The sequence below is a fragment of the Oryza glaberrima genome, chromosome 6, assembly GCF_000147395.1.
Source record: "Oryza glaberrima chromosome 6, OglaRS2, whole genome shotgun sequence".
Lineage (NCBI taxonomy): Eukaryota > Viridiplantae > Streptophyta > Magnoliopsida > Poales > Poaceae > Oryza > Oryza glaberrima.
The window spans coordinates 12,689,897-12,761,985 of NC_068331.1; the positions used below are offsets into that span (position 1 = coordinate 12,689,897).

The 72,089-nt window shown below is 39.7% G+C and overlaps 4 protein-coding genes across 7 annotated transcripts; 2 read left to right on the plus strand and 2 right to left on the minus strand.

Annotated features, from left to right (window-relative positions):
* Nucleotides 1–16,094: 16,094 nt before the first annotated feature.
* LOC127776833 (G-type lectin S-receptor-like serine/threonine-protein kinase SD2-5) lies at nt 16,095–20,520 on the plus strand. Its single transcript, XM_052303390.1, has 3 exons — nt 16,095–16,318; nt 17,263–17,357; nt 17,798–20,520. Exon 3 carries the CDS (start codon nt 17,801–17,803, stop codon nt 20,336–20,338), a length of 2,538 nt encoding a protein of 845 aa, XP_052159350.1. The 5' UTR covers nt 16,095–16,318; nt 17,263–17,357; nt 17,798–17,800; the 3' UTR covers nt 20,339–20,520.
* A 607-nt stretch (nt 20,521–21,127) lies between these two features.
* Nucleotides 21,128–24,828, minus strand: LOC127776836 (paired amphipathic helix protein Sin3-like 4). Its single transcript, XM_052303396.1, has 4 exons — nt 24,654–24,828; nt 23,361–23,484; nt 21,644–21,724; nt 21,128–21,530 (listed from the first exon to the last, which is right to left on the minus strand). The coding sequence occupies exons 2-4, from the start codon at nt 23,418–23,420 to the stop codon at nt 21,348–21,350; spliced, it is 324 nt and encodes a 107-aa protein (XP_052159356.1). The 5' UTR covers nt 23,421–23,484; nt 24,654–24,828; the 3' UTR covers nt 21,128–21,347.
* An 11,664-nt stretch (nt 24,829–36,492) lies between these two features.
* Nucleotides 36,493–46,604, plus strand: LOC127776189 (pentatricopeptide repeat-containing protein At4g13650-like). 4 transcript variants are annotated; one of them, XM_052302545.1, is made up of 6 exons: nt 36,493–38,873; nt 39,102–39,407; nt 39,870–40,042; nt 40,445–40,945; nt 45,507–45,615; nt 46,474–46,604. In XM_052302545.1, exon 1 carries the CDS (start codon nt 36,725–36,727, stop codon nt 38,738–38,740), a length of 2,016 nt encoding a protein of 671 aa, XP_052158505.1. In that variant the 5' UTR covers nt 36,493–36,724; the 3' UTR covers nt 38,741–38,873; nt 39,102–39,407; nt 39,870–40,042; nt 40,445–40,945; nt 45,507–45,615; nt 46,474–46,604. The 4 variants fall into 4 exon arrangements, with proteins under 4 accessions (XP_052158505.1, XP_052158506.1, XP_052158504.1 ...); XM_052302546.1 differs by having other exon boundaries at nt 40,445–40,530; XM_052302544.1 differs by lacking the exons at nt 45,507–45,615; nt 46,474–46,604 and having other exon boundaries at nt 40,445–40,615; nt 40,713–42,200.
* On the minus strand, nt 45,622–51,171 carry LOC127776188 (phosphate transporter PHO1-3). Its single transcript, XM_052302542.1, has 14 exons — nt 50,529–51,171; nt 49,793–50,150; nt 48,753–49,206; nt 48,635–48,683; nt 48,474–48,545; nt 48,249–48,378; nt 48,048–48,168; nt 47,706–47,955; nt 47,511–47,615; nt 47,371–47,415; nt 47,064–47,216; nt 46,699–46,977; nt 46,468–46,604; nt 45,622–46,392 (listed from the first exon to the last, which is right to left on the minus strand). Exons 1-14 carry the CDS (start codon nt 50,931–50,933, stop codon nt 46,305–46,307), a joined length of 2,646 nt encoding a protein of 881 aa, XP_052158502.1. The 5' UTR covers nt 50,934–51,171; the 3' UTR covers nt 45,622–46,304.
* Between the last annotated feature and the right edge of the window lie 20,918 nt (nt 51,172–72,089).

Genomic DNA, 72,089 nt, shown 5'->3' on the forward strand with positions numbered 1-72,089 from the left:
ATATTTAGGCTCAATTTTTTTTCTCACCTCCAAACTTCAATTTTCTCGTTTTTTATTATCACGCTTTTTAAATTGTTAAATGGTATATATGTTTTCAACAAAAAGTCTATGTAGAAGTTGTCTAAAAAATCAAATAAATCAATTTTTTAATTTTATAATAATTAATATTTAATTAATTATGTACTAATGAGTTTTCTCGTTTCCCGTGCGCTGAAAATATACCTCCAACTGGATATAGCGAACGGGACCTAGTAGTTTGAAAATCATGATAACCGAAAACAAGAAAAAGCCACACCATTGGAGGTTGCAGTTCGGAAATCAAAACGTTGAGAGATTGAGAGTCTATTTTGGCTACAGAACCGTCTATATATCACGTCCAAATTAATGCTACCACACGCTAAACTAGCTAGCCTACACATAGCTACTTTTGTGTCTATACTGGCTGCTGTGGGCCTATATAGCTTCTTCATTAATGATAGTTGACCTAGCTAGCTACATCCAGCTCGGATTAATTAAAGCAAACGACGACCAATATTAAGACACATGTCGTCATTGACCCCCATGGATCCATGCATTAACTGTCTTCCATCCCAGCAGCAACATACGACCCAACTATACGAAATTAGTAGTACGATTTAAATGGAAGTTAATGATCTGAGATCTGAAATCTTAGATCATGCATCCTTAAATTATAATTTGATCAGCCCAAAACAGTCACCGATCACTGCAGTAACCTTGCTCATCACGTACGTACTTACAATTTGAAGAAGTTGCCCGTTTTCTCGACCTTGATTAAAGAAATTATAAGTACGTGATGAGCAAGGTTACTTGTGTGGCCATGCTTCTAAACTTTCAAACCTTAAAGACTCTTTAAAGCTAGCTAGATCAAATAGCCGTCTCTTCCATTTCAAAGATGCAACTAGTACTACGTACGTACTCGATGCTGATTGCCTTTCCGGGAAGAAAAAGGATGCAAATCTGATTTGCAATGACTCTTTGAAAACGAAGTAAATCGGTCAGCTCTGGCAATGCATCCGCAATAGGTCAAGCAAATTGAATATTTTTACTACTACAACCTCTGGCTAGTGTTGATATGAATGGGGTGTTACTATGAGCATGAATATATGTGTGCTCCTCCCACGGATCAGATCACTGTTAAGCGAATTTTTTTTTGGTCAGAAACATGATGTAAATTATTCTACTATGGTAGTTCCAATCTAATCACTTTTGATACTTCTAGAACCTAGCTAGCATATATCTTCTTGTGCAATCTCATTTTTCCTATACTAGGATTAATACTACCTTCCACATATACTGTTTCAGTAATCATGTTAATATTATACACTACTACACACAAAGCGTTTTCCGTGCGGTCGATCGAATTTTTTGCGTGCGGAGCTTCGGCCCGACTGGTCACGATTTTCGCGTGCAGGTGGCGCCCGTGTGTGGTTGCTTATGCCGTCCGCACGGAAAAACAAAACACCGAAAAAAATGAAATTTCAAAAAAAAAACAGTCCTAGATCGGGTCATCGCCGTCGCTCCCGCCTCGTTGTCGTCATCGTTGGCGTCGCCGCATGCCTCGTCATCATCATCAGCAGCGGCGGCGCCGCCTCCCGCCGGCCTCCCGCAACGGATCTGTGGCGGGGGGAGGGCGGCCGGCCGCCGGATCCGTGCGGGGACAGCCGCGGGCCGCCCGTCGTCGCCTCCCTGCCCGCGGGCTCCCACCGTTGCCGAGGAGGGGAGGGGAGGGGAGGAGCCACGGCCACCCGTCGTCGCTCGCCCGCTCGCTGGATCTGCCTCCCGCGTGCTCCCGTCGCCGCCGGGGAGGAATGGGAGGGGAGAGGGAGGGGAGGAGCCGTGGGCCGCCCGTCCCGCCTACGCCTGCCGCCGCCGAGCTCACCGCCGTCCCACCTGTGGAGGAGGCAGAAGAAGAAGGTGAGAGAGAGAGGAAAATGAGAGGAGGAGAAGGAGGGTGAGAAGATAAGGGGGAGAGAGAGAGGAGAGAAGGGGCCCGGGGGAGAGAGAAGGAAGTTAAATTATTTTAAATAGGATGGGAGGGAAAGGTTATTTTTCTGTGTGGGTGGATTAGGAGACCCGCACGCAAAAATAGGGTTATTTTCGCGTGCAGGCCTGTTAAGTGACCCACACTCGAAAATTGATTTTTGTGTGCGGGCGACGACCCGGCTTCGCTCCCCTATTTTTCCGTGCGGCATGGAAACAAAATGGGGTGGCATCCAGGAAAATCAATTATGTAGTAGTGATACTTCCTCCGTCCCATATTAAGTTTAGTTTTGCCTCCTCTCATTTGCACCAAAAATAGATTTATTAATTTTTGGAGTAATCATTGTATCGGAGATTGTGAAAGTAGTTAATAATAGTAGCATTGGGATTTGATAAAGTAGGGATATTCTAGTCTTTTTGAGTTTGTATTGGTATATATGGGTTGGGTGAAAAATGAACTTTTTTTTTGACCCAAAAACAGTGAGGGAGGCCCCCACGGTATGATTTTAATTAATAACCAAAATTATTTACAAAGAGAGAAGAAAAGGGAGGGACAAGAGATAAAAGAAAGCAAAAACAGAAGATTACAAATGATCAATCCATGATTGCACTATGGGTCGATCGCTTTCCCTGAACCTAATTAAATGTTGGTTCAGATCCAATTTGAGATTGGCCAGCCAATTAGTCACAGAGGGCTGAATCCCTTGAAAGATCAGACCATTTCTCTCCTTCCAGATGTTCCAAGCCGCCAGAAGAAACAATTCAATGAAACCTTGTTGGGAGAAAGAGGAGTGTTGAGTATGTATTATTTGATTAAATTCCAAAGAAGTGTTCCAGTACCATCCCAACTTGTTCTAACACCCTTTACTGAAGTCGCAGTCAAAGAACAAATGCTCCCTGGTTTCTCTAGCGTTCTCCTGACATGAGGAGCAAGAAATCGACGCGCCCAAGGGAGCACAATGTTTTCTATGCAACAAGTCTCTAGTGTTCACTCTGTCCATGAGAAGCAACCAACCAAAAACCTTAATTTTCATGTGACTTTGCTTTGCCGGATCCATTTAAAGGTCACAGGGGGAGTTAGAGACTAGAACGAGAGCTTGTAAAATCTCTTAGAGGTGTAGATTCCTGAACCCTAGATGAACTGCCAAGAGTCATTGATATCTGAAAGTGTAACCGACTGAATTTCACTTAACATCAAATTATACTCTTGGTAAGCTTGTTGAGAGAGCGGCAGGTGAAATTGATCTTGTGGTTCTCTTGCTAGATGTTGGGCCACCGAATCGTCCTTGTGCTTAACATACGAGAATAGCCTTGGTTATTTAGAGGAGAACACTCTACTCTCCCATTGGTCATCCAAAAAAGTAAATCAGATCCCGATCCTAGAACGGGCTTAGCAATTCCTCTGAACAAAACATCATATTAAAAAATGTCTCTCCACCAAAAGGAACCACAACTTCTCGTAGCTTGAGGGACAACATTTGGGTAGTATGTGGACCAAATCAAGTTCACCCAAGGGATATCTGCTCTGCAGTAGAATTTGTGGAGGTGCTTTATCAGGAGAGCCCTATTCTGAATTCTTAAATCAATGACTCCCAGTCCACTCTTTTCTTTTGGCCTACACACCTTAGGCCATGCTGCTAGCGATTTCTTGGTGGAAAAAATGAACTTATTTTGAGATAGATGTAGTAGCTTGGAGAAAAAAATAGCATGGTGAAATTTTGTAGTATGCCATGTTTATTTTTAATTCTCATAATAAATATATACGCATACAAATTTTTCGTACCTTTGATTCAAATATAATTTTTATTACAGCATGAACGAGGATATGAAATTCAAAGTACTTGATGGTTGGAGCGGAGGCAAGGGGAGGCCAGCTATGATTTGAAATTCTGCTGTGCATTTACTGTAGCTCTAGCAAAATCTAAAGAAGTTAACACTACTGACTTCTAGGTAACAGTACTAGTTGGCACCCGCGTCTTTGCCGCGGATTTTGTAGTTTTATCTTCAAACAAAATCATAGTTTTAAATGGTTAAGTGTAACTCTATGTATATACAAAATATATGATAATGTGGATTTATATATGCCTTATGTTATTACAATACAATTCATACTTTATTTTTGCAAGCATCATTGTGTATCTATTATATATTAAAAGTCCATTAAACTTCCTATAAACACTCTCAAAACGCCACGTGGCGTTCCTATAAATGCTCCTAAACCACCATGTGGCACTATTTAATCTCACCGTCGATTTTCATTTAAATTAGTGGACCCGTTATTTTAAACCATTAGATTAGATATCTATATGTGTGTACCGTTAATTTTTACTTAAATTGATGGACCCATTTAGATTACTAGATTAGATGTATATGTCTAATACTAATACCTTCCACATATACATACGAGGGAGAATATAAAAAAGGAGTAGTAAAGTACGTAAGATAGAACCCACATACTTACGGAGTTACGGTAAAAGAATAAAGCCATGTGCCAAAAAAGATAAAACCAAAAAAATATATACGTATATAGCATCATAGAAAAAATAAAAAAAAGAATCTACCATATACTCCCACAAATTAGTTATTGTTAATAAATTTGAAAAAATAAATATATTATTAAAATTAGTAAAGGTGTCTCGTGTTATTATCAACAACAAGTGTTGAATCAAGCGCTAAACTATTGATATTTGTTAAAATATAAATAATAATATGGTGCTCTGGCAATTATCATAGTGGTATGTCTGTTTATCTATAAATTTTTTAGTACCGTCAAATTATAACTTCACTCATTTTCAAATTGCAGTATTAGTAATGTTTTCTACTCTATACCACGAATCTACTCAAAACTTAAAAAAACATTATTTTCATAACCTCCATCTTATTTTTTTCCTTTCATGAAGGGCATCAAACATGAACAACATAGTTCGCTATGTTGCTATAAATATAGCACAGGCATACATATGGTTGAGTTAAGGCGGTCCTAGTGGAGACCACCGTCACAAATAGTGCTCAACTTACTACTTACTGCACTACTTCAGAAGGGTGTGATAGTAAATTAGGCATTAAAATTGAACTCCATGTTGGTCTAGAGGGGCACAACTATATCAATATGGGACCCATGTTTCAAGGCAACAGACAAAGAAAGTCTTGCCGCTATAATCGGCTTCACCGGTTAGAGAAGCATTTATGTTAAAATTTAATGATGTTATCCTATTAATTTGTACAAGTGGTATTTTTACAATGGCTGTGTTTAGTTCTTGAAAAAAGTTGAAAGTTTGGGGAAAGTTGATAGTTTGGAAAAAAAGTTGGGAGTTTATATGTGTAGGAAAGTTTTGGATGTGATGTGATGTGATGGAAAGTTGGAAGTTAGGGGTGAACTAAACATGGCCAATATTTATATATAGATTTGAAAATTGGTGAGGCACGAAACAACACTTACGTGTAGTGGATATTTCAGTGTATTAATGATGTATTAAGCTTATTTTATTAGTACATTAAGTAGTTCATTTATGAATAGATACTTGGTTTTACACAGTGATAATAGGTTGAAGCGACAACAAGGAAATTTATATGTAGAGTAAATTTTAGAAAAAATGCAACTATATTGACAAAACTATCAGTTTGCTATAACATTAGTGATCTATTTCAGTTTATTGTAACAATAGCATAGGAAATTATCACAAAACTGCAACTTATACATGATATGCTGCTACAGGAATATGTAGGTGACAACTGTAGCACAATATCACGTAAAATTTATAATTTTGTGATAATTTTCCATGTTGTTGTTACATCAAACTAAAATAGATCACTAATGTTGAAATTTACTCTTACATGTAACTTTACATGTAACTAGGGGAAAAGTGATTTTATTTAACCTAGGAGAAAACCTAATTACTTAAACATATTAAAGTCTACAATCTATTTCACAGCTTATAAATGGTGAGATATGACCTTTTTTTTTTTGCACTGCGTTCATAAAACTGCCCACGCATCTGTGCGGGTTTTCTTCCTAGTTGTTATAATATATGAATATCATTTTCATGCGCAATATGGGTATCGTTATAGTTAGGCAATTTGCATACTCTTCACTCAAGTTTTTTATGAAAATAAAATTCAGGTAACGATACCTAATAATTATATGCTATCTTATCATGCATAATAAAATAAAACACACATATTAAACAATAATTTGAATTCGGAAAACATGGTGTTATGCACAATATATGTAACAATGCTATGTGTGACTATGAGGTGGAGCAATGGAAGGTGAATGGATAACTAATAAATGATTGAATTGGATGAATAAGTAACATCTTGATCGAATGTTTATTATTTTTTACTAATATGATCTAATGGCTTAAAATTGTTGATGATGTGGCTTCTTGCATATCTTACTTTATAGGAGTATAAATGTCTCTTAGTGGGTACCAACTATGTAGGAAGATAGGATTAGTGTCTCTGGTTCCGCCGCTATTCAATAGGATTAGTGTCTCTGGTTTCCGCCACTATTTAACAATGGTTCATGTTATTTTGGCACTATCAATTCTGAAATCTTTCCTTGTAAATATTGAAAGTTCGGAACTCTCTCTTCAGTTATATAAAATTTTACTGTCTGGCATTGCCTAACAGCAGTTCTCTCCTTTTCTCAAAAACAAAAAGAGAGCTAGTCCACTAATTTTAAGCAAATAATTGAAGGTACACCAAACCTCAGATCTAACCAAAGACTAAAACTTTGTCCAACCATGTACTCATCCAGTACAATAATATGAACCAACCAACCCAGGTAGAAGAAGTTGTCTGGAGTGTCTTTGCTTTGTGATTACCAAGGAAGCATCAGCAATTGACAAAGTCACAAGTATAAGTGGACACTCATCGCCTTTTGAAACACTGGCTCCAAAAAGCCAACCAAAAGGATGCATGATGGAATTTGCAGCAACAGCAACAGATTTTATAATTTTTCACGCACGCATTCCTACCTGGCCACCACCACTCTATACCGAGTAGTAGACCTAGCCAACGTAGGAAGATCCAAAAATATGAGAGAGAGTTGCCATGTGCCTAACTAAAATAATAGATTAATCACGAGATTTGTTTGTACTGATGTGTTGAAATATTAATCCAGATCTATCTACCATTCATGTAGTGGTAATTAACAATGTTTAGTACCTAGGACGATGGTGAAGCGGTGCCCAATAGCTGGGGGTGATGAGTGTACAAATGTATAATATTGTTTTTTTTCCCTATGGATAGAGAGAGGAGGCTGTTTCTAGGGAAGGGGGGCTTTTCTGTGGGAAGAAATGGTTAATTAATTTGGCAATAATACATGTAGTATCATCTCGGAGTGTGTGAACATATGTCTTCTAGCCTGAAGAACCTTTGAAGCCATGAAAAATGACCTACTCTTTTTTTTCTCCAAAATAAAGCTATCGAAGAGAGAATAGCTAGCGTGTTTGTACTCCACGATAAGTATAGAATAATGGTTCTGTATATATCGGTTCCTTTTGCTTTTGACGAATTGTTTGTGACTCTTCTAGTTTGACTTATGTTTGATTGTTTGCCCCACATGGAGAGAAATTATATTATTTGTTAACTCGTTGGGAACATAGCTAGAGTTAGTGTGTGGTAGGAGTACAATTCTCAAAATTAATTTGAGGTAGACATATATATGCATCATCCCGTACCACAAAACCTGGTTTCTGTAGTTCATCTACACTCACTCAGTACTTAAGTAGGGGCGTGAGGAGCGGCCGGTAAGGGTGGGAAAGAAAAACGGTTTCTTAGATCAATGCCTTAAAAATTTATTGGTTTTAAAAATATACTATTACTATTTACATATTTATAACGATACCACTACTACTTCTTTGTAATCTTAGTAGTACCACTGAGATACATATTTTACATGTATTGGACGAAAATACCCTCATCTTCTACCTCTCTCTCCCATCTTCTACCCCTCTCTCTCTCTCCTCCGCTGCTACCGCTGCAGCCCGCTGCTCGCCGCCGAGCCGCCACATTGCTGCTGCTGCTGCCGCTCGCCACCGCGTCGCCGTGGCTGCTGCCGCCGCCGCGCCGCCTCTGCTACTGCCGCCACTTGCCACAGCGCCGCCACGTTGCTGTTGCTGCTGCCGCTGTCACCGCGCCGCGGCTGCTGCTGCCGCTCACCACCGCGCCGCCGCATCGTCACTATTGCCGCCGACGCGCAGCTGAGAAGCTAGAGTTGGATGGAGAAAGGGGAAGAAGGAAGAAGAGGGGAAAATGGGCAGTTTGGTCTAATTTTTCTTGAAATGCATCTTAGTGGTATCTTTAATGAATATGTGTGAACTTATAATGGCATATTTCTAAATACATGAATACTAACGGCATATTTCAAAACCGGTAAATTTTTAATGGCATATATCCAATTAACCCAAAGAAAAAATGGTTCCTACGCAATGAATAATATAAAGAAAAAGTCCAAATACCCCCCCTAAACTTTAGATGGAAGTCCGTCTAGCACCCTAAACTTTAAAACTGTACATCTTACCCCCCTGCCATATCATCCATATTACCTCCTAATGTGGTTTTGGATGATGGTTTTGCATATTTTAAAAGCTTAAACGAATAATTTTAAATAAATAATATAACATATATTTCAATATCATCGGTTATAAGTTACCAATTTATTCCTACAGTGATATCATACTATTATTATATTGATACTTGTTTGTAAGTGGGAGCTAATGAGGAGCAAAAAAAAAAAGAAAGATTTAAATCAAAATTTTAGTATATATGTCCAAAGTGTATGACATGTGATCAAACTCATCCAACTTATATACAAAATAGATAAAAACCACTATGTAAAACCATCTTAGGGGGTTATATAAACGTTATTGTGAAGTTTAGGGGTTGAATGTGCGATTTTAGAGTTCAGAGTGTTAGACGGACTTTTATCTAAAGTTTAGGGGGTTATTTGGATTTTTTTTCATAATATAATCGATGGGGGTTGTGGCCTATGGAGCCTTTGGAACAAGGGATGTGAGGATCTAATGTGGTAAATATATAAAAGAATATATTATAGTTGTAGATATGTTGCAATGATTATAAATGAGTTTATACGATTGTAAATTTAAATCTCTCCCCAAGTAACTGTAAACAGGCGGGACATTGACAGAACCTTGATCAGTGGTAGATAATAGATATATTATATGTATTTGAAAGATAAAATATAGAATAGATAAAATTGGATATAAAAGAAATTTACATATCATACTTCAAATGATGTAGAAATAACATAAAAATCAACAGTCATTTGCTCTTTCCATTGATATTCATAAGGAATGTTTTGATTTCAATACATCGAACATCATTAATTGATCAATGATTAGACAAATTGTAGGTACAATTAGTGTATAAAATTTATTCATATCAACAAACTTGTTTCAAGGTATTTGCAAACAGTAATGGTTTAATAGCTATAATTAATATATTTTAGGAGAAAATTAATAGTCAAAGTTTAATCTTGAAGATTTTTTCAAACTAAAATATGTATCTTAGAAAGTAATAAAGGTACACGCTATATATATATATATATATATATATATATATATATATATATATATATATAGACCGATATAAAATATTTGGTTTAAGAGATTTTGCCTACATTTGGAGGAGCCATACAGATACATCCAACTTGAATTGCTTGAGGACCTGTTCTTTTCTGACTATGGATTTTAGATTTTCTCTGTACGCTTCCCAAACTGTGTTTCGTGTAAAAAATATATTTTTTTTTGTTTTAATTTTATAAATAGCTATTACAAAATTCCGATAATCCATCAATCCATCTATTTTTGCTATCTTAAACAGGGTCTCGGGCATGTATAATATAAAGGTCAACGATGCGCTGTTTTCAAACATCACATTTGATTATGCTCATGTGCTCCTTGGGATGGAAGGTATTTCATTAGATTTCTGGAGGATTCAAATCCTTAGGAAAATTTTCATAGGAGGCCCTTTGGAACAAATGAATAGCATGCCCAAATTCCTATGGTCCTTTGCCCCAAATTCCATGAGAAAATAAACATGAGATCAAATTTTATGTTTTTAATTATTTCATTTGAGAAGTTCAATACGTGCTCTCTATATATATCTCACCCGTCTCTGTCTCAAGCAATTTCTTTTAAAATTTTCATGTTTACTTCCTGCGAACCATGCAAAGAAATTTCTTATAAAATTCCTTTGTCTCAGAATCCTATAAAATTCCATAGAGTGACATCCTATTCCTTCATATATTTTATTTATTTATTCACTTTTTTTCTAAATCCTGTATTTCAAACTAGCCCTAAGTCTTTTTTTCAAATAAAACAATCTTATGCCAGCAAGTAGCCTGATCAAGGATGGAGAAGAAAAGAAGAGAAAAAAAAAAAGGGTGAAATTAAGCTGCAGATAAAAACAGTTTAATCGAGAGCAATGATCCAGAGTGACGTGGGTATGGTAAAGACGCCGAGAGGGACCGATCGATCGAAGGCGACGCCAGGAGCGAAGCTTCAAACATGGGCTAAAATGAAATGAAAGCAACAACAAATGCATCCCTGTCCATGATTGGGGCTGCAGGGGCAGTCCATCTGGGAAAAACGGGTCCTCTGACGTCGCCAGCGTGCCAAGAAACCGCTCTCTCTCCAGGCAAATCCAAGAGGCCAAAACAAGCAGCATATGCAGCTGCTGGCCGGACGGCCGGCCACAGCCAGCCAGTTCTGATTTCTGAACAGCGAACGAATTTATTGCAAGATGTATTTTCTGTAATTAGACTTTTTTTTTTGTGTGTGTGTGTCTTTTTTAACTTCATCTCTCAAGGCTCTGTTGAGAGTTGTGATCCAAATTCATTTGCATTTAATAAAGGCCAGCTTCTGCCGTAGCGGAGCGGAAGCCCGTCGCCGGGAGGCTTGTGCCAGAGCGTCATTTCTTTTAGGGTTCCACCATATATATACCTCTAGTAAGCCGCCGTGCGGCGTTGTAACCTCACCCTAGATATAGTGAAGATATTTTGCTGGCTGGCGCCCATGGTTTTTTCTACTTTGAAAGGGTTTTTCACGTTAAATCTCATGTCTTATGTGATTGATCTATTGTTTTTTATCATTTGTTCGCTTATCGTTTTCTAACCGTCTCAAACCAACAGGACCCTACAATAACACGAGGGATCGATCGGTGCAGTTGCTGTGATGAGAAAGCTAGGATCCAGATCAAATGTATCAACGTAGCACCATTTTACTATGGAAAAAACATATTAGTTTATATATTTTGTAGCAATGAATGTGGAGCGTTGTATTGAAATATGAACGGCTCAGATTACTTGCAATTTTTATTGTGCAGTTGCAGTACCAAACTACCAACTATACACATGATTCCCAAACATGAGTGCCTGGAGTACTGTACTTTTCTGATACTACCTCCGTCTCATTTTAAACGTAGTCGTGGATTTTTTCTATGTCAAACATTTAAAATTTATAAAAAATTTAAAAAATAAATCACGCATAAAACATTATTCATATGTTATCATCTAATAATAATAAAAAATACTAATCTAAAAATTTCAAGTAAGACGAACGGTTAAACGTTGGACATAGAAACCTGCATTCGTATTTAAAATGGGACGGAGGGAGTATTGTTTTTTTTTCCATAACTTAATTTTATACAACAGATAATGCTAGTGTAACTACTACAAAATGCAATTGGAGCTTACTATAGCTATTTTATCCATTCATCGACAGAGTTTACAAAATGCATTTGGAGTATTGGACCCATGCATACTGTTTTGGATTTATTTATTTTTATAAACATGTAATAAATGTACAGTTTTTACAGAAGTATTTTGATGCAAACATACACAAATAATTCCAATGATCTGAATATTTGCATAGATTTTGATACTCAAAGTTTTGAAAATTTTGACTAGGTGCGTATCCGGGGCGAACATAGGGCGTGTTTTCGTATCAGTCCTTTAGTACTGTCTATTTGTGCTAAGTGCAAAATATTTTGTAACTGATTGTCAGTGAGAAGTTAATGAATCGGCACTAATTTTATAAGTTCTGGTTTCGTTATCTTAGTTGGGATTTTCGAATGCATGTAATGATAAAGTCTAAACTTCAGTCTGGCATGTTTAAAAGTATCCAAGTAGGATTTAAAATTTACATGTGCACGACTAGATTTAGTTGCTAAAATAATTTCTACTTCCGACGTATAAAAATTCATCCAAATAAATTTTAAATAATAGGTTTTATGATCAAAGAACATTGAAGGCAATAAAAGCCAATAATGTAAACAGAAAAAATAACTTTAAATGCGCTGCCATTAATCAAATCTAAGATAACATAAAGAAAATGTAAGTAAGACAATACCTTATTAAATAGATAAATTATTCTTTATCCGGCTCCCTCCTTCAAAAACAAATTCTCTTTAGAGACCTCAAAACTTTACAATTCAATCTTTTACTGGTGTTCCCTCAATTGGTCAAATAAGTAAAAACCCCTAAAACCTATGCATAAAATTTCTCTATATTCATGAAATTTTACTTAGAGATAGATATAGACATGAAATATATTTATACCAAATCTCAAATCCAAACTCGAGGAAGAGAAAAGATAAATTTTGGGTGGATAGTATCTTACTCTCAAATAAAGTTAAGTATGAATTTGAGATTTGGTGAGAATGTATTTCATGTATGCACCTCTAGTAATGTTTTATAAATTTACGAAACTTTTAGGTATGATTTTCACGAGTTTTCACCTATTCAATAGTTTTCATCGGATACCCCCCCCCCCCACACAAAAAATAATAATATTCATATCTTCTCTATCATTTTCATCCATATACGCTAGTTAACCGATAGATTTTTCTTCAAAATACTATTATGCCCTTATAGAAACTAAATACTTTTGGGATTTCCATGAATCAAGAAAAATAACTCATAAATATTTTTCTAATTAAAAGAATACACATGCACACACCATTACGGATGCATGTATGAGGACATCACTAGCTCAAATATGACCATTGATACCTTATGTATTTATTATCATGACTATCTTATGTATTTATCAACCAAAAGTGCATGTTTCATATGTGAGATTTATGTGTTATATATTTGAACAAAGTTGATTGAGGACCAAACTAGATAGAAGGCAAGATATAACATTACCATGTCACTTTTTGTCAATAGATATAAAGTTCTACATATTTTGGATTTGGATTCGAACCTCCTAACAACATCAATTTCAAACGAAGCTAGACGTTAATTTAGCTAGAAGGAATATCAGAGCTCATGAGTACTTGTTGGAAAGTTTGTGGAGTCTACTTTCAGAGTTTTGGTCCCAAGTAAAAATACCTACAAGCTACCGGGAATCTACAAAACAATCCACGTACCTAACCCAATCTGAGTCTAATCTGGATCTTGGACCTTGTAATTGTTTCGTGGATTAAACCCAATGGGGTGGTGCCTTAGGACTAACTCTAGGACTTCCCTAATCATATCTATTCAGTAGCCATTATAGTTTAGTGTCAGGTTTCACTTAAATTATTTTTGCAATTGCAGTTTCATCGCTATTCGGTTTGTGAAATCCTAAATTCGAGTGTGTAATCATTCATATGCAATTGAGTTGCAAACTACCTTATTCTTGCTTGTATTTTTTCGATTTGCATGTAGGGATTAGCTTTCTCGGCAAGGTTAACCGGGCATTACACGGTTAATAACTTGAGAAGATGTGGCGCTACGATTGTAGGACTCAAATCTTGTTAATCGGAAGCCAGATCATGTGTGTCAAATTTTCGCCAAATTGATAATTATCAATAACTATCCGAAGATCGGTACCTAGTTCATCATCACTTATACAGTGTGTATTAGAAAAAAAACAATTCAACTATTTATTGTGCAATTATGTTGTAATTTTTAAAATTTACAGTGTAATTATAATGTAAATATAGGTAATTTATAGTGTAAAAATGATTTGACGAAGTTTTTAAGAAAATGTGACATCATAATATAAATATAGCTAGTCTTCTTATTAAGTTCCTGTTAAATACGTACTCACGTATGTATGGATATTTATGTTTGCCCGAACTCAATTGCTTGTCAGTTGAGTGATAATCACACGACTGTACAGTACCACAGCACTAATGCTTGCCTGTTTTGAAGTTTTAAAAATAACGTGAAAACACTTTATTATAAGAAAAAATATAAATAAGCTGAAAGATTCGTACTAATTAATGGGCATATCCGAAGAAAAAAAAATTACATGGGTAAAATCACCGCCGTAGAAAAGGTCTTACGATTATACCACTGTACATATAGTATCATCATCATTTCTTAAAAGATATATGCGGCGTTCGCGTAGAAGTTCCAATCGATGACGATTAAAATTGAAAGGAAGTCGCGGTACATAACATGGGTTTAATTAGCTAGCATGGGATCTGGAGGAAGGCCTGCAAAAATTAATTAATGCACGAACACATCACGAACACTCCGTGCTATAAACAATTCGCAGCATCAACATAGACGTAGCGTGGCCGTATCCATTTTTTAATGCATATATAAATTTCTCCATCTTTTGCGATCTCTCTGTTGCTCACAGTGTGGCCGTACACGCTAAACAAATACTCCAGTACTACTGCTCCTTATTATACTCAGCGTCCCAAAATATAACATCTATGCTTCAAATTTTATCTCGAAATTACACTCTCTCAATCAATCACAACCTTTCAATTCCACCATTTTTATAATCCCGTATTTAACAAACATTTTATATTTCAGAATGAAGGTAGTTGTATAATATTAGTAATAAATAAACTATTCTTTTTTCAAAAAATACAGGACGCAATTTGATAATGTAAAGCGTAAATGCACACTTAACTAGCACAACTCTACTAAATTCCTTTCAAAATTCTACACCATGAGATCTCTGGTTCTATTTAGTGTCTGTATTGTATTTTTTTAGTATGATATGATCTAAACGGTAAGGTAATAATAATAACTTTTACTACCTCCATTCCAAATTAGTAGTCCCTTTCACTTTTTTCTTGTAATGTTTAACCATTCGTCTTATTTAAAAAATTAGTGCAAATATAAAAATAGAGAAGTAATACTTAAAGTGCTTTTAATAATAAAGCAAATCATAAACAAAACAAATATTAATTCGAGTAAATTGCACCCACAGTACAACAACTTGATAGGTGGGTGCGATATAGTGAAAGAACTTGAGAATTGAACGTTCGAGTGTAACAACTTGATAAGTGGGTGCGTTTTAGTACAAGAACTTGACAATTTAGTATTTTGGTGCATCAACTAAGCTAAGCATATGCTAGGTGAGTTTTTCTCACGATATCAATATGCCATTACATAGCAATCATACGGATATTACCTTGTAATATTGAATTTTATCTTTAAGAATTATACTGCATATCCAATTTACAACCAATTACCTTTAAGAATTTTTGTTTTCTTCACATTCCTAAATCTCAACCGAAATATAATAATTTCTACATCTAGTTAATTGACTTTTAGTTATTAGTTATTAGAATAAAAATATAAATATGCTTATATGCAAATCCACGCTAGTATATTGTCAAAATAACAACTTAAAAATTGAATATGCATAAAAAAGTGCTCCAAATAATTAAGTTGTCGCATAACTTCTTATCTTATTGTATCAAAATCGTACGTATCTTACAAGTTGTTACATTTATACAATCACTTATAAAATTTTTTAGCTAAACTGCACATACCTGCGAAGTTGATGCACTAGAACGCTCGTTTCTCAAGTTCTTACACCAAATTACACCCACTTGCTAAGTTGATACATCATGGGTGTAATTTACTCTATTAATTCCATAATTTTTGAATAAGACGAAAGATTAAAAGTTAAAAAAAACTCAAAGCGACAAGTATTGTAGGACGGAGGAAGTATTTATTTTTACGCGTCTTGTAGTTAAGTACAGTATATTTTTAAGGTAGAGGGATGAATAATCTCCCTGGTTGAGAGGTGGAGAGAGAAGGATGGTACCCATTGAAAAATGAAGAATTCCAATACCACTTGCAGGTAGGTTGTTGCTCGTTTTAATTCCTACTGCCCTCTTGCTGCTCACCAACTGCTACTCTCTCCTCTCCCACCATTTCGTCACCCTGCCTCCTCCTGCCTCTGCCTCTGCTCGGCTAGTCTAGTGTACTACTCTATCTTCTCCTCCTCTCTTTCTCCTACCCAAATCCATCCACCCAACATCTTTTTTCTCAGCCGTCGTCTCATCTCGCCTTCGTAGCGTTGCGTCGCGCCGCGTCTACCCTTTCCAGGTGAGCCTCCCCGATTACATCGCTCGTTCTAGCTAGCTAGCTAGCTAGCTCCTGTGTTCTTGCTGTTTCTTTGTTTCTTTTTGCGTTTTTAATTTTCCTTTCTTGGATCTTTCTTTGCTAGCTCGTTTTGATTTGTGTGCTTCTGTATTTGTGTGTTTTGTGGGCGAAAGGGGGGCTTTCTTGGTTCTTGTTCCGGGCGATTGCTATTCTTGTTCTGGAGAATCGGATTACGAGTGTGCCTTGCAGTAGAGTTTTGTAATGTTAGGCTCCAATTGTGCAAGAAAAAGATGAGGTTCTTGTTAAATTCTAGGTTATCCAGCTCTTGTTTGGTTGGCTGGTCTGGAACTCTGAATTCCCTCTGTAGCTTTTTACTAGGTAATGGAATCCCCTTTGTAATGCAAAATGTAGATGCCTCTGCCATGGCTATGTTTTATCTTTAGATGTCCGGAATTCTCTTCTAAGGGAGCCTAAACACGGCAGTTCAGTTCAGATTAATTATGGGTCTGGGTTTGAAGAAAAGAATAAAGGGAGTGAAATAAAGAAACAAACAGGTCTGAATTTGTGACCCTGTTTAGCTGAAAGTGAAACTGAAAAGGGGAACAGAAAGGAAGAATTGACCATCGATTTAATGTTAGGTGTTACTGCATATGTGCAAGCAAAGATTGTTCTTTTGGCAGTGGATAATGCTCTGATGGTCTCTGGCCATGATCAAGTGGTTGTTTTTCTCTGCAGGATGTGGTTTACCTTTTGCTGTTGGTCAAAAGGAACTTGTGCCACCACTTTCTAGTTTGTTTGTTTTGACACTTGGTGCTGGCAATTCGGTTGCTCACGGGCTGATCAATTCCTTTTGCTGATTTCTTTTTGAGAGAAATCCCTTTTTCTTTTTCTTTTTTATATATATGCCTTTTTATCTTGCAACTCATTCATTTCTCATGTTTCTGAAGGTAACCTGGATAAGACGGTGGAGGAGCTATCAAATGTTTATAGAGGAGCTCAAGAAACCAATAGAAAGCTCTATCAGGAACTGTTCCCAATTCAGGTACTGGTTTCCGTTTACCAATTGTTTCTTGCTATCGATCGATATCATTAATCATCATATCTTGTTCAAGCCTTCTTGAAGGTTCAAACATCCTTGTAAATCTGAACTGAGACATCATCTTAGTCACTGTTGTTTGTCCAGCAGCCCACCTGAATGTTCACATGTAATCTGACACCACTAATTTGAACCTACTGTTACTGTCAGGCATTGAAAAAACCAGGCATCTCTGAATATCCTCTATTTGTAGCTATCATGAACAACCTGTTTGAGACCCCTCATAAGATTCTTGCATGCTTGCCAGTGCAATTTAGAATCAAGTTACTTAGCAAAATTTTCTGAATAAATTTTGTAGTATGCTCCTCAGCTATATTTATTCTGCCTATGGTCTGATATTTCTCACCAAACAGAGCTTCTAACAATCTTCATTCTGTGCACTGCAGATTATGCAAATGTGTGGATGGTTACTGAAGGTTGTTCGTTGGGAAAACTTAAATTGTGTGCACATGGAAGCTCATGGCAATCGTCGCAGCAGTCCAACATACCTTGTTATGCTGTGGATGATTTCGGTAGCTAGCCTATTGATAACATGTCGTGGCAGTATCCAGAAGCAAGTTCTCTTTCCAGGGTTCACTGCCGCGCAAATGGATTACATTGATAACGATGGGATATTTCTGCTTTCTAATGGCTCTGTCTTTGGCTTTGGTTTTGTCACGAGCAATGTCTCAGACAACACGTTCTACATTCTTGCAGTGGTTCACATGGCCACTACTACCACAGTCTGGTCTGCCAATCCTAACTCTCCTGTCACCCATTCAGATGACTTTTTTTTCGACAAGGATGGCAATGCCTTCCTGCAGTCAGGAGGAGGCTCCAATGTATGGGCTGCCAATATCTCCGGGAAAGGGACTGCCACCTCTATGCAACTACTGGACTCTGGCAATCTTGTAGTGCTTGGGAAAGATGCCTCTTCTCCTCTCTGGCAAAGTTTCAGCCATCCGACAGACACTCTTCTGTCTGGTCAGAATTTCATCGAAGGGATGACGCTGATGAGCAAGTCCAACACAGTACAGAACATGACCTATACACTTCAGATCAAATCTGGGAACATGATGTTATACGCCGGCTTCGAGACACCTCAACCATACTGGTCTGCACAGCAGGATAGCAGGATAATTGTCAACAAGAACGGTGACAGCATCTACTCTGCAAACCTCAGTTCAGCTTCTTGGTCCTTCTATGATCAATCAGGGTCCCTTCTATCACAACTTGTCATCGCGCAAGAAAATGCCAATGCCACATTGTCTGCTGTCCTTGGTAGTGATGGATTGATAGCTTTCTATATGCTGCAGGGTGGAAATGGCAAGAGTAAATTCTCGATCACAGTTCCGGCAGACTCTTGTGACATGCCAGCCTACTGCAGTCCTTACACCATTTGCAGTAGTGGGACAGGTTGCCAATGCCCTTCGGCCCTCGGCTCGTTTGCAAACTGCAATCCTGGTGTTACATCAGCATGCAAATCGAACGAGGAGTTTCCGCTGGTTCAACTGGATAGTGGAGTTGGATATGTAGGCACTAACTTCTTCCCTCCTGCGGCTAAGACGAACCTTACGGGTTGTAAGAGTGCCTGTACAGGCAACTGCTCTTGTGTTGCTGTGTTCTTTGATCAATCTTCAGGCAATTGTTTCCTTTTCAACCAGATCGGAAGCTTGCAGCACAAAGGTGGGAATACAACTCGTTTCGCATCTTTTATCAAGGTATCAAGCAGAGGAAAAGGTGGGAGTGATAGTGGCAGTGGGAAGCACAATACCATTATTATTGTCATTATACTCGGAACTTTGGCTATCATAGGCGTCCTTATTTATATTGGTTTCTGGATCTACAAGAGGAAGAGGCATCCTCCACCATCACAAGACGACGCTGGTTCATCGGAAGATGATGGATTTCTGCAAACAATATCCGGAGCACCAGTGCGGTTCACTTACAGGGAGCTCCAGGATGCGACAAGCAACTTCTGTAACAAGCTTGGTCAGGGAGGGTTTGGATCTGTGTATCTTGGTACACTCCCAGACGGCAGTCGTATTGCTGTGAAGAAGCTGGAGGGCATAGGCCAAGGAAAGAAAGAGTTCCGCTCTGAGGTAACGATCATTGGTAGTATCCACCACATCCATCTTGTCAAACTACGAGGCTTTTGTACTGAGGGACCACACAGGCTTCTTGCCTACGAGTACATGGCGAATGGGTCGCTGGATAAGTGGATTTTCCATTCTAAAGAAGATGATCACCTGCTCGACTGGGATACAAGGTTTAACATTGCGCTTGGAACGGCAAAGGGATTGGCATACCTCCATCAGGACTGCGATTCGAAGATTGTACACTGTGACATTAAGCCTGAGAATGTTCTACTTGACGACAACTTCATCGCAAAGGTATCTGATTTTGGCCTTGCCAAGTTGATGACCAGGGAGCAGAGCCATGTTTTCACTACGCTCAGAGGCACGCGCGGGTACCTTGCACCTGAGTGGCTCACCAACTATGCCATCTCAGAGAAGAGTGATGTGTACAGCTACGGCATGGTTTTGCTTGAAATAATCGGTGGGAGGAAGAGCTACGATCCCTCGGAGATCTCCGAGAAGGCTCACTTCCCTTCCTTTGCATTCAAGAAGCTGGAGGAAGGCGATCTTCAGGACATCTTCGACGCCAAGCTGAAGTACAATGACAAGGATGGGCGGGTCGAGACCGCGATCAAGGTCGCGCTCTGGTGCATCCAGGATGATTTCTACCAGAGACCATCCATGTCAAAGGTTGTGCAGATGCTCGAAGGCGTCTGCGAGGTACTCCAGCCACCGGTGTCGTCGCAGATCGGGTACAGGCTCTACGCAAACGCCTTCAAATCGAGCAGCGAGGAGGGGACTTCATCAGGGATGTCGGACTACAACAGTGATGCTCTGCTTTCAGCTGTGAGGCTCTCTGGTCCCAGATGATGTGAAGAATCCCATGTACAGTGCCTTGTCTAGTTAGGTTGCAAAGTGTGCAAATTTTGCTGTAGTTTCCAGTGTTTTGGTGATCATTTGCTTCACACTATTGTACATATCTTCTTGGTCATTTCTGGTGGTAGTTTATACATATCTTGCTGATTATTTATGGTGGTAGTTTATCGGTGCCATTCTTTTTTTGTTGCCCTTTTGCTTATACATAAGGTCTCCAAAACCTTTGACAATTACCTTTTGTAGTTATGTCTTAGTAAAAATAATAGGAAATGCAATGATACAAAAGCCTTTTTCATTAGACCTTTCAGTATCATTTTCAAGTCACAATTCTTGTAACCTTTTGTGTATTCAAGAGGTCATTGTTTCTGAAATTTGACATTAAAAAAATGGCATAACAATGGCACAGTGATCTGTAACTAGATCGGTCAACTCATGCAAGCGTAGTAGCACGTTCTGAACTGGATAGGCAGGATAGCCTCGTCGATTTATTAATGGTCTTTCCAGATTTTTCATCTACCTGCCATTGTTACAAATCAAAATTAGGCCTTTTTTTGTCATATCTAAACTTTTTATGAGAAACTTTCGTCCTAAATCAAAATGATCCCTAATCCTGTTTTAGATAAAGCACGTCACACTAAACTTGCTTACACTTTCGTCCTGGCTTCTTCGTATAGATAAAGGGTATCCTAGGGAATTGAATGAACTAGTAAGACCATACCGATCAAGTTCATCCTTCTTGGGCCCTATCTCATTCATGCTATACATGCCCCCCCAACTTCATCATTTGCTGGGCAATTCATCTCATTTCCTGAATAGTGATTTTTCTTTTTCAGCAAGTCAAAACAATACTGTTTTTACCATGTATTGGCGCTCTTCCAAGCTAAGAGGCTACTTCCTTGCATCAGTACACGGAGATATCTCCAATATAAACAGCGAGACATCGCCACAAAGACGCTTTGGCTTTTAACAGAGATATCACATGACATTGCACGCTTGATCTTTTTCAGCTTGCAACTGGCTGTTGAAGAAGGAAGCACTTGAGGAGAATGCTTAGGACAAGGAGGGGCATTAGGAAGAAGAGCAGCCAGACTGAGCTGTGGCTATAAACTGTGCTTGGGGTAGGAAGGGGTCTGAACTTCGCTAGCTCTTCCAGCAGATCGTCGTGATCCCGGAAAAGAAGTGAAAGCTGCACTCGAAACAGAACGGATCAAAGTGATTGTGATTTATGATGGATTAAGAAGCTACAGATCTATGATGAAATTTCTCATGAGAGAAAGGGTGGGTTTTTAGTTCTGGTACCTCGCTGTAAGCTTCCAGAGGGATCTGCTCATTTCGACTGAGCACATCAAGCAGCGACAAGTACAACACATAATCACGAGCCTGCATAAACAACACAATTCAATAACAAGAATCACTGCAATATTCATTTCAGCAGAGACTGAGCAAACATTGTATCCCTTTAGTGGGTCAATAGCTTACTATAATATATAAAACAATTTTACTACAGGTTAATATGCTCAATATCATTCTAAATACTTTAGCTTTGGTTTTTTTTATTACTGTACATTGCTGCTGTATCCCATATAGGAGTTACTGAGGAGATTCAATATTTATGTCTTGAAAAAGTAAAGAAATTTCCTAAATGTTCATGACTTCAATTTTTTAATAGTTCAGATATTTCGTTTCCCAACTTAAATCACAGATGTTCCAATCTGTTGTAATAACTATATTTGCCTTGGATTTTCTGTACTCCTTCCAGGAAAAGCATGGATCAGTAGTAGTACTAGCCTGCCTAGATCATGCTGACAGCTAACAAGTGCAAAACGTTACAACCTAAAATGTGCCTCATTCTTTTCTTCGACTCCAAACTACAACTTCCTCGTTTTCCTTTAGCTTTTCCGTTAGCACGCTTTTCAAATTGTTAATGGTGCATTTTCTACAAAAAATTTTATATAAAAGTTTCTTTTAAAAATCAAATAAACCCATTTTTCAAGTTGAGATAATCCAAGAAATGCCATTGACAAGCGTCCAAGTCCTAGAAATGCCATCAACAAGTGTGAGTTTCAAGAAATGCCATCGTACAAACGACTTTGTCCCAAAAATGCCATCGCCGTTAGGGTTCCGTTCATTTTACGCCGTTAAATACACTGTTCATCTTATAGAACTTAACGGCGCGGAATGGATGGAACCCTAACGGCGATGGCATTTTTGGGACAAAGTCGTTTGTACAATGGCATTTCTTGGAACTCACACTTGTCGATGGCATTTCTGGGATTTGAACGCTTGTCAATGGCATTTCTTGGATTATCTCTTTGAAGTTTGTAATAATTAATACTCAATTATTCATGTGCTAATGGTTTATCTCGTTTTACGTGCTGCTAAAAAGCTAAACCAAGTTGGAGAGTCAAACAGGCCTCTACATGCAAAACATTACAACCTAGAAAACAGAAAATGATAGTAAAGAGCTATCAGGACTAATGATACAACAGTATAAGAAGATATATATCACAAAAATTAAATCACATGAAGGAACATATAGCACATGAACTATCATGCTAAAGGCAAGATAAAATATATAATTTGCCAATTTAATACTAGCTGGAAGGAAGGAGATGAAACAGCGAAACAAATAATGATTCTTTTGTCACAGGGGTAGGCTCAATCAGTTTCATCAAATATTTGTGCTTCAGATCCAAATCATCGAATGATTGCTGTCAACTTTTTCTTTTAAGAAATGGAAGCATCTCCGGTTTCAATTGATTGCTGACAACTAGCCAAGATAAACAGTTCACCTAATGATTGAAAATGAGTGAAAGGAAATTTCTTGCTATGCACTCCAGATGATGAACTGTCCATCACACTGAAGAGATTTTGGCAGATGTATTGACTATGAAACAGGTGTTTCTCCACCCATCTTACGGATTGCTGTAACTGTTATGACTTGTGAAAGAAGTACAACATGTAATCTACAGAAATGAGTGAAAACTGGAGAAGGAATCTTGAAAAATTTTATCACCTTAACTTTCTTGACAAAGCAAAGAGATTCCTCAAATGTGACTGGTTCCCACTTAGACATGGAGCCCAGACAGCTCAACACCAGACCCTGGATTCCCTTTAATGAGACATAATTTCCATGCTTCCTGCATGGAATAGTTTGTTAAAGTGAAGTTTACAATGTGATACTGAAAGTGGACAATTTTAAAAACCATTACAGCTCCACAAAAAGCAAGTCATTTTTTTTATCGAAGATAAGAATTATTCATTTTAGAAAATATCATCCATAAGACTTCATCTCACAGAATTAAAATGGAATTTTATGAGATCGTAGCTTCTAATGGGAAAATAAGTCAGCAAAACAAGATGCCCAATAAGGATGGACAACCAAAAAGAAAAGGAAGTTCAATAGTTTAATTTACTATAGATTTTGAAGGAATTAGCACTAGCGAAATGACTGAATCCTCCCAAAAATTATCACCTCTAACACCAGGAGGAAGAAGAGAGGGTAGTTCCTCAACAAGTACACAATGGCAGAGGACAAAGCCTATGAACTAAAGGAGTGTTCTGAATAGTCAAAACTAACAATTTTGCTTTATGGAAGGACAAGACTGTTTCCTAACAAAAGGGGGACTCAATAGCCCAAGGGTGGGAAATCTCATAAATGTTTTGAAATTAAGATGCCTACGAATACAAAACTGATCCTGAAATTTTACCAAGAAACTGAAAATTGCATCTGAATCAGCATGACGTGGATTTTCTATATGAAATTAAATGCTTTGAAATGGTTCAGACAGCTCAATTTTCCAACAGAGGTTGCATCGTTAAAGTCAAGATCATGTAGTAGGTGGAGAAGGAGCAGTTCAAACTAAGGGGTGACGAAATTGACAATAAAAAAAAACACAACTAAATTTAAGAAATGCCCAAACGGGTTCAGCCTTGAGGAGGGGGGGGGGGGGGGTAATTCCACGAAACAAAGCTAGCTAGCTACAAATTACTACTCCACTACAAACAAGCACAAGAAGAAGAAGAAGTAAAAAAAGGGTTTGGCAATCTCGGGAACATCTCCGGCCAACCCCATCATCAGTCATCACACCCCCAACAAAAAGTACCATTTTTTCTGCAGCTTCTACGGCAAGTGAAAAATAGATAGTACAAACTAAGAGCGATACCTCTAAACCGGCTTACAATACCGCATCCCTCGACAAGACAGACACATTCCTTCAGGACTAGTAGTAAGCAGTAACAAAGAACTACACCTACATGGGTTCTTGAAAAAAAAAAAGAAAAAGAAAAAAGAGGGATTTTTCCTCACCAGGCGAGCAGACGAGCTGTGCAGCGGAGGCGAGCAGCTTTCCTTCCCCCGTCAAGAACCTATCTTTGAGGCAGGATGGGAAAGGGAGGAGGAAGATTGGGCGGAGGAGGCAGGAGAATGGAAGGAAGCGGAGTGGGGGCGGAAACAAGGATGGAGACGTGCAGCCGGGCAAAACGCCGGAGGGTGGTTCACGGGGAAGAAAAGGATGTGTGACCGTCTTTTTGCATTTAAAAAACAACAACTAAAGAAGGAGGGATTGCCTGTCTGTCGTATGGTCAAACAAATTAATGATGTAGAAGTATAACTTTAAAAAATTTTCCTTTACATCCTATGTTCAGCGGAATTACCCAAAAAAAACATTCTTATGGGAGGAGATTATATAAAATCTTATTATGGTTTTTATGTGATGTAAAATTATAAGACGGGTAAAATTTGCTACTCCCTCCATTCTATATTAAGTTCATTTTTTTTTGACTACTTTCCAAAATAAGTTCAGTTTTTGTTAAATTAGAGATTGTGAAAGTAGAAAAAAGTTGTATTGGGAGTAGTTAAAATAGGGGTATTATTGTTGTATTGGTATATGTAGAATGACTGAAAAATAACTTTATTTTAGGACGGAGGAGAAGTTAACATTCCTACTCTACTTATTCATTTTAGTTGTTGGACACCACATAAGTTTATAGTATTTGGGTAGAGATATTATCAAAATATGTGGTTATTTGTTGTTGGACAATGCACTTGCTATTTTTATTATTATTTAGCTAAGAAGAAGAGAAATGGAAAGGTCTAAAATTTCCTTGGAACTTTTTGGGTTAAATTGAATTGTGTTAACCTTGGCGTATAGCCCCATAATGATATACTTCATCCTAGAATATAGCAACCTAAAATCTGATGGGACGTATTCTAGAACTATGAATCTGGGCGGGGGTATGGTTGCTATACTCTAAAACGGAGGGAGTATTATTTAGCTAAGAAGAAGAGAAATGGAAAGGTCTAAAATGTCCTTGGAACTTTCTGGGTTAAATTGAATTGTGGTTGTGTTTAGTTCCCTTCAAACTTTTAACTTTTCCATCACATCAAATGTTTGGATACATGCATGGAGCATTAGATATGGACCGAAAAAACCAATTGTATAGTTTGCATGTAAATTGCGAGACGAATCTTTTGAGCCTAATTACGCCATGATTTGATAATGTGTTGCTACAGTAAATATTTGCTAATAACGGATTAATTAGGCTTAATAGATTCGTCTCGCAATTTACAGGCGGAATCTGTAATTTGTTTTGTTATTAGTCTACATTTAATACTTTAAATGTGTGTCCGTATATGTAAAAAATTTTTTTTGCCAAAACAACTAAACACAGCATGTGTTGACCTTGGCGTGTAGCTCCATAATGATATACTCCTCTATCCCAGAATATAGCAACCTAAAACCAGATGGAACGTTGAATCTGGACATCGGGTATGGCTCCTATCTTCTAGGATGAAAGGAGTATTTATTTTTCACCAGAGAAACCATCATATGTAATTAAAAGAAATATTCCTGAAAAGTTTACAATTGGGCAGGGCGATGTACGACAATCACAAAAATTAAATTGTTGCCCGCTCACAAATGAAAAACACAAGAAAAATGACAATATGCATTTCTTTTTTCAATGGCGCATCTATTTAAAACCAGAGATGTTATCTATTAAAAACATGAGGGAGTTTTTTTATTGATTTCAAAACTATTATTGATATAGTTTTAAAACTAAAAGTGTACCTAGGCCCCCTAATGATTTTGATGATTGATTACAACGCGATTAGAGAGGACTAACTTTTCTATTCAAGTAAATGTGAAGATTGTTACATCCTCGACATGTTGTAAGGTGATGCATATCCTATTTGAATGCGATGTCACGATGCAATATGGCAATGATCAAATGGTATATTGTAGAGTAAATTGCATCGCCGGTACATGAACTTGTCAGGTGGGTGCAATCTAGTGCACGAACTTGTAAAATGCTTATTTTAGTGCATGAACTTGTCTAGGTGCGTACGGAGGAAGCCGAAAAGGACACTACATGGCTAATCTTATTAATTTAGGGGCTATTAGGATACTATGTAAACATATATGTGAAAAAGTTGCCATTAGACATACCTATTCAATAAAAATCAGAAAGATTAAAAAAACTTAGCACTGATATAAGGGTTAGAAATATATGAGATTCGTTATTTCCATTGTGAAGGATAAAGCTAAGACGAAATTTATAAATATTATATGTCTTATGCATACTCACTATACGTATGCACGTCACATCCTAATCAACATCATAAATTAACATTGCCAAGTTATTTTGGTCCTCTTTCGCACGAACTAGACAAGTTCGTGTACTGAAATGAGCATTTTACAAGTTTATGTACTAAATTGCACCCACCTAATAAGTTTGTGTACCACCAATGCATTTTACTCTATAGTGTATCTTTTACCTTACATTGAGTCATACGAAAGCCGTACTATTAAGAGGGTGATGCATAGACATATAAGGAGTGATGCGTGTGCTTAAAATCTATTTTTCTTGGAAGCATTTCTCTATTGGGTGTGTTTTGGAAATTTTCGGAAGTTTTGAAAATACACAGAACCGATTTCAACCTTCTGGAAATTTTCGGAAGTTCCGAAAATGTCTGCGAGCCAAATATGCTTCTCGAAATTTTTGGAAGTTTTTGAAAATATTTTTCGGAAGTTCCGAAAATCTACATAAGGTATTTGGGGTTCTGGATATTTTCAGAAATATCCAAAAAGAATTTTTGGAAGTTCCAAAAATAGGTGTTGACTTCGATTTTCTCAGATCTGGAATTTTTGGAAGTTCTGAAAATTACTTTTATTGCGCTCCAACAGGAATATTTGTGCTGTGGGTATAAATACCCACCTCCCCTCACTTGTGAGGGCTGCTGGTTCCATTGCAAATTTGTGTGCCCTTGGCTTGCTTCTCTCTCCAAGTCTTTTGAGCCTTTCCTTCTCAATTCATCACTCCACCCGTGTTTGATTCGGATTTGATGTGTGTGAGAGTGTGGATTCGAGTTTGTGTGGGTGCTTCTTGCGGTCTTCGTGAAGATTTGTGAGCACTTGCATCATCTCCGGAAGTTCCTTGCATCATCTTTTACTCTTGGAGGTTGAGGACTCCCAGACGGCTAGGTGTCGCTCCCGATCCACCGATCTACGTGTGGTTGGCTGGGAGAAGTTTGTGAAGGCCGGATCTTGCCTCCGCATGGAAAGAGATACCTCTTAGTGGAAGGAGGAGTACTTAGTGCAACCTCTTAAGGAAAGGGTTAGCTTAGACCCAGCTTTTAGTGAGCTCCTCAACGGAGAGTAGAATCCCCTCAAGGATTTGAACTCCGGGAACAACTTTGCGAGCTTCATCTTGGTGATATTTCTTCATCCCTCTCCACTAGCTTTGTTTGCTTGTGCCGCTATTGGTCTAGTTACTGTTTGTGCCTTGTTAATCCTGTTGTAGACTTCTAGATCTAAATTTATCCTTTTGTGTTCGATTGCTCTGAGTATTTTTGGAAGTTCCGAAAATTCCTGCTTAGTTCCGAAAATTCATGCTTCCGCTTTACTGAAGTTTTTAAATTAGCCCATTTACCCCCCCTCTAGGTCTAATTGACCCTTTCAAAAACAAATAATTTTCGAACCTTATTTTGCACTTAAACTTCTGGCCATGATGCGAGTGAACATAGGAGTTACACGCTATTATTTGGAAAATCACTATTGCTACTGTATAAAGCAAAGGGAATATAACACTACACTAGCTAGTAGTAGCTTGGCACATCATTGATGGTCAATTGGTCATAGCGTGGGCTAGAAGTTTATTTTAAGAAACAACTTGTGCGGGAGTTTATATTTTATAAAGTTAAATAACTATGGTAAAAAAAATGTTTAGCAAATGCCATGGTACTTCTGGAGTCACGTAGGCCTATAAGGAGGTGAATAGACTAATTTAATACTTAAGTAAATACGGAAGCAGTCCTTTTTAAAAAATGCTTTCCGGAAAATTCAATAGTCGTAGAGCAAACGGAATGTGCAAAGTAAACTAGATCTAGCAAACCGGCACAAGCAAGTAAAGCTAGAGAAGGAAGAGAAGGATATCGTCGAGGTTCTTGCAAGATGAAGAGAAGGATATCGTCGAGGTTCTTGCAAGATGAGATGTTCTTGAAGTTTGAATACTTGAGGAGATTCTAGTCTCCGTTGAGGAGCTCACAATGAGTCGGGTTTTTGCAAACCCTTTCTTCTTGAAGTTGCACAAATGCACCCCTCTTCCAAGTGATATATCTTTTCCTTTTGAAAATAAGACATGACCTTCACAAACTTCTCCTAGCCAACCACAAGTGCATCGGTGGCTCAAGAGAGACACCTAATCGTCTAGAAGTTCTCATCCTCTAAGAGTAAGAGATGATGCAAGGATATCTTGGGGATGAATCAAGTGCTCACAAATCTTCACGAAGTCAACACCAAGCACTCACACAAACTCAAAACCACAACTAACACACACACACACGAAATCCAAACTTGAAGATTGGTGGAGAAGGGAATCAAGCAAGCAAGCCTCCAAAGTGGGTCTCAAAGTGTTGCAAGTCAAGGGCATGAAATGTTCAATAAGAGCACCTTGACTTGGAGGGGGAGGAGGCTATTTATAGACGCAACCTCATATCTGTCCATTGGAGGCAAAGGTTCCCTTTTTCAGAAATTTCAAAAACATCAAAAACATTTTTTTGACAAGTCCGAAAAACACCCGTACCAATTTTCACATTGCGCCACTTCGGAGAAATCCGAGAATCAACAGGGGCATAAACTCACTTTCGGAATTCCTGTCCAAAAATGACCAGTGCCAATCCAATGCGCAGACATTTTAGGAAATTCTGAAAGCCATTTTCAGACCCGAAAATGACCAGTACCAAAATTCAGTGTGCAAACATTTTTGGAAATTCCGAAAGCCATTTTGGATCTATCTAAAAACGATCAGTACTGAGTTTCACCACATAGTTATTTTTGGAAATTTCAAAAATTACTTTCGGACAAGTCCGAAAATTTTTAGTACCGAATCTCAAGTACATAGTCATTTTCGGAAATTCCAAAAATCTCTTTCGGACAAGTCCGAAATTTCCAGTAGAGAAAACATAATGAATGAGAACGACTTCCAAAAAAAAATTGAGCTCCTAACTCATTCCTAGACATCAATGCACAATCCCCCTTAATAATAGTATGGCTTACCTATTGAGGCAAACAAATAAAAATTGCATTTTATGATAGGTTCTTTGCCACTTTTCATCGAAACTCCATACACTAGGATATTGCATCGAACATCATCTCATGGATGACTAATATTACTTCACACAATCTCAATTATATGCATTAGTGGCCTATATACACTTTCACCTCTGATAGATTTATTCAAAAAATAAAATAAGTTGCATGAACAACTTACAACACAACCTAAACAATTGTGCTACTAGAAGCAGCTATAGTTTTTTAGGTGGTGTCAAGTTTAAGGGAGTACGTTATAGACTCAGGCTGTGTTCTTTTTGAGGGGAAACCCTTCCCCTTCGGTACACAAAATTGAGCAATGGATTAGCGCATTAAAGTATTAACTGAAAAAATTGAAAAACATGTCAATATGATTTTTAAAGCAACTTTTCTATTGAAAATTTCCTTAAAAAAATATACCGTTTGGCAGTATGGTAAGCGTGCGTGCAGAAAGATGGAGTAGAAGTTAGAAAGAGGGTGTAAAGAACAAACCGTTAGGCTTTGTTCGTTCTGGAGGTTTGATCAACCTAGTTTTCTGCAAAAGTTTTATATATGGAAGTTTCTCAAAATAAAAATTAAATAAGTTAATTTGTCAATTTTGTAATAATTAATACCTAGGTAATCATACGCTAATAGCTTGTCTTATTTTGCATGCTACCAAAAATCCTAGCCAGATAGCTGGTTCAAACTTAGCCTTATTATCATAGATTCATACTCCCTTCGTAAAGAAAAAAACTCAATCCTGGGTATGAACTTGGGCACATTGGGTATAAACCTGGACACACATGGGGAGGAATTTCTCTCGCGTCCCTATAGTGATAAGAGCGCATTCTCTAACAGCTTTGAAGCCGAGGCAGCCATCCTCTTGCCAATTCTAAACAAAAGAAAGAAAAGCCCTACCCGCCTTCATTGGTTGAGTAAGGGGCATTTACCTATCAGTCCTAGTCCTAAGGCGCAATCGGAGCACTAAGCGTCACATGGATTGTAAATGCATGAATGTGATGGACTAAAAAAATCACAAGAGCAGTGGAAGGTGACTTAGCAACATCAGTCATTTCCTATAGAAAGGAAGGAAAGGATCTCTCTTCTGTCTAGACGAAAGATCTCATTTTTGCTACCGCTCTAGGTTCATACCTAGGATTGGATTTATTTGTTGACGGAGGAAGTAGGTATTAGCTTCGATTCTGAGTATGAGTTGTGACACAAAGGTGTGGGGCACGTTGACATGGCAATACCTAGTACTCCCTCCAGACAAATTTATGTGATGTTGGAGAACAAAGTTTAGTTCTTCCAATGTCAAATATTTTTTTTATAAGAGAGAGTACAAAGCATCCATTTAGAAAAGACATTTAGAAAAGATATGTATGTTGAGTTAGTCAGACCAACAAAGGCGAGAAAGAGATAAAAATGAAGAGAAAAGATGCTACAATATTTCAACATTGGCCCAATGAGGAGAGTAAAGGGATGAACTAGATTTATAATAATGTTGGTTTGGAAGAGAGAATGTTGGTACAAAATTGGATTTGACCCAAACTAAAATTTTGAAATAGGACTATTGCAGGCCTGGGGCCCGACGGCCCGGACCACGGCACGGGGTTTTGGCCTGGCCCAGGCACGCATGGCCCAACTGGTGTTGGGCCCATGTCAGCCTGGGCCATCGTTGGGCTGTGCTTGGGCCTCTGCCTTGTCAAAGTGGGCTGGCCCGAAAAGGCATGGTCCAATGATCAGGAGGCAAAATAGATGAGGGATTGACTTATTTAGCCATATAAGGCATGGCCCAAAGAGATGAAGGATACAAAATAGACTTATTGTAGCTATAGAAGACATGGCCCAAGGAGATGATGGAGGCAAAATAGCCTTTATTCCAAGAAGGAGCACAGTGTGCTTTAGGGCCAGCTCGGCACAACCCGAGTTTTATTGGGCCATGTCTAAGCCGTTGGTGCAGCCCATATAGGTCGTGCTGTGCTGACTTGACTGATCTCGAGCCCGGGCCTGGTCGTGCCCGAGCTAGGTCGGGTTGAGCAGCCCATTTGGCCATCTATAAGACGGGCGCGTCTGATGCGCGAGTGTTCGTATAGCGCGAACGATAAACAACAACCAAAAGCGGTAAGCTTCTAGCTTGACTTCGCGATACGCATATTGGGCCTATTTGGTTGGTGCCCTGAGCAAGGTGCCTGAGAAAAATACAAGCCTGTGTGGAAGAAAAACTTGGGGTTATACTTACCTGGCCAGGCATCCTATGAAATGTGTTGTTTGGTTGGTGACTTTGGCCTGAGAAATTGAATCACGTGAAAGCAAACAGAGAAAGAATAAAATATTTAGAACTCAAGTATTTAGTACAAGCAATCAGTACCACATTTTGACACATGGCATGACTATTCCAATTTGAACCAACTTTTCCTCTTAACCTAGTTGCCTGACTCAGGCCACCATATTCCTACGCCTGAGCCTGAGCTCACTCACCTGTGTCAGGCTACTTCTCAGGATGCCAACCAAACAAATGCATGGAGACAGTCCAGCAGGCTTCAGGCCAGGCAAGTTTGCTCCAGGGCAGCAACCAAACACGCTCTATTCCGCTGGGTCATCGTCCACGCATCATGTGTCCCCACGGGACTCATCTGTTGCAACCCTCGATACTACTCTCCATGATCGTAATTAAGCACCCTCCTTAATTAACGTTTTAATTAGGAAAAATAATGATTTACTATTAAGATTTCTTTAAAGAAGAAACATAACTTTATTTTTTACCATAAATTATTCCAATTAATATCTATCCAAACACTATTTCTTTTATTTTTTTTCATGGACTAAATGCCTACATAAATTCTTAAAAACTTTCTACTAGTAAACTTTACATGAGAATTTGTTTGGTTGATGCCTAAGCTTGCCAAAACTAAGCTTAGGCAAGTTGTGGCATGTGGCAAAAGTATGGCCAAGAAATAATTAGCCACAAGTGTGGCAATGTTAGCTTTAGTTATCTGAGTATGACATGTGGGACTTAAGGGTAGGAAAGTATGGTATGACACAACTGTGGCATTGAAACAACACACGCCTAAAAACTGTGACATGACTGAAGTGTGGCGTGGCAAAGTGAAGCAATCAACCAAACACAAACTCTTTACTCAGAAACTTTATACTCGGAAACTTTATACACATAAACTTTTTACTCGGAAACTTTATACAAATAAATTTTATACTCAGAAACTTTATAAACATAAACTTTATACTCGATTTTTTATATTGAAATAAATATATTTATTTTATAAATCATGACTTCTAAAGGACACAACTTGCACTGTACTCCCTCCGTCCTATAAAAAACCAATCTAGTACTAGATGTGACACAATCTAGTACTACGAATCTCAATATACCTCTGTCCAAATTCGTTGTACTGTAATGTGTCACATCCAATCCTAGATTTCTTTTTTCTAGGATGGAGGGAGTATCTACTATTGAAGCAAAAAATTAAAGCAATGAAAATAAGTCAACAAGTAGAAACTATATCGCACATATATAGTGTAATAAACTAGATAAACAAAATAGTAAATGCAACAAAACTAAATGAGTTTATCACGTAAAAATATCCCGTGTGGATACCACTTCAGTAGCAAGAGGCGGCAAAGCTGCATGCATGCACGCCCTCTAGCTTCTCTCTTCTCTCCTTCTCTGCCTAACCCACGTAATAAAAATGGAAAAGGAGAGAAATAAGAAAAAGGAAAGAAAGCCGGGCCGACAGCTTCGCCGGACCGGAATTTGGCGAATCGTTCGCGGAGTAGCCGTTTCGCTAGCAGGCCTGTTTAGATAGGTGCCACAGTTTGCCGCGCCTCAAGTTCGATGTACCACAGGTAGTTAGCATATGTTTGTTTGCTTACTATACATTAGCCTGCCACAAGAAATTAGGTGCTCATGAACTACTTTGCCACAAATTTCTTAGCCTAAGTTGTGGCTCTCAAATCATTCGCCAAACTTGTGGCACGAGCTAGCTTGTGGCTTGGCAAGTTGGACTAGTCATCCAAACAAGCCCATGCAGCGGTAGCCAAGCAAGGCACAAACCACTGTTCTCGAATTGCAGCTGGCCAGCTGCAGCCAGCGAAAGCAAAAGGCGGCCCCATAATCTCAAACACCTAAAAAAACTCTGAATGCTCACACCAAAATCTAGAAAAAAAAAACACAACTCAAGCAATATAAGACCGACAATGTTATTCCAGTTTGTACTTCATTCAACTAAGCTCATTTAGTTTGAAATATGATTATTACACAAGACAACAATCTCAAACAACAACCAAATAAATTAAGAAACTTCTAACGCTTGGATCAAATTGTAGACAACCTAAGCCCAAAAATGTTAATCCAGATTTTACTTTATTCAACTGAGTTTCATTTGGTTTCTTAAACTATCAAATTTGTTGTGTTTGTTGTGGGACTTAAACTTCCAGATTCCTGTCCAGAGAAAAAAAGCCATCCTAAACGTCAGAAATCAAAATAGAAAATTAATCAGAGCCTCATTGGCTTCTCTCCACCCATAATCACCGATTTTGCTAATTACGCATATGTGCTACAAGGTCAGCTCACATAAGGCTATGAGTGCACGATCAACCCATATAAGGCCCACGGTGTGCAAAGCTTGCACCCATGCATGTTTCCGCTGGCATCCTTACGACGACAAAATATTCTTAATTCTAATTGTTTGGGTGTATGCTCTCTACCTTTTCTTTTCCTTTCTCTTTTTACCATTTTATGCTAATTGATTTGGTCGATTTGGGATAGATTAGAAGTTATCAAAATTTTTATTGAAAATAATTTTTATAAAATTTGATTTTTTATATAATTCAAATTTAAAACTTTTAACTGAAAATTCAAAACATTCAAATCAAACTTAAAACTTTAGAATATTCAACTTAAAATTGAAAATTTTAACCCAAAATTTCAAAACTTTTACTCCAAAATTTTGAAACTTTAAACTCAAAATTTACAAACTCCCAACTTAAATTATGAATAATTTTTACTAATATCTAAAATTTGAACGGTAAAATTTAAACTTTAAACTTACATTTAAAACTTTCAAATCAAATTTTTTAAAAAAATTCCAACTTAAATTATGAAACTTTAACTCATATTTAAAATTTTGAACCCTGAAATTTCAGATACTTTAAAATTTGCAACTCCATTATTTATTTTATTATGAAATAATACGCTTAACATCATCATTGGTACTAGGACTAAATTCTTTTAAGATCCTTTAATTTGATAGCGAGTTTGATTTTCGTCCATGAACCGAAATACCAGATACAACAGAACTCTCAACTATTAAAACCAATATAGATAAGATATTAAGACAATTTGGATGGCGGTTTTGGCTGACGTGACGTCTACATAGCTGATTTAACTTGGTCCTCGTCCTATGTGGCGGCTATGTGGCGGCAAGGTAGCACTGGAAGCAAAAATATAAAAAAATTTAAAAAAAAATGAGACCCACATGTAAGTCGGACAAGATAAAGAAAATAGTGGGACCGACGTGTAGGTCCCACCCTCTTCCGTCAGCGTTCATGGCTCCCCTTTTCCGTCGGTCTCCGTGGTCATCGACGGTGCTGCAGCTTTTGCATCGCCACCACCAGCCAGTTGCTAATGCACCGTAGCCGGTTGCCGATGGCGAATCAGCCGCAGCGCATCCACGTGGTCCAGCCCCTTGCAGTCCACCTCCATCCCCTTCGCCACGTTGTTCTTTTCCACTCGTGTTGGTGGTGGTGGCGACGAATCGGCCTTCTGGATCTCCGGCGAGTGTCCGTTCTCCTCAGCAACGTTCATCTACGGTACGTCCCTGAGAGTGAGGGCGATGAGGGTGCCGATGAGCGGGCCAGTGAAAGAGCTGGTGGTGACGTGATATTGAGGTTTTCCGCTGTCGTGGTCGGGTTGATGAGCACGGTGAAGCTGCGGGAATTGTTCGGTCGGTGAAGGAGCTGGTGGTGTCGAGGTCTTTCGTCGTCAGGGTCGGGTCGACTAGCACGGTGAAGTTGCCGTCGTGAAGCGACCAACGGCTTGCCGAGACGATGCTGATGATGGCGATGCTGCGCTCGATGATGGTGCGGTCGAGTCCGGCGAGGCTGGCCTTCTTGACAAAGATTGCAAACGATGAAGTCTGGTCGGCAAGGAAGCTCGTGAAGGGACAGGGAAGGAGGCAGCGACACACCGTCGTCCATAGAGATAGAGAGAAGGGTGGGACCCACTGACCCGTGGGCCCTATTATTTTTTTAAATTTTGTTTGATTGACATGTGGGACTCATATTTTGTTTTAATTTTAAATTTTTATATTTTGCTTTCAATGCCACGTCATTGCCACGTATGACGAGGACTAAGTCAAGCCAGCCATGTAGACGTTACGTCAGCTAAAACAACCATCTAAACCACTTTAAAATCTGATTTGTACCGGTTTTAATAGTTGATGACCCGTTCTATATGATATTTCGGTTCAGGGACGAAAGTTCCGGCCCAACTCATGGGCTGCCCTTACTGATCCGGCCCATTTACGGCCCACAGATATCACCCCTTTCTCACGCAGGCCCTCCTTCGAAGCAGGCCTAACCTAAATGGCCGAGACGCCGCCGAGGCGCCCAGCCATGTCTCTTCTTCCCAACCTCCGGTGGTGGCTGGGCGGCATACCGGCGGCGGCCGCCTGAGCCCGCCGCATTGCCCGGGGGGAGTCGTGCTAGGAATCCTACCGAACACGGGGCCTCGACGGGCTTGAGCCGAGGGCGCGCGCGGAGTACGTGCCGCCGATGCCAGGCACCCACGATGCACGACCACCTCGCCGCCCTCCTCCTCCGCGGCAGCGGCGGGCACCACCACTCGCACCCGCGCGCCGTCCACGGCGCCGCAGTCAAGCTCGGCTGCCTCGCCTCCACCTACCTCTGCAACAACCTCCTCCTCTCGTACCAGGCCCGCGGCCACCTCGCGGACGCGCGGGGCGTGTTCGACGAAATGCCCCGCCGCAACGTCGTCTCCTGGTCCGTCCTCATCGCGGCCTCCTCCCGCCTCGGCGTCCTCGGGGATGCGCTCTCGCTGTTCGCCGGCATGCTTCGCGGCGGGGAACGCGACCGACCCAACTCGTTCACGGTCGCCGCGCTGGTGGCCGGGTTTGCCCGTGCCAAGGACGCTGTCGCGGGCGAGCAAGTGCATGCTTCCGCGGTCAAGCTTGGCGTCGACGAGGACGAGAGTGTTGCGGGGACGCTGGTCGACATGTACGCCAAGTGTGGTCGCGTGGGCTCGTCATGGCGGGCGTTTGTGCTCACGCCGCAGAGGAGCGTTCTGAGCTGGACAAGCATGATCGCTTGCCTCGTCAACCATGGGGATTCAGGGTACCGTGACACAGCTATTGTCCTATTCAAGAAGATGCTGGTTTTGAAGGTTTGGCCAACAAATGCTACGTTTTCTTGCATCCTGAAGGTGTTTGATGTGCCTGAGTTGCTCCCCAGCGGAAAGCAGGTTCACGGCTGCTTGGTGAAGATGGGGACTGAGGTAGATCCTGCGTTAGGAACTGCTCTTTTGGCAATGTATGGTAGATGTGGTGGAATGGATGAGATAACTAGGTTGGCTTGCCGGATAAGGCATGATGCGTTCTCCAGGACTTCGCTGCTTACAGCCTATGCACGTAATGGCTGCAATATGGAGGCGGTTCGAGTTTTCCGGGACATGTTGATGGGTCATATGCCTATTGACCAGTCAGCTATAACTAGCCTGCTGCAGGTTTGTTCATCACTAGGACAACTTAGAGTGGTCAAGGAGATTCATTGCTATGCTCTAAAGAATTTTTTTAGGTTGGATACATTACTTCTGAATGCTATTGTCACTGTTTATGGCAAATGTGGTGATATAGCAAGTGCAGAGATTGTATTTAATACATTGGAAAACAAGGACACAATATCCTGGACAGCTTTATTAACTTGCTATGTGCAGAATGATCTTTCTCAGGAGGCACTATTCTTCTTTAGGGAAATGGTTCGAAAGGGGCTAGAATCATCAATATTTTGCATCACAAGTGTGTTACGGGCCTGCTCTGCCACTTCTAGTCTTTCTTGTGGATGGCAAATTCACTCGAGGGTGGTTAAGTTAGGGGTTGATGATGACACCTCTGTGGAGAATGCCCTTGTAACAATGTATGCAAAGTGTGGAGTTGTTCAGGTCGCATTGAAGATTTTTAATTCAATGAGGAATAGGGGTATTATCTCTTGGAATGCGTTAATCACAAGTTTTTCTCAGCATGGCAATGAGGTGGCAGCCATTCAGCTATTTGATATGATGCAAGAAGAAATGGTGTGTCCTGATGATTATACTTTTGTCGGACTATTGTCGTCTTGTAGCCGAATGGGCCTAGTTGCAGAGGGTTGTGAATACTTCAAACAGATGAAGACCAAGTACAATCTGGAGCCCAAGATGGAACATTACACATGCATGGTTGATCTATTTGCCCGTGCTGGAAGATTTTCTGATGCGATGAAGTTCATTGATGCCATGCCTTGTCAACCAGACCAACTGGTGTGGGAAGCTTTGCTAGCTTCATGTAGGGTTCACAGTAATTTGGATTTAGGAAGAATGGCAGCAAAGAAGATTCTGGAAATTAAACCAGAGGATCCTTCACCATATATTATATTATCCAGCATTCATGCTTCAATTGATATGTGGGATGAAAAAGCCCGGAATCGAACTTTATTAGACTTCCAGCAATTGAGGAAGGACGTGGGAAGTAGTCAGCTTGATTCACAAGGATTTTCAGATGATATATTTAACGCATTACAAGTTGGAGTAACATAAGACTGATGATGTGCTGATGCTTCCTTTTCTGTGGAGAGGGAACTAAGATGCATCGCCAAACTTTATGGGTAATATTGATCTCCAAGACAGAATCATTAACTCTACACAATCTGAAAGTGACCATAGAGTTGAGGTTGGTATTTAGGCTTTACCGTCTATCTGGCAATAGTTCCTTACACAACATGTGATGTATTTTTACTTCATTTTTTCATGCGAAAATAAACTGTTTGCACCCATTTTACATGCCTTTGCTCTTTTGCCATCGAGTAGATAGTCATTATAATGCCACCGAGTTTAGTTGTCAATTCACAAGTTCTTCACCCCATCTTCCTATTCATCTTCTCTTTGTTTTCTCTGGCAGCCATTTTACCCCACATTGGGACAGGGCAGACGAGGAGTCTCAATTGAGCTTGCATGCTCGTGGGCAAACTCATGGCAGCAGCAGAACATGACTGAAGAGGTTGCGCTGGAATGAGCTCCAAGCCCTTGTCCAATCTGCCACCACCATGAGATCTGTTGGCCTGCTTGCCGCTGAGGTAATAAGGAAGAAAACCAATGAGGGAGAAGACAATAGAAAAGTTGGCCGTGGTGACATTATGCCAATGAAGGACTAAACTTGGTGACATTTTACTCTATAGAAAAAGAGCAAAGGCATATACATTGGGTGGTAAATAGTCAATTTTCCCTTATTTCTCAGGACTTGGATTCCATCTGCTATTTTTTTTTATTGTGAAATTCTTTCTTAGAGCAAGTTTAACAGTAGAGTTGATGGTTACCTCCAATTTTGTCTACATCATGTACTCACCAATTTAAAGTTAACATACACAATACACTAGCTCTAGTACACTAGCCCCAATACACTTACTCCCAATCATCTACTCTCTTTCTCTCCCTTTCCTTAAAGTTTTTGTAGAGGTTGCAGCATGAGGGGTGGCTCCTCTCCTCCCTTCTCTTCTCCACATCATTATCTAAGCCTACATTCCTTGGGGCTAGTGTTTAGAGGTTTATTGTACTTGCTCTTATAGTTACTTCCATTTGGCATTTCTTATATTGTGATGATCTTTGTTGATTCATAATTATACGTTGATGCGGATCGTCAGCTTGACTACCTTTTTTTCTCTGAAAGCAGGACAGATAGAGATAATTCTTGCTGTTGACTGTGCTCTGTACATTCATGCACTGAAGGAATGCCTGAAGCCTTGTGACTATGTTGCAATTTGCAAATGCAGCAAGTTACACTACCAGAAAATGCCAGTGAAATTTCATGATCTGAACATAGACTAGAGAATGGTTGGGGATTGGGTAATCAATAATTTCTTCTTTCCAGTTAAAGCTTGAACTATCTTGGTTTCCAATGGTCTTCTAATTTGTTTACGTTACATGTTTACCAACATAAATCTGTCTTCAAAATGAAGTGTGTGTGAATTGAAAGGCCTACCCTTTTGGGTCCTTTTGGGTTTGGACTAATTAGTTACTAGTATTTAGTTGAGTAAATTCTGCAAAACCTCAGGTTTTGTCCATGGGTATCACAAAACCACAGATCTTGAAGTTTGTTTCACAAAACACCATGTTTTGGGGTAATGTGAAAGCTTGCATGCACGAACGGAAAATCATTTGTTTATTTATTGAAGAGCAACATGTATCAATCCTTGGGTCTTATTATGATGGAGAAGCAACTGAAAATCGTTTGTTTATTTATTGAAGAGCAACTGGTAAAGGATGGAGAAGCAACTAGCCCTAGGCTGTGAATATTGACCAACTGATGAGGTGATGATGGACCTCACAAGCAGGTAGTACTCAAGCAAGTTTAACACGAGCTCATTGTGTCATTCTAGAGACAGGCATGGTAGATGGTACGAACTACTTCCGCTGGAGGTGAATAAAACATATCACTGATTTATTACTATATAAATCAATTGCTGAAGAATCTGATATCTGCCAACTTGGAGTTGACATAACCATCGCTTTGCAGGTTTTTTTTTTTTGATGGGAATCGCTTTGCAGCTTCAGATGATTATAAATCTCTTTTGCTTCCTTGGTGTTGTATAACTTCCTACTGGAGATACTGTAGAGTGCAAATCTTTTCACTTTTATATGAGTCGTAGAATGCATATCATGGAACTTTTTCTACAAGGGAAAGAAGATTTATTAGTTCATTTGTGCATACCTACAAATATGAAATTATTATTTGAAAGAACTACAAGAGTAAGATTATACCTCAATTATGCAAGTTTATGTTATATTTGATACATAGCATGTTAGAATTTCAATGGTTACTCTCATTGAGAAGAGGATGGCACTCGAGATGGGGCAATTTTCTGGTTTTCTTCATTCACAAAACACAAAGCCATATCCTCCCAAAGAGGATTGGATACACATTTATAGCTGCTTGTAGCAGCCATGCTAGGGCAAGAGGGTGTTGTTCTAGAGCATCCCAACAAACTGTCCTAGAGCATCCCAACAAACTGTCCTAGAGCATCTCAACAAACTGCTGTCCTAGCTGTCCTAGAGCATCCAAACTGAAAGTAGAGATGCTGTCCTAGAAAGCTAAAAAGCAAGAAAAAGCACCACAAGACCAAGACCAACCAGCCAAGACTTATTCCTACATTCTCCCCCTAAGTCTTGTGCGCCGTCTTGTGGGAAAGTTGAGCCATCCCGATCCGGGAGCAGAGCTCAAGGAACTTGATCCTCCCAAGGGGCTTGGTGAGCAAATCCGCAAGCTAGTCCTTGGTGTTGATGTAGCTCGCCTTGATGCTCCCTTCCTCCAAGTAGCTTCGGATGAAGTGGTACCTCACCCGGATGTGCTTGCTCCGTTCGTGAAAAACGGGGTTCTTTGCCAGGGCCAGAGCGGACTTGCTATCCACCCTGAGCTCCACCGCTCCAGTATCTCTGCCGAGGAGATCACTAAGCAGTCGAGCAAGCTAGAGCGCCTGGGTCGAAGCGGCGGAGGCCGCCATGTACTCGGCCTCGCAGCTGGACAGGGCCACCACCTGCTGCTTGACTGACTGCCAGCTAACGAGGCACTCGCCGAGGAAGAAGAGAATCCCGCTCATGCTCTTGCTGGTGTCGATGTCGCCGGCGTGGTCGCTGTCGCTGTACCCGATGAAGTGTGCCTTGCCAGGACACCTCGGGTAGTAGAGATCGTGGTCGAGAGTCCCCACAACGTAGCGGATGATCCTCTTCACAGCCTGCTGGTGCTCCGTTGTCGGTCGCTGCATGAATCGACTGACGTAGCCGACGGAGAAGGCCAAGTCTGGCCGTGTGTGGGTGAGGTAGCGAAGGCTCCCCACAAGACGCCGGTACTGTGTAGCATCCACTTCCTCCGTCGTGCTATCGCGGCTCAGCTTCAGTCTCTCCTCCATCGGAGTGAGAGTTGGGTTGCAATCGGTGAGCCCAGCCAGCTCAACGACGCGCTTGGCGTAGGCGGTCTGTCGAAGCGTGATCCCGGAGTCGTCCTAGTGCACCTCAATCCCCAAGTAGAAAGAGAGAGGCCCCAGATCACTCATCTGGAAGGTGGCCTTCATCTCCTCCTTGAACGCCGCGACCTCCGCATCCTTGGTGCCGGTGATCACCAAGTCGTCGACGTAGACACCCACTAGCAAGGCATTTCCTCCATTGCCCCGCCGGTAGATGGCCACCTCGTGCGGGCTTTGCTCGAAGCCCATCCCGTTGAGCGTGGAATCCAACTTGGCATTCCACGCCCTCGGTGCCTGCCGCAAGCCGTAAAGGGCCTTGTGCAGGCGTAGCACCTTGCCCTCCTTGCCGGGGATCACAAATCCCGGTGGCTGGTGCACGTAGACCTCCTTCTTCAAGTCGCCGTTCAGAAACGCCAACTTGACGTCCATGTGATGGACGCCCCAGCCTTCCTGAGTAGCCAGCGCAAGGAGTCACACGGACTCCATCCGTGCCACGGGAGCGAAGGCATCGTCGTAGTCGATCCCCTCCTGCTGCACGAAACCGCGTGCCACCAAGCGAGCCTTGTGCTTGACGATGGCTCCGGCTTCATCCCTCTTCAGCTTGAACACCCACTTAAGGGTGACCGCGCGGTGACCATGAGGGAGGTCAGCAAGCTCCCAGGTGTGGTTCTCTTGAACCGCATCCATCTCCGACTGCATCGCGGCACGCCATGCCACGTGTTTCTCGGCCTCTGTGAAAGACCGAGGCTCACCGTCGTCGCACGCAAGGTGCAACTGCGCCTCCAGGTCGCAAGGCACCAGTCCCGGCACCGGCTGGTCGCCGAGAAGATCCTGCATCGTACTGTACCGTAGCTGCTCGCCGTTGTGGTACGCGTCGATGCGCTCCCTGTCGTGGGAGAGCGGAGTAGCGAACTCCACCAGGCTGCGCTCAACACGAGCTGGCGTCGGAGTAGACGTGCTCGGAGGAGTGGCTGTTGGTGCTGGAGCGCGTGGGGTCGCCGGCTGTGGTGGTGTCGGTGAAGAGCTCGGCGTAGTCGAAGTCGTGGCCCAAGAGTGTGTTGGTGTCGGAGTCGGTGGAGGCTCGGGGACTGGGGTAGACACGCTCGGTGAAGAAGAGCTGCCTACTCCCCCAGCTCCCTCGAAGTGGACGTACTCGACGGTGAAGTCGTCGTACGTCGGAGTCGAACCATCGTCCACCGCCTTGTCCCATACCCACCCTCGCCCTTTGTCGAACACTACGTCGTGCGCTGTGCGCACACGCTGTCTCCGGGTCGAGGATGCGGTAGGCCTTCGAGCCCTCCGCGAGCCGATGAACACCCCTGGGGTGCTCCTGTCGTCAAGCTTGCCGATGTGGCCAAGCTCCTTGACGAACGCGAGGCAGCCAAAGACCCGCAGGTGGGAGGCCCCCGGCTTGCGCCCATGCCAAGCCTCGTACGGTGTCCTGCCATCGAGGGCCTTGGTAGGCGAGCGGTTGAGGACGTAGACGGCCGTCACCACCGCCTCTCCCCAGAAGATGGCCGGCATCCCCCTCTGCTTGAGAGCTCGAGCCATCCCCACAACCGTCTGGTTGCGCCGCTCGACGACGCCGTTCTGCTGCGGGCTATACGGCGCGGTGTAGTGGCGCTGAATGCCCTCATCAGCGCAGTACGACGCGAATTCAGCTGCCGTGAATTCGCCGCCGTTGTCGGTGCGCAGCACGCGCAGCTTGCGGCGCACTCCGCCTCTGTAGCAGCCTGTGCGTGCCGGATGGCGTCCGCAGCCTCTCCCTTGCTGCCGAGGACCATCACCCACATGTAGCAGGAGAGGTCGTCGACGAGCAGCAGGAAGTAACGTCGTCCTCTTGGTGTGGCCGGTGTCACTGGGCCACACAAGTCCCCGTGCACGAGCTCGAGCCGCTCCTTGGCTCGGAAACTCGTCTGCTGGGAAAGGGGAGCCGCCTTTGCTTCGTTAGGACGCAGACGTCGCAGAGCTGCTCCACGTGGTCAAGGCACGGCAGGCCTCGCACCATCTCCTTGGCGCTGAGCCGCTTTTGGGCCTCAAAGTGGAGGTGCCCGAAACGCTCGTGCCACTGCCACGCCTCATCGTCCCGACGAGCGGCGAGGCAAACTGGTTGTGCGACCTACGCGCTGAGGATGTATAGTCGATTAGTGCCTCTGGTTACCTTGGCAAGAAGGCGACGGCGGCGATCCTAAATCCTCATGACTCCGTGCTCGACCAACACGCGTGAGCCGTTCTCATCAAGCTGTCCCACGCTGATGATAGAGTTTCTCAACGCGGGGATGTAGTAGACTCCGGTGAGCAGCCTGTGCTCACCGGACTTGGCGGTGAAGGTGACGGAGCCGACGCCCTTGATCTCCACGCCGGAGACATCCCCAAACTTGACGGAGCCTCGGACGCTGGAGTCAAGCTCGGTGAAGAACTCCCGCTGGCCAGTCATGTGATGGGTGGCGCCGGTGTCGAGGTACCACCCATCAGCCTTGTCGTTGCTGGAGCTGTTGCAGAGGGAGACGAGTACCTTCGGCTCATCAAGGTGGAGGAAAGCTGCTGCGGCCGGTGCCACTGGAGGTAGCTCGATGCTTGCGTGTAGCAGCCATGCTAGGGCAAGAGGGTGCTGTCCTAGAGCATCCCAACAAACTGTCCTAGAGCATCTCAACAAACTGCTGTCCTAGCTGTCCTAGAGCATCCAAACTGAAAGTAGAGATGCTGTCCTAGAAAGCTAAAAAGCAAGAAAAAGCACCACAAGACCAAGACCAACCAGCCAAGACTTATTCCTACATAGCAATCGAGCTGGAACAATGTATGACTGATAATTTACTGCCGATGCTTCTTTTCTGCTCACCAGGAAAATCAGCCTTCATAGTTTTAGCTAGACAGTGGAATTAATTGTGTGAACTCTACCTATTACATGGACGAGTTCATGCTGAACATGCTATGTGAGATACTTTGGAAATAATTTGGTGAAAAGAACTGGACTGTAACAATCCGTATGGTGACAGGACATGTTTGCAATGTTTTTCTTGCTTGAAGCGAGACAATATACTCCTCCGTTTCTAAATATTTGACACCATTGACTTTTTAAACATGTTTGATCATTCGTCTTATTCAAAAAATTAAGTAATTATTAATTTTTTCCTATCATTTGATTTATTGTTAAATATACTTTCATGTATACATATAGTTTTTCATATTTCACAAAAAATTTTGAATAAGACGAACGGTCAAACATGTGCTAAAAAGTCAACGGTGTCAAATATTTAAAAACAGAGGGAGTATATAAATGCTGACATTGTAGTAAACCACATACAGAGTGCTCACTATTGTTTTCAATATAGTCATTCTCCCTTTTGCAGAGCTTGCTGACTTTTTCATGACTTGAAATATACTATAAATTTTTGGTCATTGGTGAAAGCTAATGCAATATCAAGTCTTCCGTACTTTCTGCTTCCACGAACAATGGAGGTCAGTACTAGATTGTCCAGCTTGTCTTGCATATGATTTTTCCTTAAATTAATTTGCAATATTTTCGTCTTTTTTGAAGACATAATGGGTAAATGGGTCATAGCACTAAGTGAGGGTTGGTTTTCAACATCAATATGGCTTTCTGACTGGAACACAAAATTTCTGTACCATTGTCAATTCATAGTACCAGGATTTGTTTTCAGAATATGTGATAATACTGGGATGGTGTGTTGCAGTTTTTTCTTGTAAGTAACTGGTAAGTGGTAAATGAACCAACCATTAATCTCTTTTGAGGTAATTTTATGGATGAACAAACATCCAACCATTAACTAGATAAAATTACATTTCCAGCAAGCCAAATTACAAAATGGATGTAGTGGCCAAAAGAACAATTGTGATTGATTGGATTTTTCCACAAGTGAATTCGCTTCAACTCCACGAGATTAGTATTCGATCTTGGTAAACTAATTGGAACCCCTGTATTCTACATCTATATAGTGTTTGCCTTTTGCTTGTATCTTCTCCAAACTGAACATGTTAAATGCCCATTATTCCTCACACCAAAAAATTTAATTGAATCATAATAGGGTAGTGCAGGCTTTCTAACATTAGTTGGTGTTACATCTGAACTGCTTAGAGTTCTGAATCCCTAGAATCTGCTGCAATGATGATGATGATGCCCTATTTTGTTAGTTCTCTTCCACTTCATGAAAAGGAAGTGGAACAACCTTCACAGCTCTGAATTTCCCTGCATTGTTTAGGTGCTCGTTTTCCAACCTGACATGTAAGTTTTCTTAGTATCAATCTAGGTTTAAGTTCACTTTTGTAGCTTAATTAGCTATGGTTTTTTACCTGTAGAAGTTCCAGTGGCCTCGTCGAATCACCTCAAGAGCTGCCAAGATGAACAAAGTTACTCTGGAATCCAGGCTTCCGATGTTAGGGTGGATGACGGTCTGAAGCCATGCCAGCCTCAAGATAAGGTTCAGACCCTGAAAAAAAAAAGGATTCTAATGTAAGTATCCTGAAATCTATCTTTGTTCTAAAAGTACTGATGCAGGACCTTAGTTTTTTAAGAGATCATACCATGGAAAGGAAATAGATGTACTTTTGTTTGAGTATCAGATCATTACGGAGCCAAGGGTTCTTGGAGTTAAACTGCAGAAGACCCCAATCCTTGACAAAGTCCCAGTATAGTTGGTAGATAGTGGCGAGACTCGACACAATGACAACAAGTGACAGCCATCCAGCACTGTTATCATTCTCGTATGCCACTTTTGTTCCAGCAGCAAGCATTGCTGACACATACTTCCCAAGGTTGACAATGTGATTTATGTCCCCCTCGTCAAACCATCTCCTTGCGCACTGCCCAACCATTACAAAACAAAAGATATGAAATCTTCATACTGTCTGAAGAAGGGACGTTGCAGTGTATGATTTTAATTATATACCTGCATGGCCCTCCAGTAGTAAGGTAGGAAGGATACTGCATAAGCCAAATCTCTAAAGTGCTTCACTCTGGTGCAGTAGCCATAGTCTTGTGTCTTGTAGCTGCTGGTTATGTAATAGCACGCCAGATACTCTAGGCTCCTAAGCAGTGGTACCTAGTTTCCAGGAGTCATTGTTTTTTTAGTCTTTTTTCTGTACAGAATCATCACTCAAACAGACACTTACGGTGACAAAACCACTTTCGTCATGCTGAAAATGTGCTCTGCTGAGCAAGTAAAGGCCTAGGTGTGGCTTCTGTTAAGTAATTACCTGGCTGCAAAGCTGATCAGCCATGAAGAAATCAACCATGACAACCTACAGACGTACAAATATTTAGCAATTTGTTTTGGATGTGGAATTTGATAGAACATCATCGATAAGCTACTTCTCTTCAACTATAATAAAAATACCTTGTAGAAGGGGGTTAGAATGATGTTTCTGATCACTGTTAGGAAGTGGTAACGACATGATCGGTAGAGTATGTTGAAAGGGCAGACCAATATTAGCAAGAAAACCTGAATAGATGGGCACCAACCTCATAAATGTTTAATATCTTTCAAATGTAAGCATATAATTTTACACTTGGAATGTTCAACACTGCATACCAGAAGTAGAGCTCCTGGTATTGCTTGGACTGCACATGACGAATACCCTTTGACAATGAGTGTCAGGTGTGCAAACATAACACCAATGACAATTGTCATGGAAGTAGTGCAAATCAGGAACACATCACGATACTTCAGCTCTTTGGTAGGCGTGAATTCAAATATGAATGTGTAGTTTATGCGTGTCTTTCTCCACATGAAGATGTTGCATCCGTAGAGGAAGAGATGCAGAAAGAAGAGGCTGAACATGCTGCAGTTTGAGATCATTTAATCAGAATTAGAGCAATTTTTCGTTTTTTTTTCAGGTGTGCTGTAGCAGTTGAGTTGCATTTTTTAGCTGACCTCAGGACAGGATATGATGTTGCCATGTAGACCTTGTTTGACTGCTGGGTGTACATCCCAGCAATGTGTGCCATGATACAATAACCAATGAATAATGCTGCAAAGCCACCAGTGAATAGCCCTGGAAATTGACAAGCGTGTGCATAAATAATCTTAAATTTGGGCTGATGAGTTAATGCAAAGATTATTAAGAATTATTACCTATGAAAAATGTTGTGGTGTGTGATTCTTCCCTCTGATTTGGCTTAAGATACTTCATTGCTTTCCGTTTGTCACCTTCTGCAAAATGCCTCACAAACAGCTCATCCACATCGTCCATTAGCCTAATTACCTGTTCAAATAAAGAATTGTAAATCATGATCTTTGCTGTGTTAATAGAATTAACTGATTCAGAGTTTCTTTAGGTTCTGCATGATTGGAAAATACCTTGTCAGAGACATTGAAGTAGGAGCTCTCCACTACCTTAAGGTATATTGACTGCGCTTCCTTTGCTGTAACCTGAAATGAGAAGATATTCATGTTCTTTCAGAAATTCTAATACGTGATAAATTTCAGGTCATGGAATTAGAAGAGGAATTGGCAGGAACCTTGTCAAATTTCTTCAAAATCTTCACAAACGCCATCATGTTTAAGCTCCTGCAGCAAGATTGTCTTGTCAGTACGCGCATAAAACCAAGCCAAGCATTACATGTCAGTTACACTTACCGGTATGTCTTGAGATACCCCAATCCCTTGTACAGCTCAATCAGGGCACCCCTTATCATCTTCTCTGCCTGATGCACCTTCCTCTTGTTGATGCTCAGCTTGTCGCTGCATTTTGTACCGTTGGCGCTACCGCTCCTCCTCGACTGGCTTAGCATGTCGTCGAACAGAAGCTCACGGATGGCGGTGACGGTCCTCGTCGGCGTGGTCACCGGGATGTTGATCCTGACGCTTCTGCCTTGGCAGGTGACCGCCCTGCCTCCTGGGAGCGTCGTCCTCGGCCTGGTGTTGGCGGCTTCTTCTCTTGGCCTGCCAAGCCTCCCTGAATCGCCCAATTCTTGAGGGATGGTGAGCTGATCATCGTCTCCTTCGTCAGGGCTCCTTGCAATCATGTCTTTGGTGAGCTTTTCCTGGCCTTCCTGTTCTTGCTCAGAAGTGCCTCTGAGGGACTGATCTCCTGTGATTTTTTAGAGGATGTGTCATGAATAATGATAAGTTCAGTCTACTTCAATTTGTATGTTGTTACTAAATTCAGAGGGATGGTTTAGATTAGAGAACACATCCGACCCAAACAATACAAAAGCGTGTTTCTTTAGCAACTGTATGCGCGTTTCAGCACGTCTTTTTTATAGGTTCATTCATGGATTATTTCTGATTGGTGCGCATGCAACTATTTGTATTCAGAGAAAAAGAAGATGGTCACTTGCAGGATTCTTTCTGCTATAGGTGTATATATGTAGGATAGATCTATATGAGACTATGGGTGTGTTGGGTATACGTATATGTCAGCCTGCCTAATCAAAATCTATTCTCAGCTGGCATGAATGGCAACAACAATATCAATGTACTAATCGAAATGCTACACCACCAAACTTATATCTTATCTGTCCCAGAAAATTACCATCATTTCAACCATGTTCATTTACACATCAAAAACTAATTAATGTGCACTTTGACTATTCTAATGTGACGTATTTGATGACACAGTACGTGCAGGTGTCAGCAGAAGAGAGATGGAGACTGGAGAGTATGTACGCACGTACCGTGGAGGATGGAGCAGGAGACGGAGGGATCCTCCGTGTCCGGCGGCGAGGAGTCGCCGCCGTTGCCGTATCGGCGGCGGCGCCCGTCGCGCTGCTGCTCGGCGACGACGGCGGCCCGGAGCTCGGCGAGGATCTGCAGCTGGCGGCGGAGCGACTCGCCGCGCTCCACGAACTCGGCCTCCTTCCGCTCGTAGAAGCGGTTCACCTTGTTGAGCTGCTCGTCCAGCCTCGCGAAGAAGGCCCTCGCCGCCTCGCCGTCCGCGAACCCGGCGCCGCCGTCCACGAGCTCCGTTTCGTACACCTCTCCGGCCACCGCGCCGCCGCCGCCGCCTCCGCCGCTGGCCAGCTTCCTATGCACCTGCATTGCATTGCACACGTGCCAACAGCAGAAACAGATACAGTTATTACTTTTACGAACACCCGTAACCATGAAAATTGCATAAAATTTCCCTTGATGTTTAGGATAGGATTAAACTTTCAAAACTTTAATCAACAATAATCTCTCAAATTCTTATGATTAGTTTGAAAATGAAAAAAAAGGGGTATATGTAGATTTGTCTAAAATGGTGCTATATTAATATCATAGCTTATTAGATTTCATAAACTTATTATAATGTAAAACAAGAGTCAAGTTTCTATAGCAGTTTGATCAAAAATCTTGGACCAAATGTTAAATATTTTTTCACTAGAGGGAGTAATTTGCACAAATTAATATAAAAATGCAGTGGTTGCATGCCTGGATGGCACCATGCTCCTTGTGGTGGTGTCCATGGGGGTGCAAGAACGGCAGCCTCATGACCCAGTGAGCCGCCGCTACCGGCGCCTGGCACTGCGACAGCGGCGTCGTCGCCGCCACCCCGGCCGCCTCCGCCTCCGCAGCCTGCAGCCTCTTGATGTCCTTCTTGAGCTGCCAGTAGTCCACGAAGGCGTCCTTCCATTCGGGCACAAGCTGGCCCTCGAACTGCTTGGAGAACTTCACCATTGGCCTCGTCTCACCTTGCAGGTCTTCTTCCTCCACCTTCCTCTTTGTGGACTGATGGAGAGAGTAGTAGTGGTAGTGTGTCTCAATGGTGGCCATGGGGAGAGGTGTACTTATACGTGGATGCGAGCAGCATATGGCTGTTGCAGTGGTGGTATCCATTGGAGCTCTGGAGATGGATGGAATTTTGGAATAGCTGCTGGGAATAATCTAGCTAGATCAGTGATGAAGCTAGTAGCACATTATATTCTTCAGGTTCTTGTCGACAAGATGGGGGAAGGAATTGAATTGAAGGGATTCTGGGGCTTGTTGGCTAAGCTCTCACCTCCTCCTGTCAACTCTCGTCGATCTGGTCACCAAATTCACCACTTGGAAATGTAAAGTTGGTGCATGGATTCCCCTAGCTAGCCTCTCCCCAGTGGAGGTGGGGAAGGGGAGGGCTGTCACTTATAGGACGATGGATGGGTTGTGTACACGTATGGTCGGTGCTGTCAACAGTTAAGGGATTAACATAAAATTGAATTAATATTATGTGACTTAGTTATACATAATGGGATTAACATAAGCCTCTGTTAGGCTGTGACAATTATGGAAACTAGGAAGGTAGCCCGCGCACATGCGCGGGCATCTTGTTAAATTGTTTGAAATTTTATTACAAATGTTCATGAAATGTTCATGTGTAGGTGATTTTTTATTGAAATATCATTTCTACTCTATTCGAATTTATTTGGGATTGCTTTAAATGTTGGTTATGATCGATATTCTTCTAATTACCATTGCAGCATAAAAGATTGTAAACTAAAATTGTGTGAAAGCATGCAACTTTGAATTTATGAGAAAATATTGTGTCTCCACCATGAAGTTGATTTCTATGAAACTATATATATTTTGTACTATGGGTATTTCTAAACTTTAAGTAATAATTGCGTTTATGCTTTCTATGTATTTGTGGATTTTAGGATAAGTTTATTTAAGATTTTCTGTTAAGCATATAGCTAATAGAACTATGTCATCTAATTAAAGATAGATTTATACCCCGTCACATAAATCTGAGAAAGTTAAATTTTGTTTCAAAATATAAGGGATTTTAGAGTAGTACTACTTGTCCTATCCAAACAACTAACATTTATTGTTTACTCAGTCTTACCCTAACCACCTTCTCACCATCTACGTACTTTATAATAAATAAGGGGTATCATAGTCTTTTTTTTCTGACAGATTTATTAAGATTGTTTGGACATATTGATATTGATATTTTAGAATGATGATAATATTTTTTTCTGAATGCTAATCACAATTAAAATATTTTATTTTGCGATACCGTAGATTGCTTTGAATATTAAACATATAATAATGTCAAAATAACTTTCATGATAGATTTAATTAACATTATTTTGTTTCATAAAAAGATAACATTATAAAGGAGGTATTTTTGGAGGGACTATGAGAGTTAAATTATTTTATTTTGTGATATTACGGTTATAATATAATTATCTTTTTTAAGTGATATATGATGATATGATCTATATCATCTTTTTTCTTCATAGACCTTTTAATCGTTGGGATGGCATGGCAAAAGGTCAGGATATATTTTTTTATGTTACTCACATTTTATTTATTTTTTATTTTTTACATCGTAGATCTAATTTATTTAGCGGAAACAGTAATACGGAAGAAATAGATTTATATCTATTTAAAAGTCATGACTAAATTTTTTTGGTAAATTATTTTTACTTAAAGTTTATTAATTTTTAGAATTTTAATAACTAAAGAAAAGAAAGAAGGGGAGAATAGATAGGAGGGGAGGGAGGAGGAATGTACATATGTATGTACATATTGGAAAGATGGGCTGGTGCGGGAAGAGAAGAGGGAGGTGGGTTATGGGGTCTTTTTTTTCTTTTAAAGATAAATCTAATAGTTAGAAATAATGGGTCTACCAATTTGAAAGACGGGCTGGTGCGGGAAGAGAAGAGGGAGGTGGGTTATGGGGTCTTTTTTTTTTCTTTTAAACGTAAATCTAATAGTTAGAAATAATGGGTCCACCAATTTATTAGATTGCCGTGTGGCGATATCGGAACATCTGTAGGAGTCCCACGTGGCGGCTTGAGAGCGTTTGTAGAAAGTTTAATAGACTTTTAGTATATAATAGATAGATAGATTGAATATGTTTTTGCCGGTACTTTGATACGTCATCTGTGTTTGAGTCAGTTATTAAGTTCAATCGCTTTTTAGAATTACAGGTCCGTGTTTGAGTCGGTTTTTAATTTTGTTTGTTTTTACAAATACGGGAGTCATATAAGAAATCACTTTAAAAAACTTGCATGCTAATTTGAGACGATCAGTCCCATAATTGTAGCTCGTGATTTTGTAAAAAGAATATCCAAGCGAATTCCCCCAGTCAATTTCACTCTAGCTAAACCGTACACTAATAATAAAATTAAAATAGCTTTAACGCACGAGCTTTTTCTAGTAACTACATATGTTTCTATTTTCGATTTATTTCGATGGTACTAAGTACGTTTATTTTTTGGCTTTATTTGTTTACACGTTGCTTTAAATTTTTTCATCGTAGATACGCTGGCATGGTTTTTTCCTTCCTGACGAATCGTAGCCTCGTAGGTGAGCAGCATAAGCTCGATTGCTCTTTCCTGATTTTACGTACTTAAAGTTATTTTCCCAGCGAACCGGAACCGATGAACATTATTTGAGTTTTATTGTTTTAAGCCGTACGTACGTACTTATGGAATTCTTACTTTTTTTTTGCCAACGGTAAGGTATTAGTTCTTTTTAAATAAAATAGATCTAATCTAATCTAATGGTCTAAATTTTCGGGTCCACCGATTTAATTGAAAATCGACGGTGAGATTAGACATTGCTACGTGGCGGTTTAGGAGCATTTGTAGAAGTGCCACGTAACGGCTTGAGAGCGCTTATAGGAAGTTTAATGGACTTTTAGTATATAATAGAAGATAGATAGACTAGGATGTGTGTATCCACTGTTTCTTAAATATCATGTGTATAGTTTCAGATGTACCTGTGAACAGTACCTGCCAATATTCAGTTACAGAATCATGGCACAGGAAAAAAATAAAAAAGTTGCAATAAATTGTACCATATTTTTTTTTCTTCGAGCAGTGGCGGATCCACTGCCTATTAGACCAAGTTTAATAATATAGCTAACTACTAACTTAAAAAATTAACACATCATAACTAACTTATTAATTAATAGTCTACTAATAATATACTAGTTAACTGTAGATACATACTACACCATTAATGCATTCTCCATATTTCTCTCTAATATAGTTTATTGGAGCTCGTATTGTAGCTAGCTACAAATCTGCAGTATGCTTTTTCTCTCTCCTCTCCTCTTTTATTCACATAAGTACAAATATGATGTGACAACATGCTTTTTCTATCTCTCCTCTCCTCTCTTATTCACATAAGTACAAATATGATGTGATAACATGTATAGCCTGCTTACATCATCTTATTATACTCGCTCTTAGCCGATGGCCACCCTGGTTCATCGGCAAAAGCACAATTAATTAATAAAATTTTAAAAATACTTAATATATTTAGATTTGCCCGGAGTCTAAGTTTTCTGGTCTGCTGCTACGTTTGCCTGTACATACGCAAAGAGTAAATTTCATTAAACTCCACATATTATGATATAATATGCACAAAATCATAGGTATTTTAGCACGTGACTCTTAACCCTAGTATTATGGTTCTAAAGTTTTTCAAAACCACACCATTAACCATTTTGACATACTCCTACATCAAAATAGAAAATATGGATGTAAAATTTATATGATGGATAAAATGCTCATAAATTTGAGATGTGATTGTAAAACTCAAAAATATAATTGATCAAAGTCATAGTAATATGGTTTTGTGAAACGTTAGAACCATAATACCATGGTTATGCGTCGCGCGTCAAAGTTCCTGCAATTTTGTGAAATTTGGACCAAAATATGTGGGATTTTATAAAATTTACCCATGATTGGAGTAAATCAAATTGCTTCTTTCGATCTAGTATTCCAGCTCACGGTACAACGAGGCGATTTAGACCGCCGTGCACTCTGTTCTTAATTAGTATGATAATTATAATCATATTACGAAACCAAATGATTGTATTTTCGAAATCACTATTCTTTCCATAAAATGAGAGAAAAACAATGATATTGCTGTCTTATAGCTAAACGACAGAAATTAGTAAAATTAAATAGTTCGCTTAGCTTGAACAATGGTGTGATGTCAACGTATAGGAGGAGATGCCACGCATGATTTTTGATATATGTTGAAGGGGAGAGAAGAGGAGAGAGATAAGATTGCCATCTATCAAAAAAAGGATGGTACCTTCTATAAAGACTAATTTTTACGGTAGAAATGTAGTAATTCCCGGTACCTTTTTAAGGACGGTGAAATCACTCTAATTGAAGTGTTCCTTATAAAATTCATGTATTTTAAACAAATCTCTTAATGTTGGGAAATGAAAATTGGTATAAATTAAGTTATTGTATGACAAATTTGTTGGTACAAAAAGCAACCCAAGACTACCCATGTTTTAATAGAGCACGTTTCTTTTACACTACATACTTACTGTTGCTATTGATTTTGGATTGGTTCCCATTAGTGGAACTATTGAAGCAACACTTCTTAACCCCAAATACAGACAGGGGAAAAACATGTGATTTCAATGTAGTTTAGTTTATGTACTTCTGAGCAGTTCATTCTTCGCAGAAGTAAAACATGTTAGTGCAAACACACTTGCAGAAAACAGACAAAAATGCAATCCCTTAACAGTTGTATATTTTCGAATTGGGTAAGATACATGCATATAATGGATTAGTTTTTATTTTTTTATTTAATTGAGCTATAAACCTAAAAAAGGAGAGAAAATATGCTCTAGAGCCGACTAAAAATAGGTCAAACGGTCAATGCATACATCAGCGACACTAGATTACTAGACAATAACTGAGTAACCACTAGCCACGGCTGTGTTCGGATGCCCCCTTTCCCAACTCCTCCTCATCGTTTTCCGCGTGCACGCTTTTCAAACGGCTAAATAGTGTGTTTTCTGCAAAAAGTTTTTATACGAAAGTTGCTTTACAAAATCAAATTAATCTATTTTTAAATTTTTTTTACAAATACTTAATTAATCACGTGCTAATGGACCGTTCTATTTTTCATGATCACTATTTCGGATGGGAACTGGTTCTAGCGAACACACCCTAATTCTTAAAGGTAGCTTCTTGATCATTTTAATTGATCGCACAAATTAAAGTGTTAATTACCTTTTTATTGATAATGATGTGATCGAAGGAATTTATTGGCTGTGGAATTTAAAAGTTTACACTGAAAGAGGGTGATCACTTTGCTTTGCAACTTTTTAAATGATATCCTGCTAACTTGAAAAAGGCAACTAGGATGGTCTTCAAAGGGTGGTCACCAAAAGAAAATTGCAAATCTTTTGAGCTAAGCAACAACGGCTTCTATTTTCTCAAACAAAAAGATTGTGCTTTTGCTCTCTCTTGAGTTTTTGGGTGGTAATGTTGCTCTCTTTACTTGTCTTTATCTTGCTTACGATCATTTTTCTTTCCAGCAAGAATGATCTGTTGCTAGGAGAAATCGCGAACGAATGATAGGCACATATACCATAAGTTTCACACTATGACTCAATTTGCACATTATTCAGAAAGATCAATACGGTTGTACGAAACAACCAAAGGTTAACACATAAACAGCACTTCTCCTCCAGATTGATAATACTCGTTATTTTAGATAAGGCCGATATCAAACTTTAAAATCTTTAACTATGAATAATTTCTAAAATATTTATTTTACAAATATGGGGACCAGATGTATAGTATTAGTATTTAAAAGTATTCTCCCGTTCTAAAATATAGCAATTTTTTACTATTAATTTGGATATACTGTCATCCACATTCATAGTTAAAAGTTGCAACCACAATTACAGAAACACAAAAAGAGGACAGTACTATAGGTGTTGGAAATTCTAGAACCAGAAGCTGTAGTGCTTTTCTCGTCTGAGCGCATGCACATGGCCGCCGTTTGGGAGAACCGGTACCTATGTGGCAACATAGGTGCTGGTTTTTAATAGGAACCGACAGCTATAAGTGATGTCAGACATAGGTACCGGTTCCTATTAAAAACCGGCACATATATCTGGGATATAAGTGCTGTTTTTATAAAAAGACTGACACTTCATGGAGTCGAGCTAGGTGTGGAGTATGAGATGAGAGAAAATTTTCTCACTCCTATCCTCTCGCATGCGGAGCCAAGCCGATGACACAACTTAATTATTCTCTCTCACCTACTCCTCTCTTGTCTCCGCCTTTGCCCTCTTCTTATCCCTCTCCTCTATGTTGGCCTGCTGTTGATGCAGAAAACACACACTGGTCTAGGAGATCTATTTAGCTCTAGTGCATGTCCAAGATGTTGATGAGATGCGGGCGTGCCAGTCAATGTGATCTTGTAACTGATAAGATATGTAAATAGCAGATAAAACAGCCGATCGGCTGACAAGCCGATGGAGTAATTCCAACCGATAGCTGATATTAACCGATGCCGATTCTAGCCGACGTCGATAGGGTTTTGAGTAATCGGCTATATGTGCAATGTAGATAATGATATAAAGACAATCGGCTGATGATAATAAAATATAACAATAATATAATCCAGTAGAAACCAGTCGACTAATAATAATATGATAGGATAAGTATTGATCCGATGGTTAAAGCATACATCGGCTAGAAGTCCGATGTCATAAAATCCAATCGATTTAGATAAACTGTGAAACCTTTGTTGCAATCGGCTAAATCCAACTTGTATGTAATCTTTGTAAGCCAATGCAACGTCCAGATAACTTATCGGCTAGCACCCCGATAAAACACTAGCATGAACCTATCGGCTTAACAGGATTTATATTATCAACAACAATCTAGTAGGTCGGACCTAACCGATGCAGCACGAGATTATATATGATAATCTAATACTCGATGAGCCGATAGATCTGTCTAATGTGATGGATATAACAAATCTATTTATAACAGCATTGTGATTGTAGAGATATATCGGCTAAGACAGAAGATCAGACCTAACTGAGACAGTCCCTACTAAACCGATGCGTCTCTAAACACAATGTAATTAGAGATAGAATTGAGATATCAGGTAGGCAAATATATCAACCAAACCAGAGCGATCCAAGAGATCGAAGTGGTGCAGCCTTGAACAACACTAACGTAGCTAATAGATTCACCAGGGCCGATGGAACGTAGGACTTACCCCTTCGCCGAAGATCGAACTAAACCGATGCAGCCCCGCGTTAGGTGCCAAATTCCACTGGTTGATAAATAAAACCTCAGAAAAGAGGGTGTCCATGCGCCGAGAATATATTGATCGAGATATAGTTTTCAGTGACCCCGGGTGTACATATTTATACCCATGGGTAGATACTAGTTATTGTAGGAAAAAAAAGAAACTTTCCTAAAGATAAAAGAGCAACATAAAATCCTTATCCGACACTAAACACACTTTCCTAAAGATAAAAGGAAACTAACATACTATTCCTAATTAATAGATACATTGCCATGCCGCATACTCCTTGAACTCGGTCTCATCTAGATAAACTTCCTTTAATTGATTAATTTCTTTAACCGAATATAGCAGGAATCCGACTATTGGCGAAAAGATTCTCATCGGCCGATTCCAGAACTTTGAAGCCAATACTAACTATAAGCCGATGATTACTCCAGGCTTACCAAATTTTGTCATCAACACCCGCTTGGCGGCTGACACCTCTCTCTATTCCCCTGCGGGGCGACTAATGCCTCTTCCTTCCCATGGCCACCGGATCCGGTCGGCGGGAGGTCAACACAGCAGAGGCGAGGAGATCCGGCGAGGTCTTTCCTCTCCTCTCCTCTCCTCTTCTCTTCCTTGAGGTGGCGGACGAGGTGTGGGACGGCGGGGGCCAGATCTGATGGCCCCCGAGCTTGGGACCGCCACGACGGCGAGGACGACACGATGGCTCCACGGGAGGACTACTCCAACTGTGAACTTCCCCGCTGCAGGGATTCACCGGTGACAACATTGGTGCCCACTTTCGCGTTTCTGCGTTGGGTTTTCTTGATTTTTGGGGAAAGGCAAATATGCGAGAATTCGTGTTCTAGGGGTTCATGATGTGTGTTGGATCCAAACATGAACTGTTGTTTGTAATGTGGTGAATGTAGTTAATTTGTTTTTGAGTGAAATGTAATGGATGCACCTGATTTTTTTCTTCTGTGGCTTCTCGTTGTATGCCTTTGATATAGATCTCAGGAGGGGGCCTCGAAGCACCGGCTTGATGAATCGAAGCATCAACTCGAACCATTGAGCCGACTCTTTTCTTTTTCTTGTCGTAAGCCTCATAGCAGCTAGGAAATCCGGCAACTGGCACCCCCACCCATGGGGTTTCCCCACCAATAGCAGTTTCTCTAGCAGCATATATTTTTGAAATGGGGTTCACAGTAATAGAAAATAGTGGTGAAAGTTATCTTTTAGATCATGTTCCTAAAATGACAAAAACGATAGCGATAAGTATTATCGACATGAGGGGAGTAATCGATGAAACTCACTATCATACAACATATCGCTGCTGGTTCGTATTGGACCGACAGTGATTGTAATATCACTGCCGGCTCACACATTTTTTTCCATCCAACTTAGATACAGCTGCCCGTATCGCTGCCGATTACGGTTGCCCAAAACTAGCACTAATTCCAATTATCAATAGTCCAACTGGGTTGGTCGGCAGTAGTGAGTAGTGTCTCTTATATGTTGACCTCTGAAAGAACTTTATGATCTTGCCCCTATGTTGATATTAAGCATTTCGACATGAATTTTCACTGCTTTATTCAGGAAAAAAAATGAGGGTAAGCGCAAGCTTCATTTTGGTATGAACTTCGCCCCTGTTTTGACTTGAATTTCAACATCATCATGTCCTCTTAACGGAATGAGTGCAAGTACAAGCTTCTGTTTAAAAAGATAAGGGTAAAATCATAAAAAAAGATAAATGGAAGTAAAATCATGTTTATAGTTGAAAACAGGGTTAAGAATGCAAATGCCCTTAGTATAATTTTAGAAATCAAATTTTATTTGATGAAAGTTAATATCATTAGTTTGACATTTGAATGTACTTCACATGGCTATAACTAATTTTGTTGCTACAAACACTGTATGAGAAAAAGGACACCCTCTCAAGCTCGATCACCTCTTATATTTTGGGATAAGGGAGTATATATTACCTCTCACAGTTATTTATACACTTCTCATCCAGTTGGAACAGTAAGATCAAATTCCAAAGCTCTGGGGAAAGCATCATTTCTTTGCTGGGATAAACAGTACTGTATTGTAAACTACTAGTGCAGAGTCACGAGCAGTGCCCAAATTAAGATGAGTAGTTTATTGTAAACTAGTGTAGAGGTCGAGAGTTATACTTACTTTTGTAAAATAAAATAAGAAAAAAAAATCTAAAGCTCTGGTCAGAAGCATACACGCACGCACGCATGGATATATCCCTTTCCTCCAGGACGCTCGCTCGCATACGGCGTTTTTATTTAACTACGCATGCACACATCAATTATTTATAAATAAAATCACGTATCATATATGGTAAAAATCTAATCCACGCGGGCGCGAATTAGTCGTACGGCGAGACGCCTGCTATAGCCATCCAACGTTTTGAGTCTCATGTACTATGTAGTACATGTAGTACTAATCTATTTAAACTTTTTGATGGCTTATATATTTCAAAGCATGTACTATTTTTAAGATCTGTATTAACCATGGAGCTCTACTCCACTTAAAATATATAGTAAAATAAGTACAATATCAAATATATTGAAATATTTTAAAGTAATTTATTTAAATGGAGAAGTAACTAAGCTCTACAATAAAGTAACTTCTTATTGCATTAGAAGTAATTACTTATATGTGTTAAAAGAAATATCTTCATAGGTAAAATGTGGATTTACAAGTAAATACATGACTTTTTTATTCGAGGTAATCCATATGAGTGTGTATATATAGAGATATTATTGTTTTCGATAAAAGCAAATTTATTTTATATAGGAAGTAACTCTTTATAAAATAGAAGTAACTATGAATATTATTCATAGTATTAGAAGTAACACTTTATAATATTAGAAGTTGCTACACTCTTAGAGGAAAGTAACTGAAAAAAAATACAACTAACCTTTTATGGTATTAAAAGTAACTATACTGCTACATGGAAATAACTCTTCATAATATTCGAAGTAACAACACTAATACAAAAGTAAATAATCTGAATATATTCAATATTGGACTCGTTTATGATGGTTCAATCGGATTAAAAACAATGTAGTTCAATCGGGTCTTAAAAACAATGTAGTTCAATCGGATCTTAAAAACAATGTACGGATTAAAAGAGATAAGCCACCAAAAATTTTAAAAGTACTAGTGCAATTCGTGGGTTTCTATTTGATGGTTGCTCATTAGCGCTAAAGCGATTACTCACTGTGTAGTCGCGTCCATCATATATATATATGGGCCCGTTTGGCATAGCGCTAGCTTCCAACTCCAACTTATTTAGAGCTGGAGCTATGCCAATGGTACATATTCTCTATTTTTTCAGCGGAGTTAGCAGAGTTGCTCCACAAAATTATACTATAGGGGTTAAGCTGGGTTATTGCTGCTTCACCGCTCCATTCCACCCAAAAGACCCACTAATCTTTAATATTTTTCATGTATTTACGTGATATGCCACTGAACTACCCCTTCACACCCCCTCTCCTCCCATTCTCTCTCCTTCCTTGAGCTATAGCGGCAGCGTCCAGGACGGTGGCGGCAACGGCGACGCGCGAGGGCAGCAGGGCGACGAGCGGCGGGGCGCGGGTTGAGCATTGTCAGCGTCGGCAGGCGGCGCGTGGGTGGAGCGACGGCGGGGTCAGCGGCGGCAAGCCAGCAAGGCAACGCGCGTGCAGGCGGAGCGGCGTTGGCGTCTCCGTGTCGGCGTCGGCGGTGGCAACGCGACACCAACCATGTGTTCGATGAAATGGCAACAAGGGACGTGGTGGCGTGGAGCTGACCAATCTAGCCAAACACTTTCATATCCACATTCAGCTCCTATAGGAGCCAGCTCCCACTGGAGTTAGAGTTTGAAGTTGGGAGTTGGAGTTTAGAGCCCTACCCAATGGGGCCATATATACTATGGCGATCTTGAGTGCACTGTCATGATTAATTTCATGTACGTAGATATTTGCTCTCTCCATCCCAAAATAAATTAAACTAGAATATGATGAACTTAGTATAATGAATAAAGGTAAACACTTGTCAGATTCGTTGTATTAGGTTATTCCATCGTATCAATAAAACCAAACTAAAATATGGTTAGGGACGTGGAGGGATGGGTAATTAAGATGGAAAGAGATTTGACGGCCGTAAAAATTGTCAATTAGCACAAGGAGAGTGTGATGCAATGTTTTATGGTTGGCGTGATGCCGTTCTCACTAGTACAGAACCCCTAAATGGTGCCAGTTGAGAAACCCCCTTAGGTTTTCCAACCGGCACCACGAAGGCAACATAGATGAGTTCCGTCATCGGTTTCGGTTGTAAACTGACACATATAACAAATATAGGTGCCGGTTGTGGGGTTCCCAACCGGCACCTAAGATGTTTCCACGAGCCAAAAAATCGAGCCGATGCATCAAGCAGCTCCCAATCACCCAAGAACACATCTATCACATCATCCCCATCCCAGATCACCACCCCAAACGTATTCACCTTCTCCACCACCACCATTCCAGATCACATCATCCCCATCCAAAACTGAACAGCAAACTACTACACGTATGTTACAAAGTATCAAGAACTCAGCAAGATATACATGGAGGAGGAGAAAAGAGAGGAAGAACTCAAGAACTCAAAAGGAGAAAACTTCTTGTCGGCCGGTCACCACCTCGCTCGTGCCAGCCTCCTTCACCAGCAGCGCCATCACCGTCGCCGGATCCGGCGGCTGTCGCTGGCTGCCACCGGCCGTCACCACACCTACGCCAGTCTCCACCACCACCGCCGATACCGCCACCTGCGGCCGCTGCCACCAGGTCTCCATCTCCCCTCTCGCCGGATCTGGCGGAGGGGAGGGTGCGGCCGCCTTCACCGGAGGCAGCCACAGCTTCCCATCCCGCCGCTGCCGCCTTCATCGGAGGCCACCACGGCCTCCCATCCCGCCACCTCCCTCCCGCCACTACACGCCACTGCTGCCGTCAGGCCGCCATCGGGTCATGCCGGGTGGGAAGGAAGAAGTGGAGAGGAATGAGGAGGAAGAGAAAGAGAGAAGAAGAGAGAAGAACCGAGAGAGTTTGAGAGGAAGAGATAAGAACAAGTGAGGGGTACAGATAAAAGAGCGCCGATGGGCCCCACCGGCTCGGCTTAAAAAACCGACACTTATAATAAATTAAAGGGGTCGGTTTTTATTGAAAAACCAACGCCTACAGTATAGGTGTCAGTTTTTGTACAGAACCGACACCTATAGGTCCCATTCTTTTCTCCAACAAAAGTTGGATGAAGAATAAGATTTTCGTGGCACGCTTTTCAAACTGCTAAACGGTACGTTTCGTGCGAAAACTTTCGATATGAATGTTGCTCTAAAATATCATATTAATCTATTTTTCAAGTTTGTAATAATTAAAACTTAATCAATCATATGTTAATACCACATTGTTTTACGTAAAAAACTTCATCTTCATCTTCAGGAGAAAATAACACCACCATAGTCACTTAAAGGTGCCGGTTTTTTGTGTTTTCGGACCGTGGAAGTGGGAAAAGGTCTATAGGTGTCGGTTTTAGCACTTTCGGCACCTATAGTGTCGATACTTATTTGATGTTTTTGTAGTAGTGTCTGTAACATCAACATTACTTTGTAAACTCTAGTACATGTATATCACTGTGAATATTTAGCTTTGACATGTGAGAATGGTACTTCATTCATGCAGGTGTAATTATTATTGTTGGAGATGTTGTAAGAAGGGAAGTACTCCCTTTCGTTGGTCGTGGATATTATATATACTAGATGATATATATCCCGCACGTTGCCGTGGAATTTTGTAGATTGAATTAGACAGGTAAGACGTAGAATATATTAAAAATGCTGGTTTGATTTTAATGTTGTATAAACTAGCATATATTTATATGAAAAAAATTGGAGGTAGAAAAATATTTTTTAGAGTTCAACTTTCTAAGATTAGTAGAAGTAATGCAAGCGATAATAGTCACATAGTCCAATAGAGGAACTAATATTGGATAACATGTGTAACATGGAAAAAAAAAACCGGCAGATAGTAGAAATTATGTGCTCTAATGCCTGCAGATCGAATAAGAAAATCTATTTTGGTGGCGTTAATTTTGTGTAAGTAAAAATGTCATGTGATATTTTGTAGACCGTACGGTAATGACAAAAATTGGATTATATTAAACTACTCCCTCCGTACTCGTAAAGGAAGTCGTTTTGGACAGCGACACGGGCTCCAAAACACAACTCTGACTTCTTTGTTTCTATAAAAATATTTATTGAAAAGTGATATATGTATACTTTTATGAAAGTATTTTTCAAGACAAATCTATTCATATAATTTTTATATTTTCAAATCTCAAGTTAAACAACTTGAGAGTTATTCATGATTTATATTCCTAAGGTTTGACTTAAACATTGTCGTCAGAGGGAGTATGTTTTTTTTCCTAAACCAAGCTAGTAACCATCATTCCCTCCATTTTCAAATACTCCATATACTTCTCATATTTAAACCATGATCGCAAGAAAAAAAAATCTAAATATTACAATACAACTGTAGCGCGTAGTGTTTTTGAGTTTTTTTTTGCACATATTGGAGTGACCAATTTAGTGTTCTTTCAATATTAGAACAATTTTAATCTCTATTTTCTTTTTCAAATTTCTGCTACTTGGGTTTGCTTTCGTTTTTCAAATAAACTGATGATCATTAATTCTCTCTGATCGCCCATCCTGATCCTATACATACCCATTGGACATGTACGTATCGGTGTATATTTTAGTGGACACCTGTGGAGATTATGGTTACCACATACCCACACGGCATGGATATCCGACTGGTTACAGGGGTACCATATGCAGATAGAATATGTTTAGTAAAGGACTCGATTGTTATGCTAACTTGTGTACCAAGGAAACACTCGGTAGTCCTAGTCGGTTATGATTGTAATTTATCTTTACATGCCTAGTTCATAAGGAAAATGGGCTGTATCTTGTAAATTCGGCTCCTCCCAAATATAAGGAGGGCTCCGGGTGCTCTTAGAGGCATAACTTTTCTCCCTGATCATACAATCAATAATACACTCGGCGGATCAATCCCTGGACAGGAGTAGGGTATTACTTCTCATCGAGAAGACCTGAACCTATATAAACCTTGTGTCTCCTAACCCATCCACTTTTCCATCTTGATAGCCACCCCTTTTCGTATTGCCGAAATCTTGTTTCAACAACACCATCACCAAATCTTGAATATGAACCCAGACCGTATTTATTTAGCACCAATAGTGCAAAAACCTGTCGGCAATGTATCTTTTGGCAGGGAAGTCCGAAAGTGTCACAATAGTTGATAAAGGATGTTATGGAAAAGGGCTGATTGGTAAAGGAATATTTTTTTGCAAGGCTTTTTCATTACTTACTACTAGAATCGTAGTTTTCTCCTCAATAATCAACAATCAGATATAGGTTGCAAGGATATTCCCCTGGTCAGTAAATTTCATATAAAGACAGGTATTATAGTTCGAGTTTCCTAAAAATACAGTAGTTTTGGCATGTGACAATCATAGGTATCATGGTATTATGATTTCACAAACACACCGTTAATTAACATTACTTAATATTGCAGCACATTAAAAAATAAAATAAATTATATAGTTATAGCATTTAGACATGGACTAAAGCAAACTCATAAATTAAGTATAAGTTTAGAATTTATATAAGTATAGTACATCAAAGAAAAATTGAATAATGGTGTGGTTTTGTGAAACTATATTCCATGTTTAAGTATATAAGTATAGAAGCATTATATCCATGTTTAAGTGTAACACGTTAAAATCCTTTGGTTTTGTACAACTTGAACCAAAATATCCGGGATTTTGTAAAATTTACTCATATTTCATGGGTAGGAAAAAATCTAAATACCCCCCTAAACATCAAAATACACAAAATCACTATTCAAAACCTCCTTAGGGGGTAATATAAACGATATTGCAAGTTTAGGGGGTTAGAAAGATGTCCAGTTTTAAAGTTCAGGGTGTTACACACACTTCTATTAAAACTTTACGGGGGGAGGGGGGGTGGGGGTTATATATATATGGACATTCTCGTTAAGGGTATGTTTACTACGGAGGAAAACCAAAGAAATTCAAAACCATAGTTTTTTTCCTTAACTTATAATACCTTTTTAAGCAAACTCTAAAATTTATGTGTTAATCCAAATGTCATCTTATGTAAAATTTCCCGTGTTTTTTAATTCTATTTTTTTTTCATTTGCATTTTTATATTTTCTTTTCTGACATTTTTTTCCCATGTTTCATTCTCCCTCAATCCAAACAGGTAACAAAGCTGAGACACGTATTGTTGTTATTTTTCATTGAAAAATTCTTTCATATATTACATTATAACTATTCTCCTGTTTAATGAAATATGGAAATAATCAAAATTATTTCATTACAAACCATAAAATATAAAAGACGGCCTGCATTTGTGGACTGACGTTGTTGTAACTAATAGAATTAATTTTGCGAGACCAGATTAAGTGCTTCTTAGGAGGCTTTAGCCTTGTCAATGTCAAGATATAATATATATAGATATGAATATATGATCAGCTAGGTAGCTGCTTGAATGCATGCATTCCCACATTCCTGTACCAGTGAGTGAGGCAATGACAATGAAAGGAAAGCACTCATATATAGGGTCCGTAGTAGATCATAGATGAGAGCTCTTTTAGCTTTTATGCATTGTGACCAGCTACCGTCAGGGAATATTAGATGGGATATTCTGATGCTCCATGCAGGGATGCTCTCCCAAACTAAAGGGGGCTGTGTGTGTACCACTATTTTGAACAAGGTGACCATCAATCCCTTCATAAATGACATAATGCACAGCAAAATATATAATTACATTATCTAAATACAACTTTTTTAGATAATGAAATAAATATCATGGCTGCTGTATATGAAGATGCACAAAGTCAAAAACCACTTATAAGTTTTTGACTGCAAGGAAAAAAATGTTGGGGTTTGAATTTTCATTAAGAAAAATTTCTCATCTGTCTGGTTCTCTCTATTTTTTTTTAAATGCTTTGACCAATGTTTTTTTGAATAATTGGGAGCTACATTTCAGGTTGTGTTGGACAGCTAGTACATCAATTGGAACATTTTATAGCGAAAGGACTTGTAGCCTAGTGGTTACAAGAGCAGCACCTTAAGTCCTGGGTTCGACTCCTCATGGGAGCGAATTTTCCAGACACCTTAAGTCCTAGGTTCGACTCCTCATAGGAGCGAATTTTCCAGATTTTAACAGCTCTATGCTTTCAGTGGTAGGCGACGTAGTGTCTGCGTTGTACTGTATAATTTAAAAAAAAATGGAACATCTTAAATCATTGGCTTATTTATTCTCCTTTTGAGTTACAATTATTTTCTGAAATACCATTTCCCATGAAAGGGAACTCTTCATTATCTATACTACTATTAAAAGAGACAGTAGGTGATGAGTATGCCGCCACGGCCACCATCAACACCATCACTGATATGCAGGGGTCATGATATTATGATTTGGATGAGTCTATAGATTGCAGCATTTTAATTTTCTAAGCATAGTATTTTTGTTTGTTTTTTTTATTTTAAAGGTCTTGTTTCAACCAATTAAAAATGTATTTTCATAATCCGTTGCAACACATGTGCATTCTGCTAATCTAACAAAAGAAAGGGAATTCGTATTCAGATTTTCTGGAACCATGATGACAAACCTGCTCTGCTTGGTCTCTCACATGATTAATATAAAGGAAACTAGTGCGAGATTACTGCAATCAGTTTTGGAGAAGTTGTCATACTCTCATATGGGGAAGCAGCATTGCTGATACAGTGATGGAGTCGTGGTTACATCCATGACTACAACGCCGATCAGGGTTCTAATCCTAATGCACACAATTAAAGATGATTTTGCGCGTCTCTAATTGGCACAGTATGTGAAAATGCTATCTTATCTAGTGGTAGTCATAATCACATTGACATTAGTCATCTGATTGTGATTACAATGCATTGTTATCATCAAGATGGATTATCAAATCATTTAGAAACTATATATGGCCAATAAATTTTGCCGTACTCCCCATTCTAAAATATAAGATACAACTACCCTTAACCCAAAGACAAAAAATAATTATTATCATATTCTAAATTGGATCATCCTAATAAATATAATACATGCATCTAATAGAATTAGAGATCTTGAGGATGGATGACTTTAAAAAGTAATAATTTAAAGGAGAAGAAGTCATAGTTAATTGCATGCATTATGAAATTGAAGGAGTATATAATACTCCTTTCGTCCCACAGAGACTTCATTTTTGGGTTTTTTTTCCAACATTTACCACCCGTCTTATTTGAAAAAAATATAAAAAAATTAAAAATATTAGTCACGCATAAAGTCCTTTTCATGTTCTATTATCTAATAATAATAATATTATTATTAATCATAGAAAAGTTTTAAATAAGACGAAGAGTCAAATGTTGTATCTAAAACTGAAAAATAGAGTCTGTGTGGGACGGAGGGAGTAGAAAATGAATGATATATATTCATTTCATATTTTTTCAGACAAGTATGAGTGACATGATCCAATCAGTCCCTGAAGCTATCTATCTGTACAAGGCCAACCTGAATCATGTTATTGCTGGTCTGAGTAATATGGCATTCCTTTTATTCTCCCCCACTAGTCCCTGCAAAAGAACATATCATAGATATGGTTGCTACTCATCTTTATACACCTACAAGATATTCTTGTCTAAGCAATGTGCAGCTCTTTTGTTTCAATGATTCTTGTTTCTACGACGAAGTTCAGAGTGCAATCAAGTCTGTGAGAAATATTGCATCAGTTCCTACTTTGTTGAGTTCAAACATTGCATCACGATTATGATGGTGCCATCTTCTTCTTTAGTGAGAAAATGTTTTATTTCTGAACTCCTAATTAGTTCCTTCTCTCTTATGATTGTGCAAGCCTAGTTTAGTTTGGTTGTGCTTGTGCTGCAATTCTAGTCTCATGGTAATGCTGTCTGTTCCAGTGATGAAACACTTGACCTTCTGAAAGCCTTTTACTTGTGTTTAAGATGAGCAAAAGGTGACAATGTTTTGACTGTGGTGTATTTCTCACCTTTGACGAGCAGCTGCCTTCCAGCTACTCCATGTTCTTCAGACATTTTGGAGGCAAGCTGTGACATCACTGACCTCCATATGTGCAGCTTCTTTTGCTTTAGATAAAGTATTTAATTTTTCACAACTGATATCAAGAGATTGATTGGTGAACGATGCGGCGCATCGTCGCCTTTGCACACTTTAGAAGCAGATTTTTCTTTGCCCCAATCGATGTTCTTTTAAGCATTATACAGAAATTCAGAGTTCATCTAGTTTTAGTGTCTTGACAGGACGGCATCTGATACGCTGGAAACTGATTTGCTGTGCAGTATGTTTTTAAACGATTAATCAAACTTTACCTAATTATCTATGACCAAAAAGAGGCTAATCTGCCAAAGAATTCAGATGAAAAAGTTCACAGCAAATCAGCTACCCTTCTTTGGCTAGTGTTGTCCTAATAGGCAGCATATCTGATTCTGCTCTCCCAAAATGCCACTTTAACCGATGCAAATCGACATGCCTGCTTGTGGGTATCAAACTAGGTACGCAACATGTTCCTCTAGCAGCTTCCTGGGCCATTCTGTACCAATTGATTTTGTAGCTCAAATTATCACAAAATACAAAATTACATGGACAGCATGAATTATTCTTCGTCCAGTATAGGATTCCCCAAACCATTCCAGTTTCATACTGACAAAAAAGGTAGCTACCAATACTACTTGAAGCAGCCAAAAAAGTAATACTCACTCTCGTTTTTCTTTATCTCATCCTAATCTCCAGTCTTTACAAACTTCTAATACACATACACACACTGTACTAATACTGAAAGCACAATATATTATTAGGACCATTACAAGCAAGAATCTGTTCCTTTATTTCCAGCAACATATCAATCGTGCCTACCCTTCTTTCAATATTATACCTTACCCTTGCTCATAGTTGGATACACATCAACTGCATTTCTCCGATGCTGTTAGATGAGGCAGTACTAGTATTAATATAAGAACCTTCAAATACCACTTCCATTATATATCTAGAAACAAAGAACCTTCAAAATGGTAGTAATGAATATCAAGTACTGTATCTATTCTTCTGGATCATCCATTAGATGTTCTTGCCAAGAACACCATCAGGTTAATTGGTAGGCACTGTGACGATCCACGTGATCTGTCGGTGGTTCTCCTTGTTGCATTAGTTCCTTTCTGAAGATGCTAATGGGATTATGTGATCAGATGTAATATACTGAGTATAAACGAGCTTTTGGTTGTCTGAATTTCTCAGCATTTGAAGATAATTACGGGAACTGATTCTATTTCAGTGCCTGAAACAAGGTATACAGTACGGTATGCCATGCCGTGTTTCATGTGGACTCTGATCGATTTATATGGCAATTTGTGTTCTTCGCTGACATGATGATAATTTGAGTATGTCGATACCGATAGTAATATGTCAAGGAATACACCATTATTTCAGGTTGACAACTTGAAGACCCTATCGTGCACGTTTCTTTTGACTGCTGATCAGCTCTGTGCTTCTTATAAATTTTCTTTTGCTAAATTCCTCTTAAGTTACAGATACTGAAAGGATATTTGCTTTTGAAATTCTTTGCAGAACTTATTGCATGAGCAGATGCAATATACCAAGAATAAACCCAAAAATGCTCTGATTATCAAATCAATAATTGAGGGATTTGTTATCTTCTCATTGTACATATAGAGGTTCTCTCAATGCTCACGCCATTTCCATCGTGGGGATCAATGACGTCTTTACCACAGTGTTTCTGAAAGGCATAATTTATCAGGAATTTGGATGTCCAGTTCTGATCTAGTATAGTAGAATTTGTTCTCCTCACTAATTTGGTATGACCCTTGGTTACTGAACACTGTAATCTGATCAACAAACTGCTACCAGAGATATGCCAGGAATAAACCCAACACACCTATCCTTTCTGCACATGCGCGCAATTCAGCAACTCTGTTTAATTCCTCATCATTTATTTTTCCATCAAGTAAATCTGGATAGATCTCACATAAGTGCTTGCTAGACCCTGCATTACCGAAAACGTCAGTTGCTAACTGCAAATCAGTACAGTAGAAGCACCAACTAAGGCCCTGTTTGATTCAGCTTAGGATTATTATAATCTGTATTATTAGGAGTAAGCTCAAACAAACAAGTAGATTATTATGATAGATTATTATAATCTATAAGCCAGATTACTATAATCTAATAATCTTCTCTGGATGAGCTTTTTTCAGATTATTGGGTGGCTAAATACCCACTACCCTTAGATGCCTCCAATAATCCAAAGAAACAAATAGTTCATAGCTTATTCTATGTCAGCTTATTATAATCCAGCTTAGAGTAATCTGATTTAATAATCTATATTACAATAATCTTAAGCTGAAACAAATAGGGCCTAAGATTTCTTATAAATTAACATTTTCACTAATAAGTTCCTTGAAATAAGTAAAAAAAAATCTGGGTCTACAAAGTTAAGTACTAAACTTTTCACATGCCTAACAGATGATATCTATGGGTGGATATAATTTGAAGATTAGTTAAAATATTTCAAGTTGTAAAGTGACTGTAATGGTGTACCAGGTTTCTGTGTTATATTCGATTTCCTTTTCCATGTCAAAAAAAAGAAAAGAAGAAGAAGCAGAATTTCATCATAACGCAGTGGTAATATACTGGAGAATAAACCGGCATTTATTCTATTCTCAATACAATAGATAACAATTTAATTTTGCAAAAGTGAAGATTTTCAAATGAAAAGAACATTTGGGAAATAAACCGGTATTTATTCTATTCTCAATACAGTAGATAACAATTTAATTTTGCAAAAGTGAAGATTTTCAAAT

Coding starts and splice junctions, on each gene's coding strand:
- LOC127776833 (XM_052303390.1), top strand. CDS start 17,801: ATGCAAATGTGTGGATGGTTACTGAAGGTTGTTCGTTGGGAAAACTTA.
- LOC127776836 (XM_052303396.1), bottom strand. CDS start 23,420: ATGTCTAAGTGGGAACCAGTCACATTTGAGGAATCTCTTTGCTTTGTC. Junction 21,725..23,360: donor GCTTTGTCAAGAAAGTTAAG/GTGATAAAATTT, acceptor TTGTTTATGCAG/GCTCGTGATTATGTGTTGTA. Junction 21,531..21,643: donor CTCTGGAAGCTTACAGCGAG/GTACCAGAACTA, acceptor TTTCGAGTGCAG/CTTTCACTTCTTTTCCGGGA.
- LOC127776189 (XM_052302545.1), top strand. CDS start 36,725: ATGCACGACCACCTCGCCGCCCTCCTCCTCCGCGGCAGCGGCGGGCAC.
- LOC127776188 (XM_052302542.1), bottom strand. CDS start 50,933: ATGGATACCACCACTGCAACAGCCATATGCTGCTCGCATCCACGTATA. Junction 47,217..47,370: donor CTGATCAGCTTTGCAGCCAG/GTAATTACTTAA, acceptor CCTGGAAACTAG/GTACCACTGCTTAGGAGCCT. Junction 46,605..46,698: donor ACATCTATTTCCTTTCCATG/GTATGATCTCTT, acceptor TTTTTTTTTCAG/GGTCTGAACCTTATCTTGAG.